The sequence below is a fragment of the Cupressus sempervirens genome, chromosome 8 (assembly GCF_028749045.1).
Source record: "Cupressus sempervirens isolate cs-2001-9-10 chromosome 8, ASM2874904v1, whole genome shotgun sequence".
NCBI lineage: Eukaryota > Viridiplantae > Streptophyta > Pinopsida > Cupressales > Cupressaceae > Cupressus > Cupressus sempervirens.
Window position 1 is genome coordinate 639,276,349 of NC_143125.1, and position 72,089 is coordinate 639,348,437.

At 34.3% G+C, this 72,089-nt stretch overlaps 1 protein-coding gene across 7 annotated transcripts; it reads right to left on the reverse strand.

Annotated features, from left to right (window-relative positions):
- Positions 1-29,574: 29,574 nt before the first annotated feature.
- On the reverse strand, positions 29,575-38,492 carry LOC149544059 (splicing factor PWI domain-containing protein). 7 transcript variants are annotated; one of them, XM_089798660.1, is made up of 17 exons: positions 38,258-38,492; positions 37,995-38,066; positions 36,284-36,406; positions 35,826-35,993; positions 35,478-35,564; positions 35,224-35,363; positions 34,269-34,313; positions 34,102-34,161; positions 32,750-33,271; positions 32,551-32,652; positions 32,207-32,473; positions 32,009-32,113; positions 31,681-31,866; positions 30,498-31,537; positions 30,248-30,328; positions 30,024-30,100; positions 29,575-29,886 (listed from the first exon to the last, which is right to left on the reverse strand). In XM_089798660.1, exons 1-14 carry the CDS (start codon positions 38,276-38,278, stop codon positions 30,775-30,777), a joined length of 2,661 nt encoding a protein of 886 aa, XP_089654786.1. In that variant the 5' UTR covers positions 38,279-38,492; the 3' UTR covers positions 29,575-29,886; positions 30,024-30,100; positions 30,248-30,328; positions 30,498-30,774. The 7 variants fall into 7 exon arrangements, with proteins under 7 accessions (XP_089654786.1, XP_089654785.1, XP_089654784.1 ...); XM_089798659.1 differs by having other exon boundaries at positions 34,102-34,164; XM_089798658.1 differs by having other exon boundaries at positions 32,551-32,649; positions 37,995-38,084.
- Between the last annotated feature and the right edge of the window lie 33,597 nt (positions 38,493-72,089).

Below are 72,089 nucleotides of genomic sequence, written 5' to 3' on the forward strand. Positions count from 1 at the left end.
ATAGATGGCCCCTGCATTCTTTAGCCCAAAGGGCATCGCATTCCAACAAAATGTGCTCCATGCACAAGTAAAGGTTGTTTTCTCTCGGTCATCTAGAGTGATCCTAATCTGATTATACCTTGAAAATCCATCCATAAGTGAAAACATGGAATGGCCTACTGTCAGATCTACAATGGTGTCAATGTTGGTGAGGGGGAAATCATCTTTAGGACATGTTTTTTTTACATCTCAAAAATCAACATAGACACATATGATACCATCCTACTTTGATATGGGCATAATGTTTGATATCCATGATGCATATGGTAGGGGCCGAATGAAGTTGGTGCTAATCAATTTTCCCAATTCTACTTTGACTAATAGAGCTATGTGGGGATGCATCTTCCTGAGTTTTTGTTTGACCGTCTTGACCTCTAGAGAAATGTTGAGGTGATGGAGGATTAAAGTTGGATCTAATCCTAGCATGTCTACTAAAGACCATGCAAAGTTGATTTGCCTCTCTACAAAGAAGCGAATGAATTTGGTTATTTTCTCTGTGCTTAAAGACTGCACCAAATAGATGATCCTTGGTTCTTGATCTACACCAATGTTGACTTTTTTGGTCGGTTCGATTAAAATGGATGATCTTTCCTTGGAGTACATAGGTAAGGTATCAATCATCTCATATGTGGGTGCCATAGTTGGGTTTTCACCATTGGATGTGTCACTTCTATTTATTTCCTCTTTTTTTTCAAGATCAGCTACAACTTGATAGTGATCCTCAAGGCTATGAACTACGTAGCTTGTACTAGTATGACTGAGATGATTGATATCAGACCTGGCTATGTGCATTTCTTTAGTTCTTTGTGGATGTCAAAATGTGGAATATGGTGAGGCTTAGTTGTATCCCAGCTAATGAGTTTGGGATGGACTAGGGAGAGTGATTCATAATATGGAAAGGGTTTCATGGGATTCAAAGACATGATCTCATTAGATGACTCTTAAGTTGTATCGGTTAGTTCTATGACGTGTGCTTCTTCTAAAGTGTCAGGAAAATTAGAGCTTTTAAGTGGCTCATAATAGTCATCTTTGACTTCTACTGGAAAGAAGTTAGGGAATAGGATTTGAAACTGGAATCCTTCAATATGTTCATCATTGTTCTATTGCACTTTGACTCTTGGTGAAGTAAGATTCAAACGAGAGGTTGATCCTTGTGCGGTGATTGGATACAAGAATGTGAACAACATCACATTCTTTGTCATGGATTGACTCTTCAGATAATGATTCAAATCCCACTTAGTGGAGTCATCATCATCTTCATTATTGGAGGTGTCCATGAGCAGTTCTCTTGTGTGGTATGAATTGGGGAGAGATAGATTTACATCTATTATATCAATTTCCCACTTGCTATTGTCATTTATTTCTTTAGGTACCCATGCCAGAGTAGAAGAAGTGGAATCACTGTGCTTGGGAAGAGACTTAGGGGTGTTTTGTGCCTTGCCTTGTTCACTATACCCTACCCCTATTTTGGATTTGTTGGACTAGAACTGTGCTACAAGAGTTTCGACAATGCCTTTCCCTTTCCCTAATGGACCTTCTCCTGTATATCCCATCTTTTTCATTAGATCAAAACCTTTTTCGTGTAGATGGGGGGAAATGTCAATATTTTGTTTACTGATTTTGTCTACTATGCTTGGGGGTACTCCACTTGCCTTGACAAAATGTGTGTGATACAGTTTAGTGGTGGATGATGGTTTGCCATGGGATCTTGGAGAGAGTGGGGGATCAAATAAGGAGACTAGGTACTTAGCTACCCCTCTACATTGTAATTTTCACTTCCTATCAAACTCCTTCATCAACCTATCCATTTCTTCACAATGTGTCTATTTAGGGTCCTTTGATGATGATGGTGGAGGGGAAGAACTTGAATAACCAACTTTCTCTTTACCCTTAGTTGATGTAGTTGAGTGGTCATTATTTTGGCTAGTAGAATATGAAGTGTTTGTTGATATGATCGATTGATGTCATTTTTCGGGGTGCTAGTGTCTTCTCTATTATGAGGAACAAGGGAATTACAATATTGTGCAAAGTTTTGGTCTCCCAGTATGGTCACCTCTTGACACATGTATGGAAATTTAAGACATTGATGATAGGTGGAGGGAACAGCTTACATATCATGAATCCATGGTCTTCCTAATAGGATATTATAAGTTAATTGCAAGTCTAAGACTTGACAAATAGCTTCTTTCACAACTGGTCTGACCTTGATTGGTAGAATAACCATGCCTTTGGAGGACCACTCCTCATCATCATAAGCTTTGATGGTGATTTTCTTCCTTGGATCAACAGCATCTTCTGTATATCCTAGGGCTTTCACTATATTTAGTGTGTCAATGTTGAGACCTACCCCACCATCAACCAATGCTCTCTTAACTCTATTTCTATGGATAAAGACTTCAATATGCAGAGGGGAATTTTGTGATTGGATGACAAACATGTCATCTTGGGCTGAAAAGGAGACACAATGAGGAGCCACAAGATTGTTGACCATGTTTTGGAACCTACTCACATCCAGGTCATTTGGGACTAAGGATTTGGTGAGGATTTCTTCATGCTTTGGTGAGATTTGAACAACTCAAAAGTGGAGATATGAGTAGGAGTCTTAAGTAACTGGTTGACTAGGTTGTATTTAGGCAAGGAGGAACTTGTAGTTGCATGATCAAAATTTGTCACAGGTCCTAGTAAAATGACTTTAGAGGCCCAGCCTCGAGGAATAGCATTTGATGATTGTTTCTTATTTTTATCCTTAATTATGATGACATTTACGGTGTCATCAAATTCAAAGATCATGTCAATGGTGTTGTCATAGTGATGTGCATAATTAATCTTATTGTGAGAGGGTGTCTTTTGATTAGCTCTAGAAGATTCACCCTTTTCATGACTCATGAAAAGGTTCTTGAAGGTTGCATGGTCTTCATTGTTGCTAAGGTTATTCACTTCAATAGTTATGTCATTGATGAATTTTTGTATGGCCCCCTTAAGGACAAAACAATTGTTTGTTAAGTGGCCCCTGTTTCAGTGATAGGCACAAATGTGCTTATCATTCCACCACTTCGATTTGGCTTGGGGTTCATAGGGTTTAGCCTTAGGTAGCACAATGAGTTCATCAGCCAAAAGGGTTTGAAAAGCACTTTCATAAGATAACCTAAAAGATGTATACTCCTTGGGTATATCGGAAGACTAATATCTTCATGGGGGAGGAGCTTGATTATAACCAACTTGTTGATTAGATGTAGAGGGATTTGTCGTGTTACTTTGGTAAAATAGGCAGGCATTATCTTATCGAGGTATGTTTAGGGTTGTGTTGTTGACAATAGGACTTGATTGATTTAGAGGGGGTTGAGTTTGAGGTTTGACATGGTTGGCTTCAACCACCCCATCATTGGCAGTGTTTTGGTTATTATTTCTCCACCATAATTTTTGTTTGTTAGTGGACCGATCAAAGGAATTGTGATTCTATGTGGAATTGTTGGAGAAAACCTTACCATCTTTAGATAATTTAATAATTCTTAGTTGTGTTTTCTGGGTAGATTGTGTTACAATTTTTGCATCAACATTTCGGATCACACTCTGTGATTCATCATCAGGATGAGAGAGCTAAAGGAAAAAAGTGGAAAGATTGCAAACCCAATAAGGATAAAAAGGTGGGGAAAGGAAGGGGGATAGGTGCACCACAATCAAGAAAAGTTTGAGGTTCAACAATAAGGTAAAAGAGGGAAGGGGAACCCAAAGAGAATAGATAAAAATATATCCAACCACAAGAGAGAAGAAAAAATAGGAAATAATGACAGATCTACTAAAAAAAAACCAATGTGAAAGATAAAAATATAACAAATGAGGGTAACCCGAAAGGTGAATAGGAAGGCTGGAAACAAAATAATAACACAACAATAGATGAATATATTTTTTGTGTTATTATTTTGTTTCCAGCCTTCCTATTCACCTTTCAGGTTACCCTCATTTGTTATATTTTTATCTTTCACATTGGTTTTTTTTTTTTTTTAGTAGATCTGTCATTATTTCCTGTTTTTTTTTCTCTTGTGGTTGGATATATTTTTATCTATTCTCTTTGGGTTCCCCTTCCCTCTTTTACCTTATTGTTGAACCTCAAACTTTTCTTGATTGTGGTGCACCTACCCCCCTTCCTTTCCCCACCTTTTTATCCTTATTGGGTCTGCAATCTTTCCACTTTTTTCCTTCAACTCTCTCATCCTGATGATGGATCACAGAGTGTGATCCAAAATGTTGATGCAAAAAATTGTAACACAATCTACCCAGAAAACATAGCTAAGAATTCTAATGGATTGTGGAAAACTACTATCTATAATTTAATAATGTCATTTTTTATCAAAGTTTCTTCTACCTTGGCGGCATTTTCTAAGGTAGTCTTTAAAAAATTAGGCCCTTGGAGTTGGAGCCAGTAATTCATGGGTTTTGAAAGATTGTTGATGAAGATGTTTGTCTTCTCTTTGTCTGGTATGTCTCCATGATACTTGGCAAATGTGTGTCTCCCCCATTGTAGGAAGGCTTTAAATGATTCACCAGGAAGTTGTTTTGTGTTACACAAATCGATCATTGTAACTTCCCTTTCGATGTTATAAGAATATTGGGTGATAAAAATGGAAGAACCACTCCATGGCTTACCCTCTGAGGCTCCTAGGAAATAGATGCATTAGGTAAGTCATGTCATGGAAAAATGCCATACTTAGCATATAGAATTGTCTAAGGTGATCTTGTGGATTCGATGTGCCAAAATATTTATCATATTTTGGTATATGCACATTTTGAGGGAAAGGTGTGAAGGTAATGTTTTTATCAAATGGTAGAGGACATATCTTTTCAAGACTAAACTCTGCTGGTTGTATTTTCCCTCACTTCATCCTTTCCATTTCCAATTGTAAGTCTTGCAATTTTTGTGTGAAAATATCTAAGGGTTACTCTTCTTCATCTCATTTAAGATTGATCACATCAAATTCAAATGGCAATTTTTTGCCTTGTTGTGCTAATGCTAGTATGTAGCATTCTTTGTGTTTCTCAAGTATCTTGTCCATGATATCGACAAGTTCTAGATTTTGCTGAAAATATTCAATTTTAGTTTCAATACTCTTTTCATCCCATATGTTAGATGAACCCATTTTGGAAAAGGGTTCTGAGCTTTGGTTGAACAAGGGTGAATCATGAGTAACTACGTTTAGTGAACAATCTATTGGAGTAATAGGTTCAATGAAATCCAGAGGTTTCATGCATTTGATGGTTCTGCTAGCTATTCTGGCACTCACCCGTATAGGTGATCATTTTGGCTTTGCAGTAACACTAGTTTTACATAGTGGCATGAGAAGTGAATAAGATTCCTCTAACTCTGATGCATTTTCATAATATGAGTATTTTCATTGACCATGATTCATTAAGAGTAACAAGTTAGGATAGACAAGGCATTTTTGAAATATTGATAGGATAAGTTCACTCTCATGAAGTCAAGTAGGGAACGGATGTGTTTCTTCAAATATTTCTAACTTGATATGCAAAATGAAGCAATGAGGGTTGTTGGATTAATAATGTTGTCCTTCATAGCTTTGCTTGTTTCAAAAAAAAAATGGATTTGGTCAATTTCAACATCTCTCAATTTGGAAAATATCAATGGGAAAAAAAGGTATCCAATTCTTTCATTCATTTGCAAATGTCGAGTACGCAAATAGCCTTTGTTTTAAAATTGAAAAGTAGTTTGTAGTTTTAAGCTTGGTTTCTTGTTATCAATTTATAGTCACATTTTTTTTACAGTTTAAAAACACATCCAATCACAATAGTAAAGGCCAAAATAAAATATAAAACCACACGCACCTATAAAATAGAAGAAAAGGGCTTCTAACAATTTATATAATGTTGGTTACTAGTGGGTTTTAGTTTTTAACCATCAATGTTTAGATTTACCTCTCCTATAACATAGAGCTTCCCACCAATGCTAAGGAGGTTTCGTGCAATCCCTTATGGGACTACTAGAGGAAGGCTATGTTCCAAACATGGGTAGCTTGAATTCTATTGGGAATGCAAGATTGGGAGGTGTTCCCTCTCACCAGCCCTACTAAGGCAGCTCGGGAGGTAGCCTTTCTACAGTTGAATAATCTTACCTAGTAGAAAGCAAGAAAATGGAAATCATAAACACGTTTGGGAATTTGACCACTCTAGGAGAGTGAAAGCATATCTCTACTATTCTGACCTCCCAAACACAACAAACAAGTTTTGTTCAATTCCAAGCCCTTAACTACAATAGACAAAGGGGCTCCTACTTAAACTATGTGTTTGTTCTTTCCTTGTTTGACTGTTACTAACCCTCACCGAAGGTTTGGCATTCTGATCAACTCTCATGAGTTGAGAGCATAAGCCTACTTCTTATTAGATCGGTGAGGTCAAACGTACTACTTAGAGTAGGTTATGGACTTAAAAGAAAATGCCACAATCTAATTCACAAGGGTTCTTATCCACTTACCTATTTTAGAACTAGTAAAGGCTAGGCACATTTTTGAGGGTCTTCATTCCCGTCGCAAATTTCTAGCAACCTGAGAGTTCTTCACAGCTTATATGAGGCCTAAAAAATATTTAAATTTGATAAGACCAATACCATCATGATAGGCTCGAAACCAGCTCTTCGACGATATTTTGTTTTTTGAAAACAGAGTCAGGATGCTCAAGTTATGAGCGATAAATCAAACACTGCTCTTTATGGCTTAAGAGGGCATCTACAAGATTGTTGATGTAGTGATGATGTCAGCAATCTACAAACATGAATTTAATGGCCATATGGTTGTTGCCTACAAAAGGAAATTAGTTGCTGAAAAAAAATGTCTGGCTGCATGAAAAAATAGGTGCTAGTCATCGAGAAACTTGGGTGGTTGGCTATTGTCGGCAGTGATGGAGGGATTTATGGCTAGGCAGAGGAAGAACAGGTAGTGGTGATTGAGGGATTTATGGCTCGGCAAAGGAACAACAGGTGGTGGCAGTGGCAAAGGAACAGTAGAGTAGCCGTAGAGAGAAGAGTGGCAGGACAGGAGACAAGGATGTACGGGCCGTGGCTATGGGTAAAGGGCAAAAGATGTAGTAGGGGTAACTAGTGGTAGAGATTTCCATGGAGGGTCGAGGGTGGTGATTTGGTGGTGCGTGCTAAAAAAAAAAAAAAATTTGGGGGAGAAAAATAGCAGGAAAAAATTGAAAATATATATATATATATATTAGAAATAACTAGGCAAAAAAATAGCTCTCAAAAAAAAATTACCATTTTTTTGAATTTTTTTTTTAAATATATATATTTTCCATCTATATATATATAACAAAACAAAACTTGCACAAAAACTAATGTAATAAAAATTTTACAACAAGAAAATGATAAAATAATAAAGTAAAAATGAAAAACAAATTTGCCTTGTGGTTGTGGTGAAAGCATTGTTGTGTCAAGGGAGTGGCAGATCTAATCTTTGTGAGCTTGGAAATGTCTTTGAAAGTTTTTCTGATCTCGGTATGAAGCTTCTCACATGCTAACAAAACCTGCAGAATATCAGATCTGCACCAAAACCAGAGAAAAAAATAAGATTTAAAAGAAAAATAACAGATTAGCAATAAAACTTGAAGAACAAGAAGGCTTTAACATGAAGCCCCACATAGGGCACCATTTTGTACACGGTGTATTCGCGTATTCATGAAACCTTGATGTAGAGTGCTGATAGAAATGACAACAAACTAGACTAAACCCAAGAAATTATTGTCAAAATGCAAACTCTACGAATGTCCCATTTTTCTCTAACTACAACCACTAAGAATGCTCTCAGACCAATATCTCAATGACAGTTCTAGAATGAGAAGTATGCTAAAAATGCATATCTAACAATATGTATACAAGATCTAAGATGAAAATGCAGATTACATGCGAGTAACAACTCTTAGAGTGCTATCAAAATGGACATGAAATGAACTAAACATGTGTTAAGATGATGCTAAATAGCATGAAAACTAAGCTAAAATGCTACCAAAATGACATAAACTTGCTAGAATAACAATGCGAATATGCTCAATATAACAACTCTAAATATGCCTATAATGCAAATGCCTAAAACTTGGGTCCCTTTGCTCTTGAATTCTCCCTCTATTTATAGGATTTTAGAAGGGGTTGAGGTAAGAATTTGGGTTTTACCTTTCATTGGTGGATAGATGTGAAATTGAAATTGTCTCATGACAAACAAGAAGAGGAGCCTAAAAGGTCTTGTTTTGAGGCTAAATGTGGATTTCTATCAATTCTTTATATAAAAGGAGGATTTTCATTTTGTGAGAATAAATGAATTTATTGATTTAATAAAAGTTCCATTTATTTTCAAAAGCTTGTCTTTTCTCTCTCCTTTTTGAATTTCATTTTAAGATTTTGAAATGTTTTTCTCCTCTTTTGAAGTTAATTTAGGTCTTATTAATTTGATAGATGATTTAATCAATTAATGACCTGATCTAATCTTTAATTTGAAAGTTTGTTGTTTTCCTCTGATTTCCTCCTTAATTTGCGTTGATTGATTGAAATTGCATAATGTAGGTTGTTTCCAATTTTTGGGTGTCTACAGGTTGATTTGCCTATATTTCCTCAGAGGTGATACCTCTTTTTCAGTCTTTCATGATTAATCATAGCTGAAAGGCTACATGTACATTCATTTTGTTGGTTTATTTCATAACCAAAGTAGAAACCCCATAATTTGATGGTTGTAATTTTGCCTTCTTTTGATTGTTTGGGTTTAATTTTGAAAATGGTTAATGATGTGGCTGCCAAGTTTGAAGAAGATGTTGATTCACCAATATCTATATTCGAAGATGAGGTGAAGATTTTGCCTTTTTTATTTTATTTTTCTTATTTTAGAAGAATTGGCATAGTTGTTGTATACTAGTCTTCTAATTCTATCATGGAAAAGCAAGGCTCAAATGAGAACGGTGATGCAAAATTTTTTGCAGCCTGAGGTAATAGATGTTGGTAGGGCTCACAAGAGAAGAGAGAGTGCTAATGAGAAGAATGATGCAAAATATTGCAAGCTAGAAAATGGTGGTAGAGGTTGAACGAAGGCAACAATGTCCAATGCAGCTAATTCCTAAATTTTATCTTTCTATTAAAGTTTACAATAGTATATACATGGTGCTTGATGAAGGCATATATGGTCTTGTAGAGAAACTAGGCAGGTAACTTGACACACCATTAATAAAATTCACTTGTCTAATAGAAAGTTTTCTTGTCTCCATATAATTTACAAGATCATCTTCCTCTGTTGTGGAAGTTGTCTAAGGGCAGTGATATAACATATTGGTCTTTTTATTTCTTAATGACCATGGAGGAGCCATCTGGGGCCAATTTTTATAACACCAAATTTTTTTATTATGGATTAAAAATATTTTTCCTACACATCTTGAAAATAGTTAACATACTTGAAGCCAATTAGCTATTTCTTGTAACAACATGCCTCAACCAATAGAGGAAGTCATTCTCTCAACATTTGTGCATTTAGTCATACTTTTTGTTAACTATGCAGAATCTGTTTGGTGCTTGAGAGAACTAAAGATGATTGTCAAAAGTGTAGCACCCATAATACTAATATTTTATGGAGTTGAGCATTCACAACTTCAAATGAGAAACAAAAATGTGGTGTTTTCTCAAGCCTTCCAAATGCATCAGCACATTAGAAATTTTGAGCCACAAACACTAGAGGAATGAAGGAAGGCTCTCTACCATGTTTCATATATAAAAGGACTTATTTTTATAGGGTAACACATTTTTTCTTCTTCTTTTTTCTTTTTTTCTTTTTTATTTGATGATTTATTATTGTTTTCATGTCTTACTATAGTTATTATTTCTCGAAGCATAGATATGGAAGTATACATTTATATTTTTCATATAGCCATATTATTTTATTTTATTTTCTAATATTCATTTTTGTCAATTTATTTAGTATAACAAATATCTTTATCTTTAATTTATGAATTTTATATTGTAAATTGCATGCAATGATCAGGTAGAGTTGTTGGAAGAAATTACAAGAAATGTAGCAAAACATATTGATAAGGTGCAATTTCAACAAAAGTAGTGACTAAAGACTTGAAAGGACGAAGTTGTCCCAAACACAATGTTGAAGATGACTGGAACAAATGTGGAAGTACTAGATTCATAAAGTTATTGAAGATCTTAAACTATTCATAAGGGTCATAATTATCTGATACAAACAGCAATCTCACAATTTTCCTTTAACAATTTGTGAGCTCAAACTAGTAATGATTGTCTTTTATTACCAAATAGATTGTATTTGTGCATTTACTTTAAACATGAATTGAAATTGGCTCTTAGAAGTCATTTTGTGCACTTATTTCTATGCCTAATGAAATATATTCAAACATTTGATTGCTATAGCTTATTCTCACAAATAGTGAATTGCTTTTAACTTCATGTCTATTGCTATAACAATGACGATATCACCATAGCTTATCGTTATACTAGAAACCTTTTATATGCAATCTCTGATAGACCTTCTCACTATTAGGTATGGTGATATCAAAACTTTAGCCTTTGATATTGGCACTTGAAATGTCACTATAACATATACCTATATCTCGCAACTCATTGCTAATCACTATATCTCCATAACACAAAATGCAATCAACGATCACATTCAACTTATTGCCACAGCTCACAGCAATGTTGTTTTAATAAGACAACCATCCATCACTATAAGTTACAAAAATATCCAAGTTTTATCACTAATTGCTATATCTTTTTTGTGCTCTCACCACTCAACGATAGATCATGATCACTATAACATACAACTATATATATGAAGACTTATCGGTCATTGCTATACTAAAATTTCATATCCTTTGCTCATCAATGAGATATATTGCTATAATTTATAGCAATAACACATTCCATCACTCATCTCCATATCGATAATGAGTCTTCTTCACATAGCAATGAATTAAATCACTATATGCTATAGTGATATCCTGCCCTACTTCAAGTTGTCCAAACTGCAATTGTTGATAGATAACCCGATATCTAATGCATCATCACTATATTTGTAGCAATAAACTAAAAAATGAGAATATCTTCATGAATTCAAATAGGACCAAGGCCTAGATTGATCAATAGATATTTCCATGTGATGAGTAAGCCTTAGGAGTGCAATTGTGCAAGAGGATTCTTTGACTTGATTGATGAATAGCTAGTCTATGTCAAAACACAAAGAGATGCAATAAATGATTCCTTATTTTGATCACAAAATCTATCTAGGACATACAAAGGTAAGAAATGTAAGTAGGTAGGTGAAAAAATATTTGCAAAATATTGAGTTTCACTTGAAGGGATAGACTTATCTTGTGGAGAAAATGTAAGAGGATGCCTCCATTTGAGTGATCTTGCAGGGAGTGAGAGGATTGACAAGTTAGAGGTCATTGGGGAAAGACTTAAAGAAGAAACACACATAAACAAATCTCTCTCTTTTCTTGGGGATGTTATATTTGCTTTAGCTAATAAGAGTGCACATGTCTCATATCATAACAGCAAACTAACCCAAATTCTTCAAGATTCCCTAGGTGGCCAAGCAAAGACACTCATATTTCTACATCTCAATCCAGACATTGACTCTTACTCGAAGATAATCAAAACTTTGAAATTTGCAAAGAGAGTATCCAACTTGGAACTAGGTGTTGCACATAGCAACAAGGAAAGCAAGGATGTTAGAGATCTCAAGGAGAAAATTTCCAAATTAAAGGAAAACATTGCAAGAAAAGATGTTGAGCTCGAGCATTTGCAAAAATTGAATCCCTAAAGATGTCTTGCACACTATTAATAAATATCATATACACATTTTGAAATTTGTTGTAGATGAATTCTATGCAATTGTTGTGATACCTAATCTTATTATTATTAATTATGTGACTATGACTTCTTGTTATCAATTGACATTTTTTATTTATGCATTTGTTATGTTTTCTTAGTATTCAGTTGTGTGTTTTTATAAAATTTCTTAAGAAATTAGATTTTAGAAGCTTAAAAATATACCAAATATTTATTGCATATGGATGGTTTTCATACAAGTGAAACATTAGTGTTATACAAAAGATCAATGTTTTTCTTTAATCACTATAGAAATTATTACTTTAGACATCTAGTGAAACTATTATGCATGTTAATATAGGTATTATGCACTTTAACACATGCCTTGGTAGAAGTCATGCACTAGTCTTGTGCGCTCATTTATCTTAATCTCTCCGAAAGTATGTCTAATATATTTTCTCTTTAAACATCTCGATAGATTTCTATAGCAACTATATCATTGAAAGGGAATGTTTCTCATGCTTTAACTTTCCATTGCAGCTTGTACCTATAATCTTACAAATTCTCAACTCAAAGTCTGTTGATGTTTTCAACTCTATCATCCACTTATATGTAATAACAAGGAAACTCTACTTGAAAAAATAGTACCTAAAATGTGGCTCAAATAGTTCTTGTCTTCTTTTGTACTGGCATGTCTTAATAATCTAATAAAAAACTATCAACACTCCCTTAATTGTTTTACATAACTACTAAAATGGTTATCAATGAGAACATCTCAGTATCACTTATGGTCTTTTGAGATATAAAATATTGTTTTAAAAGCATTTTTTTTTTTTTTTAAATTAGATGTGAGATATTGTTTTAGAAGCTTTTTCTATGACTTTATTCTCTTGTCCCATTTGATGTTTGAATGATTTATACAATCTGATTTAACTAATGGAAGAGTTGATTGCAGTTTGTTTGCTTGATTCCCAATTGAACTGATTTCATTAAGAACTTAAGAATCAAGTAAATGAGTTGCTTGCTCATGTTTCATGTTACATTGATCAGCTATTTCTATTAGAACCCAACATTTTTCCTTATAATTATATTTGAAGGTATGTTTCCAACCTAGCATCCTTGCACTTGGGACAACTAGAGGCCTAACAAAACAAAGGGCAACGGAAGAAGGTTTAATGACTATTAAGGACATAGAAAACTTGAAGCTTGTAGAGGATAACATGAAGACTTGTTATGAAATGTATTATGTAACAACTATTGGCCGTCTTGGAACCAAAAATTACACATTTTCATACACAAGTGAGCTACTTTAGAGGAATTAATAACCTACATCAAATACATTTTGTTATTTTTCTTACTGCTCATGGTTTTTGTAGCTTGTTTTGAGGGTATAATTATGAATTTGAAACTTTGAAACAAGAATTTTATGAAGGTGGATTATAGGAAGGGAATAAAAGTTCTGATTTCCTGGATGACATAATAATTAGATATGTAGACCACCATAACCTTCTACAACCTAAGACCGTGGAGTAATTTTTTGTGTTCCACCGCATAACTCAAGATCCCAAGTAAGATGTTTATCAATATTAATTGTATCCTACTGCATGTTACAACATCTAATTTTTGTAACTTTTTTGAATCATTATTTTTTAATTCATTAGTTGATTTGACCTTTCTCTACTTCTTGATTATTTTATAATGGCAAGAGTTTTCTGGTAAATGATATCCTATATTACTATGTTAAATAATGGGTGTACTCATTTTATTTTACTATATAGAAAAGTGGAGCCAACATGTATGCCTTAGCACCAAACTCCATCATGTCACCATGTATCCATTATTTGGTTTAGCTTTAGAAGTAGTCAAATTTCTGAGGTAAAGGTTGCAGGTGCTAATGCAAGTTAACTTACATCTTTATTGCCAAAGAAAGGGAATTCATTATAGCCAGATGGTCTTTCAAAACCCATTACCATGCCAATTCCTTAATTGATAATTTCCAAATGAGTGGTTCTTACAAAGAAGAGCACTCATTTTAATGATTTCTTCCCCCAAACAACCACAATATGTTTTGTTCTAGAGAATATGCAATATGGTTTTGTATTTTTGCATACAATACACATCTATTAGTCATGTTAAAACCAGTCTTTGAAATAGTCAAGGTAGATAAAATGAGTTATTGCAATTGAAGGGCACAATACATTTTGGTATGAGATATTTAGGGAATGATAAATTGATGTTGCAAGGAATTGTGGGTTTTGACTAGGCAAGAGATGCAAGTGATAGGAAGAGGACTTTAGGATATTGCTTTAGAATACGACTTGTCCGACAATGATATACCACTAAGTGTAAGTCTAGTTCAACTTTTATAAGTTTTGTTTAAGATAAACTAGTAAATACTAAATGCCTACTTTTTTTTGGACATTGACACAAGGTAATGATTCATTTTCATTTTTTCCATGTAAGCTTGAAATAATAGTAGTGTTTGATATGAAGTTTCAAATTTTCTTAGTTAACTTATGTATTAGCAGGATCATGAGAATGATGATGCAGGGGAGCAGGTAGAAGATGTTGATAATGAGATGGCAGACACTAAAACTCTTAAAATAATTCTAGTCAGACCAAAACAATAAAATCAATAAAATCAATAAAAAAAGGTACTAAGTAAAAATTCATAGGTTGTAGATGTGATGTGGTATATTTTAATATTAGGCCCTTGTTTGTGTGAGGACGACTAAAAGTTAATGGGGGAAGTTACGAGTCCTGCAATTGGTACTATTTTAGCTTCTTTATCCTATTCATTACTTCCATCAAACTTTAATGTGTGGACAATGTTTTCACTTAATTATGATATATATGCTATATATAATGAATGATTATGGTATGTGATTGTCCATGGTTATTATACTACCATATTGTTATTAATGGTATAATGTGAATGGATGCTTTTTTGTTAAGAGGGCCGTTATAACCTAGGTGGAAAAAGTTAGAGGACACATACCAAATGCAATTGCCAAAAAAATTTGTCAACTCTGTCTTGGAAGGAATTAACACCTAGAGGATTTGGAGGAGTTTGTGAGATGATAATATCGTGTTTCATTAACTCATGTAGTGATTCTTGCATGTTCTTGTATTCTTGTATGTTGATTAAGAGTTCAAACATGACTGACCTATTAGTTAGTTGAGGTCTTTTAGTTTCATAAAGGAATAAGTCACCCTCAATGTTAGGGAGGTGTGACATGTCTCCCTAGCAGAATTTAAGTTGTAACTAAGCCCACTCTCTTGAATTGTATATAAAGTCTAGTTTTTCTAACAGTTGGTGGATGAGCCAATGCACATGTGATATACTTAAATTATGCCTTGATTTTTGATTCGCTATGTTGTTACTACAACTATCTACTGTGTACTATTTTAGAGGAATAAAGTGAATGACTTGATGATGTGTTAAGGTTACTTACGATTTTGATATTACATCACGTCAAGCAATGACTACTTGAGACAATGCAATTCTCTTGTAGTTAGATTCATTTAATTAAGCAATAATATATATTCTCTCCCTTTCCATGGTCTAGGTGTAGGGAATGAGACACCTCGATAGATGATAACCTCATCCATCTATAGCCACTTGTAGTTCCATCAATATAGGTCTCTAAAATCTCATTTCAAGTTGGTGGTAAACCCACCAAAGACCTGAAGATAAATATCCAAACTAATCATTGACTAGCCTGGACCGTTAGTGATTGCTCTAGATATTTATCTTCCAATAATTTTTTTTAAATAAAACATGTTGGATGAAATTTCCACCAAAGATTTGTTGAAATTGTCGTCATGGGTTTGGCTTACTAGTCGATCAAGGGCTATCATTGGTCAAACTTTCGACCAAACTTTGGTGGAAATTTTGACCAAAGCATTGACTAGGATGTCATTGTAGGTTTGGTATCCTGTTTGATGCTTTGGTTGAAATTTTGACCAAATGTGGTCAAAATTTTGACCAATGTTCTTATTAACAAGAGAAGCCATTTTCGACCAAATGCATCGTCGCAATTCTGGCACCTACAAGACTTGGTCAAATTTTTTATGACAAAAATAGAGACAAAGCATTTGGTCAAAAAATTGACCAATGTGAGTCAAAAATTTGACCAATTTTTGTTGAATAATGAGTCAAAATGTGCTAGTGCAACCATCATTATGGACACATCTAAGCATCAAGGTCACACTAGGGGAGCTCAGCATACTTAGTTTGCATTCTCCTCTTGTGTTTCCTTCTTCCTTTCATATGTTTGTTATACTTTTAGTTTGTGAATGTTAAAATTGTGTTAATTTTCTTTTGTATTTTTATCTTGGTGTTGCATAAAATTTTAAGAAAAAAAAATTTAGTAAACATCATTACATAATAGGTCAATTTCTCTTATGTTCCTAGTGTGGCGTTACAAGGAAGCAAAGAAGGAGGATAAAAAGAAGAAGAAGGACAAGGGGAAGGAAAAGGGGAAGAAAAGTGGGGAAGAGGAGGAGAAAAATGATAAGAAAAAGAGGAGGAAGAAGAAGACGAAGAAGAAAGAGAAGGAGGAGGAAAGAATCATAAAGAGGAAGAAAAATAAAAGGAAGGAGAATAAGGAGAAGAATGAGGAGGAGGAGAAAATAAGAAGAAGGAAGGGCTAGGAGGAAGAAGAAAAAGAAGAGGAGGAAGACAACCATGAAGAAGAAGAATAAGAAATAGAGGAGGAAGAAAAATAAGAAGAAGAACAAGATAGAGGAGGAGCAAGAAGAAAAATAAGAGGAGCAAGACAATCATGAAGAAGAATAATAATAAGTAGAAGAGGAGGAAGAGGATAAGGAGGAGAGGGTCAAGAAGAAAATGAAGAAAAAGAAGGTATAAGTGGAGGAGGAGGTATAGGAGGTGGAGGGGAGTAAAGGGGGAGGAGAGGAGGAGAAAAAGAAGTAGAATCAAAAGAAGTTGGAGAACGAGGAAAAGGAGACCAATAAGAAGGGAAAAACAAAGTAGAAAAAGACGACAATAAAGGAGAGGAAGGAGGAGGAGGAGGAGGAAAAGCAACACAGGAAAGAGAAGACATATAAGAAGGAAAAGAATAACAAATAGATCGATGATATATTATTGAATTTATCTTCAGTATAAATATATGATTCTTTTGAATTTAAAGTATAACTATTCTTTTTCATTTTATTTATAAAAAAAATTAATGATTGATATGTAATAATATAATATACATTAGTTCATATTTTAGGCCATATCTGTGAAGTTTTATTATTTGGTAACAAATGAATGAATGAGAGAAAATTATATAATATTTTTTTGAAAACAAAAAAATTTAATGTCATTTCTAAAAATAATAATCTAGATCTAATGTCATTTGTTTATTTTTTCATGTTATATAATAGGTTGATTGTGTATGTGATAAAATTAGTGTATTATGAATACAAAGAATAAACTAAGCATTCATAGACTAATAACAAAGCAAACAAATAGATTGACCAAAAAGGAAACTAAATAATAGAACATGCAAACCTTGCATCTCTACATCTTCCTCGATGTGTGAATATGATCATGATTATGGATGTGTGCTCAATTTTATGTTAGATGCTTCAACAATGGATAATCATGTATGGATACATGGAAATTTGAATATCACTAAATAACGCTTAGAAATTAATTAGCTCTCAAAATTATATAATAATTCTACTAAGAAGGTGGATGATTTGTGAGAAGAAAAGGGTTCGATTTATAGGCAATTGGGTGGGGGGAGATAAGAATTCTTGATAGATAGTTAACTGAGTGAGGTGTGAGATGGGCTTCAATTGACTGTTATAGGTGGATGAGGGAGATGTAGCATGAGAGTGGACTTGGGCTTGAGTCAAGGGGAATAAATCATGTCTTAATTTATGCAACTGATCTGGAGAGGGATTATAGACATGGAAAAGGAGGTGATGGATTTTAGTTAAGGTGGGTGAGGTGGCTTAGTTGACTAGATGATATGGGAGGTGGATGGATTTGTTAGAAAAATGGATGGTGGGTGAGCTTGATTAAATAAAAGAATTATTTAATTAAAAGGTGAATTATAGGTGCATGAGATTTAATTAAATAAATGAATTATTTAATTAAATGGAATATTTAGTGCATGAGATATAATAAAATAAATGACTTATTTAATTTTTATTTTTTTAATATTGGTACATATGATTTAATTAAATAAATGAATTATTTTATTAAAAGATGACTATTTGTTACATGAAATTTAATTTAATTAAAGAATTATTTAATTAAAAGTGGAATATTTAGTGCATGATATTTAATTAAATAAATGAATTATTTAATTAAAACAAGAATATTTGGTGCATGAGTTGAGTTTGGGTAACTATTGGGTTGAAGGGTTAGCTTGTGGGTGGAGTGATTTTGGAGATTAAAATCAAATGGGTTTCGTATTTATTTAATTTAATAAAGGAAGGGGGATTTTATTAATAAATTAGACTATTGGTTGTTTATTAATTTATTTATTGGGCTATAATTAATTAATTAGAGGCTAGTGTGCAAAAATAATTTAATATTTAATATTTAATTAAAATATGATTTAGAAGATGACCAAATTTGATTACAAATTTATGTGATCAGATATAGGTGTCTACATTTTGCCCCTCTTCGATATAGTGTTGGTAACACACTATTTCGAAGATGTTTTAAATAATAGATGACACAAAGAATGTTTTAAAGCAACTAGGTTGCCCCGATCTTGATAAAAGATTGTACTATGTGATGCCCCCTTGAGAAGGCGATGAAGAGGGGAAAAGAGAATAGATGATATCTCAAAAAGTCAAAAAATTGGGGTGAGATGAAGGACGCATGAAGGATGAAAGAGGTTTAAAAGTGGCTCATACTTTCACTGTAGAAGTACAAGACAAGGGGAGATCAGTTGTACAAATAAGACATATTTGTGAAGCACAATGGAGGACATGAGGGATTTTTAAATTGAACCCTTTGGATGTGGTGGATGAATGGGTAGAATTTTGGAAATTCTATAGGATTTTTTGGGGATTTTTGGATAGGTTTCAAGATGGGATACAAATGTAGGATAGATGTCGATAGGATGATTTTGATAAGGATAAAAATGACTCTTTTTGTTGTTTCCTTGTTGTGAAAAGGAGGGGTGAGATGGAATCCATTTAAAGCTTTGCGTGTGGGATTCTTTAGGAGAATCACCATGTAGTTGAGCACTTAATTTAATATAGCAATATTGGTGACTAGCCAAAGTTACCAAGAACCTCAAGGCCTTTTCATCATTTCTACATAGGACTTGTCATCGTTTCTACATCGAACTAACTCAAAAAAAAATGCAAGGATTGCCCTAGCATCACACATGAACCTGATGGGAATCAGTGGAAACAACACTGGGTAACCCAAAAACAAGCGATATTTCCCAAGTGCACCATGTAATCATAAGTGATCATATGTTTGGATATGCAAGGGTTATACTCAACTGACTCACAAATAGAATAGGAAAAATGAAAGACTGATCAAGACCTTTTCTCTCTGATTGCTCAATTCATAGTACACCATGATATGATTGATTATGGTGACTTTGAGGAGGGATAACCAAATTTCTCAAAAGAGATAATTAAGAACCAAAACTGAGATCAATAGGATTTGATACTGATGGACCCAAGTCTAATGAGAGGAAAGATGTATCTTGCAAGGACTTATTGGTAGCACCTAGCACCTAGACTCAAAAGAAACCATAAATTATAAGGACAACACTTTAGTGATGGAGGATTATGCATGACTTTCTAAAGTGTGGAGGAGTGACAACTAAAGGACTTGATCGGATGTGAACTGACATGAGACTAGACTATGTATGATGGGATTTGACTAATGACTGATGATTTGATGACTAAGGACTGACAATTAACAATGATTGATGAGGGATGGTATGTACAATGAAACTAACTAAGATACTCTACAAGAGTTTATTTACAGGCTATGGTGAGGATATGCTGATGTTATGTACAAGGTCTTTTTATAGGGGTGGAAGGTTGAATGGAATAGATTGTTGGCAGTGCAAAGAAATGTATGATGGTGTCCCAATCAAGTTTAAAAAAAAAAACCCAAAATGGACTGATGGTGGATAGGGTCATGTGGATAGTGGGAATGATATACCTCAAAACAAGGCAAGGGTTAGGAAGGATGCATCCCAATGATGATTATTGAATTTGATCAAGGCTTTCATCAAGGCGAGAAACCTAGACTAAGGGTGTGAGTAGATGAGTTTATTGATGCACAATTTTAGATAGCTAGACAGGAATAATGGGATGGTGCAACTGATGGTAGATTTCTAGGAGCTTTATGATATGAATGGATGGCATTGGGTTATATGGGGATAGCATAGACGTACATACCAATGATAAGGGATATTCCATGTGATGAAAATATGGAGGAGATATTGGGAGACACAAGGATGGAAGAAAAAGTTATGGTGAATAGAAAAAATTGGATATAGGGATGAGAAGATAGGGATTGGAAGATGAAGATGGAAATGAAACAACAATAGGGAGATGGAAGGTGGGTAGGTTAAGGTCGCCAAGGAATACAATACCCCCAGTTATAATATGTCATGCATGAGGAGGACTTAAAGGGGTATGATAGGATGGAAGATAGGGCAACAACAAGATGAGGGAGGTAGATAGAGGATAACTGAGATGGGTGGATGGAGCTAACGAAAAGGAAGGGAATGGATTATAGGGAAGGAAGAATGGGTGGATAAATGATTGGTGGATACACATTGTGATGGGAGAATGAGTGTCAAAAGGTGACCATAAGCATGTATGTATGGTGGTGGCCTTTTTTTTTTTTTTTATCAAGATCTAGAGGATGGAGGAGGTGAAATGGATAATATGTCGTGGGTATGGTAGGAAGATGGGATGGGTAAGGTGGGTAGAAGAGCTTTCCCCCAAGTGTGCAGAGAATTTGATGGAAGGATTACACATGATGTTATTTTGCCAATTTTTCATCATGGTACTTATCTAAGGAGCTTGGTTTCCAAGTTTTCACCATTGGATGATTTATTTATGTTTGAATTTTTTGACTCTCTTTTTTTGGTTGAATTTTTACTCGTAGATTTTGGTAGGATGGGTGGATAAGGAAGAATGAAAAATATTGGACTAAATGAGTGGAATGGTGGGTGGGAGTTGGTAGATAATGGATGGGCAGGGGTAAGACTTGTAGATAAATGGATGAGGGAATTGGAAAGATCATCATTGGCACACACACTGAAGAGTGACGAAGTAGTGGAAAATATGATGTTGAATAAGATTAAGGTGAAAATGGAGTAGGAGGAATATAAGAGCCAAAAGTAAAATTGGAAGATGGAGGATTGGTAATGTAGGATAAGAATCATAAGGACTAAGAATGAATTGGGGGGATAGAGGATGTCTATATGGCGATCTAGATAAATTATGAACAAATGAGGATATTTCAATGGTAGGAATGGATGCTAATTGATATTTTTCTTTTGGATGGATTTATTTTATGAGTATCTTGGGTATCCACATGAATTTTGACTTTTTTATTTTGGGCCTTTGTAGCCTTTTAGATTTTTCTTTCTTTTGGATCGAATGTTTCTCTTCTTGAACATGTATTTTAGATGGGACATGTTGATACTTGGATTTTTGTGAATTTTTGGATTTTTAATTTTTAATTTTTGGCATCCAATTCTCTTCCATTAGCCATGGTATGGAAACAAGAGCATGGATGATATGGAGAGATTATAGATGGAATGATAGAGGTTGAAGGTTAGAAGGAAATCAAGGATGAGTGTCTTTGATGATCTAGTTTGTGGATTTGAGGGGATGGAGTGATGGATTGGAATACAAAATATGGATGTATTTAATTGAACCAAAATGGCTGGAAAGGGTGAAGGATTTAGATAAAGGATATAGTGACCCAAAATGGAGGGATGGAAAGAAGTAGTAGGATAAGGGCCCAAAATGGATGTGGAACAAGGTGAATGGGAACTTTGAGGTGAAGATGGAAGGACTTGAGACCATGAAGGGATAGAATGGGTACCAACATCTAGAGATACACTTATTTATCTATTCAATATGATGTTCATTATTTTGAACACAAGATGTGAGTCCATTAGTAGGTGGAGTAAAAGTTTTGGGTAGGATAATTATTTCTTCTTCTGTAGATGTATTACCATGGATTACAAGAGATGTAGGATCATGAAGCAGAGGGGATGGAGTTTGATTATCTTTCTTTGAATGGGTGGATGGAAATAGATCTTGACTTGGAGGAATGAATTAAATAATAGGATGTTGAAGTGGAGTGGCAATGAAAGGTTAGGACCTTGATATGAAGTAGATGGTGACTACTCGTTAGATGGAATGGAATGTAAAAATGGATCATGTAGGGAATAAGTGGGATGGGAGGATCTTGAGATGGATTAGGTAGAATGGTAGGTTCGTAATTTATGCCAATGGATATTCCAACATGATTTGGACAAGATCTTGACAGGATTGGTGGGGAGCGGATGGTGTGATAAGAGATGTATGGGTGAAATCTTCAGATGGAAGAATGGGAGTTTCTTCAATAGGGATGGGAAGATGGAGAATGCACTCATGAGTTTCATTAGATGGGGTTTGGATAATTCTAGGAGGAGGAGATGTTAATGGTAATTGGAAGAATTTGATGGACAGAGGGTTTCAATGATGGTAGGAGATGGAAGGTGATCTATAAGTGGGGTGGGTGAAAGGAGGATGATAGTTGGGAGAGATAGTAGAGGAATGATGGGTGTGGGAGATGGAAATGATTTATTACTAACAAGTTCACATGATGGAATTAGATGACATGACTCGTCAAACTTAGGAGATACAATTTCTATTAGATTCCTTGTAAAACTCTTTCGATACTTGGGCATTAGGTTTTAAGGTGGAAGATTGGCAAAAGTAGACGTTGGAAAGCTATATAAAGATGGGGTGACATTTTGTAGGCTTGGCTAAATGAGTGACATTTAGAAATGGATGTATGAGATGGCATGGCTAGATAGTGCACATAAGGGGTTACCCCTGTTCGTTGCTATTGTGGTGGTGGAATGGTTTGGCTACCTCTAAGAGGAGGCATTACTAGGTTATTGGTGATGGATAGTTTTCTTTCTAGTGGAGGAGGTGTTATAGATTGGGTTATGGAATATGAAGTGGATTGAGTGGTGTAGGTTGTTTACAAAAGGAGGTTTGTAGTGACATAGGATGGAATGGAATATGGTAGAATAATATGAGGTGGAGTTATGAAGGATAGAGTGGATGGAATTGGATTGGAAAGAGTAGGCGAGTTAGGTTGACACATTGCATAAGTATGATTGAGTTGAGGATTTAGAAAATGGGTTGGAGGATATGAAGGTGGTGGATTTGGACTATGGATGTAGTTGGTAGCATTTTTATGGAAAGGTGAAGATTGGGATATGGCTGTGGAGGAAGATAGAGACATGAATGATGTATGTGGGAGATACAGGGGTGCAATATATGAAGGAGGTGTAGATGAATGCAAAAATAGATTTCCCTTGTCAAAAGTAGGATAAGTAGTGGTGGATATGCATGGAGACATAATGGAATAATTTTGAAGAATGTTTGGAATTTGGAGGATGTGTGGAGCATAATTTCTAAGGCTTTCAACATAAGAATCATTTTCAACAAGAATCTCATCATCATTGGAATAGGATGGAGTGGGATTTGTGATAGTGTTGGATGGGGCAGTTGCCCAAAGTCAAAACCTCCAATGTCTTCTCTTTGAAAATATGCCTTGATGGTATCTTTATGGTTTGCAATGATGGACATGCACCAAATGGAAGTTACTTCAAAATCTTTGGAATAGTTGTTATATTCATAAGGATGCTAGAAATGGAAAGTTTGATTCAAAAGGAGATGAAGGAATATTCTTGGAATACTCCATTAGGAGCAAAGCTTATGAGTGTTTGAATAAAGTTACTGACACTATGGTTCAAAGTGCAAATTTGAGAATTGATGAGTTTGCACATAAAAATTATGAGAAAAGAAAGAAAGAACCGAAAAACTATCAAAGATCTGATAGAGGAGGTGAGTCTATGTATGATGAGTTTATTAACTTTTGTATAAAAATGGAATTAAAAGGCAAGTGTCTACACCTAGGACACCACAAAAGAATGGTATTGCTAAAAGGAGAAGCGGATTCATTGTTGATTGTGCTAGAATACGACTGATTGAAAAATGAGTTGCAAACATATTTGCAAAGAAGCAATTAATATTGTTGTCTGCACCCTTAACTGAGTACAATTCAAGAAAGGTACAAACAAAATGCCTTATAAACTCTTGTATGGACACACACCGAATGTAAGTTACTTCAAAACCTTTGAAAGTAGGTGTTATATTCATAAGGATGCTAGAAATGGAAAGTTTGATTCAAAAGGAGATGAAGGAAAATTCCTAGGATACTTTATTAAGAGCAAAGCATATAAGCGTTTGAATAAAGTTACTGACACTATGGTTGAAACTGGAGATGTGAGAATTGATGAGTTTGCACATAAAAATGATGAGAAAAGAAAGAAAGAAACTAAAGACTATGAAAAGTTTGTCTATGTACAAGAAGGAACACCTGACACTTCACCTAAGCAGCAACACAGCAAAGGATGTCTGAACAATGCTAGAAAGCCACCAAACAACAACTTGCAATATCCAACCCACAACATGAGCACACCAAACAAATTGTTGAGCCTCCATTGAATGTTGAAAATGGAGAATATAGGACCAAGCTTATTTTAGCAAAGTATGTCAAAAGGCACCGTTCACAAAATTAGATAATTGGAGATAAGAATGTTGGATTCATGACAAGAAATAAGTTAAGAGACAAAATGTGCTTGATTTTTTAGTTTGAGCCTAGAACAGTTAAAGATGTGCTTGAATATGAAGATTGGATTAATGTAATGAATGAAGAGATAGATCAAATTGAAAAGAATAGCATATGGACATTGGTATTGAAATCCAAGGACAGGAATGTGATTGGGACAAAATGGATTTTTAGAAAGTAAGTTGAATGCGAATGGAGAAGTTGTAAGGAAAAAAGAAAGACTAGTGTGTAAAAGATATGCTCAGGAAGAAGAAATTGACTATGGTGAAACAGTTGCCCCTGTTGCAAGATCATGAGTGAGAATACTACTTGCATATGCAACATACAAAATATTCAAGGTCTATCAAATGGATATCAAGTCTACATTTCTGAATGAAATTTTGGAGGAAGGGGTCTACATTGAACAACTTGAAGGGTTTGTAGAAAAGAATTAGAGGAACATGGTATGTAAACAACACAAATCTTTTTATGGATCAAAGCAAGCACTTCGAGCATAGTATGAAAGATAACATTATTATTTGATTAGAATTGGATTTATTAGAACTAGTGACTACAATAATAAATACCTGAAGAGTGAAGTTGAAGCTAAGGTCTTAATAGCATAGATTGTTGATGACATTATATTTGGAGGAAATGAATTGATGTGCAAGTTATTTGTTGCTAAAATGAGGAAAGAGTTTGAAATGTGTTTGGTGAGATAAAATTCATTATTGATTTGCAAGTTCAACAAGCTAAAGGTGGACTATATATTACTCAATCCAAATACATCAAAGAGATACTAAAAACATTTGGTATGAAAGAGTCAAGAACAGTAGGTACACCAATGGTCATTGGATGTAAATTGACTAAGGAAACTAACTTGGCAGAAGTAAATGAGACACTGTACAAATCTATAATTGGATAATTGTAGTATGCAGTTCACAACAGACCTGATATTGCATATCCAATTAGAATAGTAACAAGATTGTCTGCTAATCATAAGGAGACACATATGATTGCAAAAAAAGAATCTTTAGATATCTAAAGGGAACTAAAGATTATGGATTATGGTACAAGAAATATGAGGATTTTGAGTTGAGAGTATATATTGATGTTGATTGGACAAGAAATTTTGATGACAAAAAGAGTACTAGTGGAGGTGTTTTCTTTTTAGGAAAAAGATTGGTGACATGGATAAGTAAGAAGCAGAGTTGTATCTCACAGTCCACTGTTGAAGCTAAATACGTAACAACTAGAATCAATTGCCCGAATATTGTATCGATCAAACAATTGTTGGAAGGTATGCAAGAGAAAGTCATAGATTGTGTAACAATCTATTGTGATAACACCTAGTGCTATTAACATATCAAATATCACTATCTTGGAGGGGGGGCTCAAGAAAAATAAGTAAAGTTGGAGTATGTAAAGTCAAAAGAGCAGAGTGAATATATTCGCCAAGCAATACCTAAGGATACCTTTAAATATCTAAAAGGTAAAGTAAGGGGTCATTCCCCTATTCATTATTCACTGGAGGAAGATGCAATCATGGCATCAATTCATGCATTATCAAATATCTATTTGAGAGTTGATGCAAGAGTTCACTCTTTATAAACCTTCCTAGAGCAGTGAAAATGATTGTAATGTAGCAAATATAATCAATAGATGCATGGTACAAGGAATACCTATAGAAAATGCAAACGAAAAAGAAAAATCAAAGTACAATTACAAGGTTGGCAAACCTAATACTGATGAAAATTGTTTGGCATTTAGCGTCGTTGTCAAAGGGGGAGTGATTATATGTGTGTGTTGTTTGCAAGTCATTGCCTACGAGGGAGAATATGTCCGAGAGAGATTGGATTGTGGAGATAAGGGGAGCAAAAGTGTAAAGAGCGAAATTAGAGGTAGTGAAGATTGCTAAAGAGGTTACATAATAGAGAACCTAATTAGAACTAATTACAAAATACAAAACCAATAGACAAAGCAAATGATTGGCACAATGATTGTTGAAGGAAGTCCATATGTGTAGTTATTATAAGTGTTATTGTAAAAGGGGGGATTGTAAGAAGAATGTGTTGCCATCAATGTCAAAGGGGGAGATTGTTAGCCCCAAGTGATCATGATGAAGACAAGGAAGATTAGCCCCAATAACAAAACTATAATGTATGTTAAATAGTTAGATCGGTTGTTATGTTGTCATTGATGTCAAACCTGAAAAGGTAAGATATTATGCTAATTCAATTAGGTGCCAAATCATCTATAGGATATAGTGTTCACTAATGAAGAGGTTGGGATAAAAAATTATGATTGAATTATGAAGAAGAAAATGGAATGGAAGTGTTGATTGATATGTGAATTTCAATGGGCACTTGATGAGTTTAGTATTCATCGAGCAAGCGCAATATTTATCAAGCAAGTATAATGTTCACTGAGTTTAGTATTAATCGAGCAAGTGCAATATTTATCAAGCAAGGGAAGGATGAACAATCTTTGGAAGAATCAATTTAAGACCGACATTCGATGAAAATATGGATTGATCGAGAAGTTTTTTAAGATAAGAATTAATTAAATGAGCAAATTTTATAAAGGGATTGAATTAATTATTAGTTAATGTAGGAGATAACAATGACCAAAAGAGAAGTTCAAAGGTTCAAGGACAAACTATATTGACCAAGTGTCTAAAGTCAATGCATCTAATTTGAAAGATGATCGAATGATTATGATTAAGCAACAAAACATTGGAGAATCTATTTAAGCAACAATAATCTATCTATTTAAGGGATGAACCATATGTTTATAGATGCTAATGTAAGTGAAGTGCAAGTTTGATGTGTGCGTCGATAAACCAAAGAGGAATACACTACGCCAAATAATTAGCAAAATGCAAATCTGAAGCTGCAAGGAGAATTGCATTATTTATTAGATCATTTGTGTTACTCTTAACAATTGTAGCATAAAATATCTTAACCAAATGGACTTAACAATCTCATTTTTGAACCCTTTTTAAGGTGGCATTCCATTGAATACAAGTCCTTTAAAGCAAGCCACTCCATAGAGTGTTTAAAGTTTAGATTATCTTTGTTTAATAGGTTTGGGTACTAACCAAAGCTCATTTCAGAAGAGTGAATTTTTTGAAATGCCAAATCTAAGTAGTTTTTCTATTGACAAGGTATTCACATAAAATGGCAATCTCAAATTGTGTAAATAATTGTGTTTTGATGTTTATTATTTATTGTTGCAACTCAATATCTCAACTCAATAATTAACAATTAATTACTCTTATGCTCAATAAAAGGCTCATTTTTTGATAATGTTGAATTGAATTATTATGAAGTTTGAATCTAATTACCTAATTTGTATATTGGAAGTTTAAATTGTTAAGTTACTGAAAATTGGTAATAAGAGCCTAAGGATTAAAGAAGGTATAGCATTTAAAATTACATGAACTCTCAAGAAAAATAACTAAATAAATAACTAAATAAAAGAATATTTAAACTGACTGAATTTCACAACTGTGCCTATTCCACTAATTTAATCTCTAATTACAATTCAATTGTATACTGGAACTTGAAGTTGCTGGAAATTGGTAATAAGAGCCTAAGGATTAAAAAAGGTATAGCATTTAAAATTACATGAACTCTCAAGAAAAATAACTAAATAAAAAGATATTTAAACTGACTGAATTTCACAACTGTGCCCATTCCACTAATTTAATCTCTAATTACAATTCAATTGCATATTGGAAGTTCAAGTTGTTAAGTTGCTGGAAATTGGTAATAAGAGCCTAAGGATTAAAAAAGGTATAGCATTTAAAATTACATGAACTCTCAAGAAAAATAACTAAATAAAAAGATATTTAAACCGGCTGAATTTCACAATTGTGCCTACACTAATTTAATCTCTAATTACAATTCAATTGTGTTTTACAAACGTGTAAGATTGAAATAACTCAAATGACCAGATGACTCTTTAATATCAAAAATATTACCACGTGACTGACTGCTATCTGTAACGTATAAATATTAGCCAAACATTAAAGATAGCATTGGCAGCCAAAGAGAAACTATAAATATAACTTTCAAAATCAAAAACATGATCACATGACTGCCCTTTGTGAGGTACAAATATTAGCCAATCATTGAAAAAAATACTGGCATTGGCAGCCCAAAAGACTAAATTGAAATAAAAATCACGACAATTTACCCAAGCTGACATTTAAACTTACACGTACTCGCAAAAAAAATCACTAAATAAATAGATATTTAAAACAGCTTATGAATTTCACAATTGTACCTATTCTGCTAATTTGATCTCTTGTATACAAAACAATTGTGTTTTATAAACATGATCAGACAGCTGCTGCCTTCTGTGACGGACAAATATTAGTCAAATTACAAACTCCGTAGCCTAGAAATATGAGGTAATACACGAATATGCCAGAACAATTCTCTAATGATGGGCTGTCCAGAAGAACATGTTCTGAGAACAAATTACCTTCCCATCGAAGCATTTCAAATATTAATTAATAAAAACCTAAGAATAATTATATAATCTTAGAATAAATAAAGTACTAGGATTTGCTAAAAGTGCAAATTATAAAGAGATTTAACTACAAAAAGTGGTAAAACATTGAACTTCAGAGCCGTATTGAGTTTGGAATATACTAATCGTGCAAACAATAAAATAAAATAAAATAATTTAAAATAATTATATAATCTAATAATAGATAATAAGTTTAGCTGTTCGGAATGAAAGTGGGATTGCAGATAGATCAACTAGAAATAGTAGTAAAATATTGAACTTGAGAGCCAAATTGAATAATAAAAATACTACTAAGACCAGGTGACGCAAAATCTACCTCACCATACATAATTCGATTAATTTTTAAACATGTATAAAGAGGTTGTATATTGACACAACCAGACTTCGTGCATAAAATTCAGTACAGTATTTTATGAAGTGGATAAAAAACTTCCATTCCTGCGGTTAAGACTGTACAATTATAGCAACAAGAAATACAATAAACCAATCCTCAGGTAGGAAAAGTTCATCAGCTGATAGATCATGAAGCATATACTTCAGAAGAGCATAAGATGAGCAAAATCGTCATGATGCATAACATATATAAAGTCTTCGATGACTTATTCAGTAGTAGCTGCCATGTTCCGAATCATGAAGGAAGGTTAAACCAAAATACACTCCAAATTTGATACTAATTTCCTTTATTCACACCATCGCATCATTTCAGTCTTCATCTATAAATGTATCACAAAATAGCTACTAAATTTTCACCTGTTTCGAAGATCAAAAAATGGATCTTTCTGCAAATGGCTGGCTCAACCAAGTTATATAGTTGACAGTATTCTCATCTACCAATCAACGACAAATTTGTTTTAGTATGAACTTCAGACTTCAATATTGGTTACACCGTCAGGCTTGTTAGTAGCAACAACATTCGATAATGTAGTTCTTAAAAAATCCCCCTAATGCTTCATACCTATGATAAATTTACTTACTGGTATTACACAAACTGGATCCATTGCATATGCTATTGCATGTGTTGATTCCAGATCCTACTTAGCTAAACGTCTTTGGACCTGCCATACCATAGAATTCAGTGCACTCAAAACTGCAGCAACTAACTTATGCCAACTTTGCTGAGGTTCAGCACCACTAAACATTTCAGTAAGAAAATCCACTACATAATGCAAAAATACACCCAGTGGTGAACAAGCAAGAGTACCGCAGATACACAGCACACATTACCCGAAAAGCAGTGCCATAGGACCCCTACCGTACAGCCTCTGTAAAGATGGAAGTCATCACATTCTCACTTGGATAGAACTGAACTTCCTGCTGTCAGCAGTAAAAACACAGGACGTCAAAAAGAGTGACACAGAGTGATGAACATCCTCATTAAACATCCCAACAGGCTGATCATGAAATATAAATCTGTGATAATACAGAAAAGAAAACAATGATTTCAATATGAAGCAAATCTTTAAAAAATTTGCTGTCTTGAGAGACTATCACTAGAACAATATTAGTGACTAATAGCCTTTTTTGCTCTCAATGATTCTAAAGCCTTTCTCCGCAGCTCAATCTCCAATCTTTTCTGCTCATCCTCCATTTCCTCATCTTGACTCTGTTGAGAATGATCCCTATCATGGTAATCATCTTCCGACTCCTCAGCTGCACTGTCCCTTTCAACAGTTGCAACAGTTGCAACAGTTTTCGCTTTCAATTTGCTTGCTCTACGTTCTTCCTTTCTTCTGTGCCTTTCTTCACGCCGTCTACGCTTCTCCTCTTTGCGTAATCGCCTCTCTTCCTTTTTCCTTCGTTTTGCTTCTCGTCTTTCTTCACTGGATCTAGAAGACATGTTACCATCCTCGTCATCTATATTTTGTCCTGCTGTTAATTCCCTCCTTGCCTTCCTTTTTTCTACATGCTTCCTTCTGTAACCTTCATTCTCCCCTGAATCAGAACCATACATCTGTTTTACTGCTTCTGGTTTTGAAATTGGATTGCGTGCAGCATCAACCTTGAAGGACTTACTATCATCATCAGCATAACTGTCTCTTGAAGAGGATCTCCTCAATTCTAATGCATCCTCTTTATCATCACATTCAATATGAGACTGTAAAACAGTGCCCAGGCGATGAACATTAGAGCGCCTTTCTGAATAAACTGGCAAAGGATGTCCATGATCCAATCTCCCTGGTCCATATTCAATTCCTTCTGATGGATAAGTTACCTGGCTATCCCTCCTCCTCTGAGGATAATCAGGACTGCGATCAACATCATCCCTACAAAAACTATTACTTCATCAGAGTCTAGAAGGCAGGTAAAGCTATGCACACAATAAGATGCACTGAATGCTCAAGTGTCAATCAGCATACAATTAATGCTAGAATACCAGAACCAACAACAATAACAATTCACATGTTACCTATTGTATTTACGATATCCAATTCTTTTTAGTTCTGAACCTTCCTGATGACCATGCTTTTCGCCAGAGCGACTAACCAGCAAGCCAGTCGGAGAATCTCGATCATTGCCTGATCGTCTAGGTCCATAATCCTTCCTTTCTGACACATTAGGTGCATGAGCATCCCTCCTATTTGAACCCTCAACCCTACAATCAACAAGTTCATCAAAACAACATATGAAGCTGACACCAGAAATGAATAATAACAATATACAGAACAAACATTAATAGAAAACCAGTCCTGAAGAAACCAATCTGTAAAACAGATCTATTAACTACAAGAACCTACATGGAACGCATGCTGTGTTCAGACTTCCTTCTTAGTTCAATATTCTCATGTGGACTGCCTTGCTCACGAACTGATCCCATCTGCCTACGGTGTAGACTTGGACGGCTACATTTTCAACAATTAACTCATTAACATTTAAATGAACTTGACAAATTACCTGATTTGCAAAAAAGAGAATCAAAAACAAAGAGTAGCAACCTCTTCTCTTCATTCATGTGTGTTACATGTGGTGAAGGCGATTGATTTGGTGAACTTAGATAAGCTGGTGGTGACTCTGGCATACCGGAGGTACCTCCACTGCGCATTCTTACATCACGCTGTGGTGAACGAGGATGAACAGGTAAATTTTGACGGTAAGCTGACTCAACAGCAGTCCGGCCTCCAACACGTATATGATCTCGTCTTTGACCCTCAATCTCCTCTCTATCAACATGATCACGATCAGGAGATCGTTTTGCCCGAGCTCTGAAACAGTTGAGGAAAACATTACAAACCATGCAAGATCATACAGCAGTCAAATATCAAGGCAATTTATAATTTACCTATCAGACACATTCTTATCTCGATATCTCCTAGGATCCACTTCATTATAGCGACCCTCACGATCTCTACTCGGACTCCAATTAGCCCTGTACTGAGGGCTTCTGCCATATAAAAGTAATTTCAAAATGAACCAAAGTTGATTAAAACAAAAATGTCTTTTAAACATCTAAAATGTGAATCAAAATTCAAATGATGTACCTTTTTCGACGGTGAGGAGGAGATTGAGAATCCATTCGTCGCCTTCTTGGAGAACATGCTGGAGAAGGTCTATAATGTACAGGTGACCTTGCAGCTGGTAACTTTATTCTTGGTGTTGGAGATGGAGACCTCCTCTTGGGTAGAGGCGAGGGAGATCTCCTCTTCGGTGGTGGAGGTGTGGGAGATCTCTTGACTGGTGGTGAGGGGGACCTCCGCTTGCGTGGAGAGGGGGACCTCCTCCTTGGCGGAGGAGAGGGTGACCTCTTCCTCAATGGAGGAGATGGAGATCTCCTCCTCCGAGAGGGAGATGGTGACCTCCGTCTGCGCGGAGATGGCAACCTACGCCTCCAAGGTGATGGGGATCTCCGCCTAGGGGACCGAGCATATAATGGTGACCTTTTTCGTCGTGGTGGAGAATATATTGGAGATCGAGGCCGTCTTATTGGAGATGGAGATCGTCTTCTGTGCCGAGGTGATCGAGAGATGCTCCGTGATCTGTGCCTTCTTTTCAATGGAGGAGACCTTAAACAGTTACGGCACAAAGATATTAGTTGTGCATGAGATCCTGGTGGTAAAAAGGATGATAATTGTGCCAAGACATATAGAACAACAACAACAAAACAAATTTGTCAATAGTGGAGAACAAATACTAGCACTGAGTCTAGTAAAGACTGACTGCCAAATCAGTTAATAAAAATTCTACAAAATATCATGTACAGAACCAAGAAATAAATTTACACTGGAACAAATTCACATTCTAAACTAACCGACACCATTGAATGAAGATAAAACAATAACATGATAGCAATAACTAAACTACAAGATTTCCATATTTTGATCTTTTCTTCTACCAAAAGTAGAAATAACTCAAATAAGGGATGTGCTCATCCCTTATCTCACTTCTAAACTCAACCAAAGGCACCCATACATATGCATACATGGTAGCTGTACCCTAGTCATTATGCATCTATAAAAATAGAAACCAATTTTTTTAAAAACTTAAAATAGAAAATAGAAAATTCAGAACCATAGGGAAGCAGGTTGAAGGTCAACAACATGGGCGTGTGAGAAGGTTATAATAATATAAACTGGGCTCTTTAAAAGAACCGTCATTGATATGATAAATAGAACTTAAACAATCACTATTCAAACAAAACTAGGCATAAATGTAATATTTAAGTATCTTCCTTATGTATTCCTCTTACCCAAATCAGAAACCATGGCGCTATTTTACAGTCTAAATGCTCATTAAATTATGATATAATAGTCACATTCTACCATAGAACAATACATATGTTCAAAATTTAACTCAGAATACAGAAACCACATACAGAAAGCTGTGGAATCAGTACCTGGATTGGCTCCTGGAAATTGAATTCATCGGACTCCTTGATCTTGGGGAAGAAGAGACACTACTGATCAAAGAATAATTAAAAACATCAAGGCTATAACAAACACCAAACTTAAAACTTAAATTTAATTGCCTATGATAAATTGTAAGCAAGCAAGTTCATCTTACCGTTGAGAAGGAGAATGATCACCATCATGTGACAGTCTTGAAACCCTGAAAGAAAAAGAGAGTACCAAAAAGGCATTATTAATTGGATGACTTGACATAGCTACAGACCTATTAAATAATCCACCCATAATATATCTGAACAGAAATCAAATGTCATAAAACACCCAGTAAAGAAAGAAATCGTTAGTGTTCTACTAAATAAGCAACCCATAATATATCCGAACAAAAAATCAAATCAGTCATAAAATACACAGCGAAGAAATGAATCTTTTGCATTTTATTACTTCAACTATATTGAAACTGATTTATATTTTTGAAAACTAATAGTAAAGTTTTAATGCAGATATCCACTAAAAGTACTTTAACATGATTTGCAGTGCTTTAAAATAAACAAAAAAATGATATATTGTCCACATTGCACAATACTAAGACTGATGCCGAAACATCACATTTAAAATAGTTAAACAAGCAACCAAGCAGGAAAGCACACTCAGTTCTTGTTTAGACCACGCAAAATGCATACAATTATCTCCAAGTTTAAGGAACAAAGCAACTCATTATCACATAAGTTAGTGATGCTTTGTTTAATTCTATGCATTCTTAAGATATAATAAAGGCACATGCAAAATACAAAACTGGCGTCTGCCATAAAATGTTCATGGTTCTTGAATTTTACTTTCAAAAAAGTGATGTTTCGAATTTCTTTGAAAATCGTACAATAATTTATACTGTTACCATGAAATGCAGAATAGATGTTCAAAAAACCCATCCAAGAGATGAAATTTATTCAATTTGGAGAAGCTACCATTAATTAAAGATCAGCAGAGATGCTGCATTTCTAGTAGCTAACATAAAGGATTTCTACCTTAAACCAACTCTAAAGTTAGAAATTATTTACAATGGGGTAACATGGCTTGCTTGATACCACTTACAGAGCAACTGAATATGTCCTTACCCATTCTTGCCTCGTGCATGGGAAGACCGCCTCTCACCTGCCACCTCCTCTTCTGGAATTATATTCAATGAATCTTTCCCAGAAGCTCTTGAAGAAACAGCAGCAGCAGCAGCAATCTTTGCTGTCTCTAAGTCAGCATTCTGTATACATAAAAATAATGTTTATCCATAATGGCAAATGCAACATAAAATGGTAAGAAAATTAAAAAATAAACCTCTTATAAAATATATGATCTTTCATTTCAATTTACTCACTATCTTCTTCTGGCGTTCCTTCTCCACTTCCTTTTCATCTTCTTCTTTCTTCTTCTGGACTTCATAATTAATACGATCTGCTTCTGCCTGCTCGCCACCAAGAAAGACTGGTTACAGCGAACTGCTAAAAAGAAGCACAGCTCATTAAAACAGCTCTCCAAAACTCTTCAGCAAAAAATGATACTGCATTCAATGCCCATTATGTCAAATGAAGTCGAACTGCTAAAAAGAAGCACGGCTCTTTGAAGCAGTTCTCCAAAACTCTTCAGGAAAGAATGATATTGGATTCAATGGCCAATAATATCATACAGGATTGTCACAAAAAACTATTGAGGCAGTACAAATCACCTTTTTCTTCCTTGTCTCTTCTGCCTTCGCATCCAAAAACTGTTGGGGTATTCCACTTGCATTTTTTTGTGCACTAGTTAAAAGAGCCCAAAGTTCCTTCATAAACTTCACAGTATTTTTTTCCATAAATCCAGTAAGTTGAATTTGAATTTGCTTCCCATCCACTTCCTGTATTACATACATAGAGAAAATTAATAAAAATTATTATGGGCTTATAAAAATATGTAACCAAATATGCATATAGGGTTTTATTATAATTTGATCATAAGATAAGACATCATAACATTTCATTAAATATTAATATTAATATGAAAACACAATAAACTTATCGATTACAAATATAACTGATTTGGATGGTGGTTAGAAATTGAAAGGGCTTAAACAGCCAGTTTGGTGGGAAGAGGGCCCTGCATAAATAACATGCTCGTTGTTCAGTTTCTGCCTCAAATTTGCCATACCTTTCCATCCAGTAACCCATATATGAAATTAATTAGAACTTCGTCCTCAAAGCCAAGAAACTCAGTAGTCCTGTTTGCTATCCAAGGTCGTATAACATCCATCTTCACTTTCGACATGTCCACCTATATATTTAGAAAAGTAACAAATGTCAGGTGGTAGTTTTAACATCAAAAGAACCTCAATAAATGAAAATAAACTCCGACATGCAACTTCAATGACATGTGAAACAAAGAATATTTCAGAAACACCCCATGACCCAAACATATGGACAATTGAAAACACAATAAACAACCAAAACATTTCTGGCAGATCTGTATTATTAAAACCGTAGTCAGATAAAATCCCTAAGAAAGACATGTCCACACTCAAAGATTCAAAAACTGTGGGGACAATTCTCGTTTAATAGCTAAGATATTACATGAAACATCAGAGTTTCAATAAACCAAATCTAGAAGGTGTGTTCAAATATCAAATTAAATGGTGTATCCTTGTAGGATTATTTGGCTGCCTGCTCCCGGGGAAAGTGGCTATCAATCAGTAGTTAAAGAAAAGCCACTTTTCACCTAAGCACAATCAGATAATTTGTGTCAAACAACTCATAGTTATTATTCATGTCGAAAGTTGAGATATTGACACAATAAAAATGCTCTGAGACCCTAAACAATATAATATACTTGTCCCATGTAATGATAAAAGGTAAACAGACAAATAGTTGCTCCTTCATGGTTCCAGTACCAAGCGCACATGGGCACAATAGTATAACTAGCTCCTCCATTACTCTAACTGATGTTAGACCTCTGAAGATCAAATTTGTATGCTACATTTATTTCATTTCTACTGTTGATGGTAGCGTAAATATGTTAGAAACTAAATCCATCAATACACTGCAGAATTCATCACTAAAATAGTAAGATTTGCTTTAAAGTAACACTCGCTAGTTTTGTCTCTCGCATTATTATAGATATCATTCAGTTGCAATTCAAATTTCACTAATGAGCAAAAATCTTTAAAATGAATGTTCCAATTCCAAAATAAAAAAACACCTAATTATTTATATCACCATCCATACTCCTCCAAATCACAATTTAATTGAAATTCTAAAATCTTAAACTAGGAACATATGAAAAGCTCTAATCTCATAAGTACGGGTTCGGATATATCATATAGCATCCAAGGATTTACAGAAAAGAAATAATTTAATTCCTAATGGAGCCCATATACAAACTTGCATGCAACCAAAGTTTTTGCCAAATGTTGACCTTTTGGAAAATCAATGTCAATAAATACAAAATCACCGTCCCTTTCAACTACAGCCGACTTGCTCTTGGAGGGCAAGGTTTCAGATCTATAATCTTAATGTGGAGATCAAACTAAGTCTTTTATATTTGACCAAATATAGAGCTTGGTGATACTATTCGGCTTCGTTGGATCTTACCATGTCCTCCCGCAAGCCAGAAATAAACCAATAATCCATTTGAGATACCATTCTACCAAAGCAAAGGCTCACCAGAAGCTACAACTCAAGACTGGTTTCCGAGAATAAGAAACCTCCGTCTTAGGTTTATGCCTCTATATATAACGACCACTTCATTTGGAACATATTTACTACTTCCCTAAACCCCAAAACTGCCAGCAAAGTACTCGATTGCCAGCATGATTTTCACGGCCGTGATTTTATCCTCCAAGGTAGGGTTTCAAATATACACTTACCAATTGGTCCAACTCAGCAGGAAACTTCTGTGACTTCAAAAGCTTGGCTTCCTTGTTAGAAAATCGAGTGTCCTGGTCGGCAGAAGTACCCTAAATTTCAAAACAGGAACATGCGAACAAATTCAAATAAAACCACAAAAACACCAAAATTTAATGCTTGTGCTCCAATTTCAAAACCATAACCGAAGTGTATCCCTGCAAACCCTCCGAAAATTTTCGAAAAACAAACGAGAAAAAAATGACCAAAAAGTAACAATATTTACCCTGAAGAAACCTCCCGACATGTTGAGAAACTCTAAAGCTCCGATCTACTACCGTTCGAATGCCTGCTGCAGCTCTCTTACGCCCGGACAGAACGAGGGTTAGTTCTCAAGGGTTTTCCTTTTAGTTATTAGATTTATTCATCGAACTGGAGTTTCCACAAATACTTTTTTCTCGCCGATTCCCATCAGATGAGTGTAATTTTCTTAATTTTCTAGGGTATAGAGAGTTTGGTATGTTTCGCCTGGTTTTTTCTGTGTATTTATAATATAGGTATATAGCTGAAATATTATGACTGCGAATGGAAACTAGTAATAATATTTATTATTATTATTATTCTCTATGATTTAGATAAGCCTTTCGTGTAGAGGGAGGGCAATGACCGGCCGACCAAAATGGTGTAGGAAGTTTTATGTCATATTAGAGTTGGAAAGTGTAAAGAGGTTTTAACAAGGGGCACATGCGCCAAAGTTCCTGCTTTGTGACTTTATGATTTTATGATTGATTGAAGTAGATTTTGGTTAAAATATAATGTATTTAATTTAATAAAATAACAAATAAATAGTAATGAAAAATATAACATTATAGTGCTAAATTAAATTAAATTACGAGTATAGTTAGTATATTATTAAATTATATAATTGCAATGATGTATATTAATTAAAATAGTAAAAGAATATATAAATAAACATTATATTATCACGCTAAATTAAAATTAGATGACATCCTAAAGAATATTTATCATACCAAAGATATTTATCAACTAATTATACATGAGATATAGATAAAATTGTATAATTTTTTTTTAAAAGAGTTAAATTGATTAATTTCAATTATTAAATTGTTTGATATATTTTGTTCAAGCGATAAATTCATCCAATTGTAGAAGCTAGACAATATTCCTAAGTTTAAATCTAATGCATAAAAATAAATAAACATAAATTAATTTTAAAATAACATTTATGCTTTAAAAAAACCAAACACACTTATAATAAATAAAGTTGATAATATATCAAGCTAAATAATTTGAACTTTATTAAAATTGATACAAAATTAATATTATGTATTTTAAAGTATAAATTAAAAATATCAATATAGTAAAAATTATATATGTTAAATAAATGTATAATCTAATAAAATTATATATATAAATAATAAATAAAAGAAAATATATTAAAAGCATTGGTTTAGATATGTAAAAATAAAAATAATTAAATTCTAATTTAAACTTATATACAAATTAAAATTTAAATAAACATGAAATTAAACTATATAAAAAATAATTTTTGAAAATTAACAATTTAAAAGAGTTAAAATGTCTACATTTGATTAAAATATCTATATTTGAATAACATTTTACAAATTACAAAGATAGACATCAATTAAAAGTGATTGTCTTTTTTTTTAAAGTTTATCCACTTGTCACAAATGTGGAAAAGATAAAATTGAAATTAATGCATTCATTAATAGAGGTGTTAGAAGAAAAAAAAAGTTTATCCACTTGTCACAAGAGAAGATAAAGTTGCAATTAATGCTTGCATTAATAGAGGTGTTGGGAAAAATAGTTATATTTTTGTTAAAGAAAATTGAATCTTTTCATTGCCTTTTTCATCATGAACCAATAAAAAAATTTAAAAATTGTATTTTTCAATTTCAAAAAAATATGCAAATTAATAAACCTTTTGCAAACATTAGTATATCAATGAAATTTTTAGATTATAGAACTAATATAGAACTTGGTGATTCCATTAGTTTCCTGCCAAAGGCAGGAACTAATAACTAGTATTTGCGTCATAAGGGAATAGTTGATAGGTAACTTTGGATGTGACGATCTTGATAATTATGAACTTATTAAAACTTTTAATCTTTTTAAAATAAGTTTGTACAAATGAGAGGAAGAGTGTGGTGGTAACTACAATGCATAATATTTGACAATACTGGTGGGTATGATTAGTATGTCAAGCTACAAATTCATAGATCAAGAGATAGATTGCATATGTCATTCTACTAGAGGAGTTTAATGGAGCATTCATTCTAGTGTGTGCATGTGAATTAAGCATTCCTCTTTTGAGAGAGCATGGTCTAAAATCTAGTCATAGTAAGCTACATAGCTTGGTCATTCCTAATATCAAATTGTACTGTGCATTGTTTCCATTAAGGCATATGTAGGCACAAGGATGTTATCCTCTTAGTTTTCACATGGCATTACTCTACTATCAATTAGATGTCCATAGTTCCAATAGAGTTACTTGCATTACCTAATTTTCTTAACCTTTCTTTTTTTAGTTAGTTGTCTTGTAGAAATATAGATATTGAAGTCATTTCTAGGTTGGGAACTATTATTTTATCAAGGAATGACCTTTTCATTTTTAAATTAGTATGATTATATAGATCAACAACACACTAACTCATAAAAGGATTTATTGTGTATTTCTTTGATGATGTAATGAATGATGCCCATTCAATTTGATGTAATACATAATGAGTCTACTCAAATGATGTAAGAGTTTGCACGTTAACAATGTCAAACAAAATCCTATGTCATAAACAATCTAAGAAAGGACACTTATTGGGTGTGTGTAGCTTGGAGGAAGGATTAATGATGCAGATTGTAAAGATAATTCAATGCCTGATTTGAGTATGAAGGAAGAGATTTGTGTTCGATAATGAAGAGAAGGGGATGAATCAGTTATGTCTAATTATCCTATGGTCCCTTCAAAATCTATCATTATCAAAGAAACACAAACATCAACACTACTAACTTCAATGCATCCAATCACTTGGTAGATATTTCCAACATAAAGCTTAACTCATTCATCAACTTCTCTCCAAATTGTTATCAAGATGTTCCTTGCTTTACTAGTTGTCAGTAAATTTTTAATTATTACCTAGTAATAATTTAGTTATTACCAAGTTGTAGTAAACCATAAAAACATGTAAATCAACTTGCAACACAAATAGCATTCACACAATGTTGACATCAATATTTAACATGGAAACCCTATTAAAGGAAAAACCACTTGGGACTAGCAACATAAAAAATTCACTCTTTTGAAGTGATCTCTAGTAGGAGACTACCTTGTTAAAGGTTGCATGCACTTTGTTAAAGTGACCTTGTTAGAGGATTTCACCGAAAGATCATATAGACCTTATCACTCCCTTTGTACAACCAAAAAGAGTGGTCTAATTAAAAAGACTTACAAACATCACTAATCGATGTTAGAATCTTAGAGACTTGTTAGGTCCACTCAATTCTTTTGATATTTTATGCTACAATGGTTAAATGATAACAATATAAAATGATCTACTAAGAATAGCAACTACCTTTGCTTGTTTAGATATTTGTTCTAGTGCTTTCTCTATCTTTTACTCACTCAACTAATTCAATTTACCACAAACTCCTTTCTCTTCTTTGCTTGGCTTGGCTTAACTCTTTCTTCACCTTCAACAACTTCCCTCTTCACAACATCCTTCAATCATATTTCTTTTAGCTTCATCGACTCTCAAACAACATCATAATGAAAACATCACCCACTTCTAACCAACTCAACAGCTCAACAGCTCAATGGACTAACCTATCATTTTCACCTCCTTAAATAGATTTCTCAATGTTTTCTGATCCTTCCATCTTTTTCTGCTTATCAGAATTGTTGATCTTAGGTTTACAATTGAATTCTTTCATACAATGAATTTAGTGATGCAATCCAAGGCAGGAGAATCCCCAAAGGAGATGTCCTAGCCCCCAGCAAATAACCACACAATGGAAATAAAACAACAATGCAAGATCTGATACCAATTCACAATACTTGATTCATAAAAATAACTATTACATACAATGTGCCAGGTTGTAAAGCCTTTCTGGTTATGACAAATACAAAGTAAGTAATAGTTATGCAAGATCTCTTAAGATCCAACCCAAACCCTAGCTAGTCTAGATTCACACTCTGATAGAAAACTCAAAGAAAGATCTAAACTCGTGCTTACAAGCCCACCAAGCAATCTCCTTGTTTCCCAAGCCTTAGCTACTAGCTCTTCAAAGTTTGTTCCTTCTACCACATCCTCTTCTCCAAGTTGGATAATTATCTCTAAAGACTCCACAAGACCCTTACTTTACCCAGTTAAGCCACAAGTTAGCCTAGCAAAATACAAATTAAAATAAACCCTTACATTAAATGCCCATACAAGCCACAAGTCAGTTGCAACACATATTAAATACCTACAACCCAAGTGAAATGCTCAAGTTGGCCAACAAACAACTCGATTACCATAGAACTGAGACCAACCTGAGCATTAGAGAATCCACACCTAGTATTAGCATTTCACCAAGCATAATCAAGCTCTCGCAGTATGTGTTGAGCAACACCTTCATGGACCAAGTTTCTTTAGCAAACAAACTCCTTCAAAGATCGAGCAACTCAGACAACACTACAACCAAGCTTCACTGAGCTCCCAATGTGTGTTGAGTTCCTGCAAGCATCGTTGAGCACCTTCGATGATCGAGTGCCCCAAGCTATGTCGAGCTCCTTCAACAATCAAGCACCTCCATGATCGTCGAGTGTTGGAATTCTTTAGAATAACTGAGAGGGGAGATGAATTTGTTATCCAAGGCCCAGATGTACAAATAAAAATTTTCAATCCATATCCATAAAACATATTCATTACGCATGTATCCATTAGATCATACAATTATTTCAACTTTGTAGGTTGCTATGAAATCAACTTTGCAAGATTGTAAGCATGAAACATAACAAATTCAATAACACATTTGATACAATGATTTTATGTGGAAACCCAATTTGAAAAAAATCACTAGTAATGTGTTACTCATTCTCACTCTTCTGAAGTGATGCCCTGTGAAAGACCAACCCTATTAAAGGTTATAATGCACACTATTAAATGTGACCTGGTTAGAGGATTTCAATCACCCTATTGGGAGTGAGCCTTGTTAGAGGACTTTAGATCATTCACTTGGAATGTCACCTGATTAAAGGATTTACAATTGACTATTAGGTCAACCTTAATCCAAAGGATTTACCCTAGACTGATACAATGATTAGAAAGTAATAGTAAGGCTTGATCTAATAACAACTTATAGATCACTTTGTAGATTACAAATTTCAGTTTTAGTCTTCCATTTTGCTTGGCTTTCATGTACTTCAGCTCTGATAGCTTGTCCACCCTTCAAGCTTTCCATACCCTTAAGCCTTCTTGCTTTGCTTTCCAATAGTAGTCTCTTTTCTCTGGTCACTAAATGAAGGAATACCTTAGACTCCTTGTCTTTCTTAGGTTTTCGCACATGACAACCTTTGCTTCTGACTAACGATCTCTATAAATAAAAAATTTAGATATTTTTTCATTCATCCTCTATCATCCATTTTAGGGTTAGGTAGAATTAGGTAGGATTCAATGAATGTACCCATCTTTTCATTTTGCTCCCTTCTAGAAACTTCTCCTTCAATCCTCTTTGAATTCACCTCAAAACAGTTCATCTTAAATTTTGTGCCACCAACTCATCAACCTTATCTTCTACACAATTCACACTATCCAAGAAATCAAACTTGTCAGCTTAGATTCATCAAATTCACAATCTTTTTCATAATGTTGATACTCAACATTAACTTACTTCTGATGCTCGACATAAATTGTGTTGCTCGACATTCACTATCAAATCACTTGGCACAAACTAAAGTTTACTGGTGCTTGACATCAACTAAATTTTACTTAGCCAACATTGTATCACTAGGAATACATTGAAATTTGACTTTGCTCGGCTCCAACTAATTTTTTACTCACTTAACACTAACTTTGCTCAACACCTATTGTGCAGATTGTTAAGCTTGGCAAACACAATTCATTTTACTTCTTCTTCTTAACTTAATCAGTGTATCCATCCTTTGCAACCTTAAGTAGATAATCAATGCACTATAATATCATTATTGTCTAACTAATCTTTGTGCTACTTTTCCATATCATAACTCAACCTTTCCTCTAGGTGTTATTGTTACCTCATTTGATCAAATCCTCTTCATCAATCAAACAAATGATAGTACTCAAATCATCTAAGCAATTTTCTTGCCAAAAAGTAGCAAGTTTGACATCAGTGACAAAATAATGATTAAAACACATTCTCATACTTGTATCAATCTATTTTTAACACTGAGTCCATTCATGTAACACCTCGTTGAGGAACCCAAAAGAAAAAAACCTAGAGTTTCACTAAGTTTGGCAATTTTTTTATTTTATTTTGAAAGATAATTATTTAACAACAATAAATATAATATAGCAGAAGCATAATCACATACATAACAACTATCATAAATAGATTACATATCTTAGAATTCCATGACATTGAATCACATTTAAGTTTAATTAATACTGAATCTAATATATGACACATCCACATTAAAGAATAACTACAAGTATGAATCCACTTTAATAATGTACAATTATAGGATGCCACTTGGCAATAAACAGAATGCACAGTCATCCATTGTACAAGTCACAAGGTATGAGAGGCTGAAATATTATACATCATGAAATAGATAACATCGTCTCTTAAGATCTATGAAATAAAAAACAATACACTTAGAGTATAACCATCCATGATAGAAATACAAGATCAGATTAAACCAACAATGGCATTCGGTAGTCAAATCTCAATGGTATAAGGAAATACACTACCACTCGACCTCGTGAAACCCAAAAAGGTCCACTCCCACCGCACTAAGGAGATAGTCTCAAGTCCCAAATAGGATAGCAAACTCAAAAGTCAAAACCAACATCTAGGTTCAAGGAATCGCCTGAAAGAAAACTATCTCAAAGGGTACCAAGACACACATATTAACTAAACCCAGAGGCAACACAGACATGTAGGGAATCTATTATGCAAGTGGACAAGTGTCATCGCATGAGCCAACTCTAAGGTTACCTACTCTAGTCTTTTAATACTTTGGACCCCCTAGTGGCTCTATGCAACATCAATATCCTTTTGTACAAACAAGACATACTAACAAGTTAGCTCTAAGATTACCACTATTATAACTGAGAGAGGGGGGGGGGGTGAATTAGTTATTCAAGGTCCAAATGTCCAAATAAAACTTTTTCACTAAGTAAAGTGAGCCCATTAAACTGTTCATGCATCCAAGCTTAAACTTTCCTACTTAGCAAGTTACTATAAAATCAACATGCAAGAATAACACATGAAAGATTAACACATAACACAGTGATTTATGTGGAAAACCAATTTGAGAAAAACCACCAGTAACATGCTACTCAATTCTCACTCTTTTGAAGTGATGTCCTGAGAGAGGCATGACCTGTTAAAGGCTACAACACACTGTTAAATGTGATCTGATTAGAGGATTTAACCACCTTGTTAGAAGTGGGCCTGGTTAGAGGACTTTAGAACATTCGCTTGGAATGCCACCCTATTAAAGGATTTACAAATGGTTGTTAAACCAACCTAAGTCCATAGGATTTTACCCTAACTGATACAATTGTTAAAGAGTAACAGCAAGGGCTTTTGACCTTATACAACTCACAACTTAACTTGCAAATTTCAGATCTCTATTCAGCTCACAACATTGTATGGCTTTCAGTCTCTTTAGCTCTAACAGCTTGTCCTACTTTTAAGCTTTGTCTCCTTGAGTCTCCATGCTCGATGTACTAGTGCAATCTCCTGTATGGCCACTTATCGAAGCAAAGTCTCTATGCTCTGTTCTTCCTTGTTCTCGATGCCTTCTCCTTGACACCCTTCAACAAATTTGACCTAGCAACTCTAGCTTCTTGCCCTGTGACTCCTTAAATAGAAGTTTGAAATGCTTTTCCTTCTCAAATCTTCCCGCTTTTAATTTCAATTTGAATGGATTAGGTAGGATTCAACGAATCTACCCCATATCTTGTTCCTTCTAGAAACATCATGAAGAATCCTCCTGAATTTTCCCAAAAATGGTTTACCTAAAATTCTATGCCACCAGCTCATCATCCTTATCCTCCATTTGGTTCACAAAATTCAAGGTAACAAACTTGTTGGCTTAGTTTTGGCAAATCTTTGACTTTTTCAAATAATGTAGTAGCTCGACACTATTGAAATTATGGTGCTCGACACCTACTATGTTACTCAACACCAACTACATTTTACTGATGCTTGACACCTACTGTGGGTTCACTCAACATCCACTAAGTTTTTCTGATGCTCAACACTTGAACTTGCTCAGCTCCTTCTATATCACTCGACATACACTAGATTTTTCTTTTGCTCAGCACTAATTGAAAATCTGTTCGGCATGAACTAGCTTGCTCGGCACTCACTAATGAACTTAGTCAAGCTTTGTAGACAACCTTGTTACAACTTATTCTTTCAAGGTTTCTACGTGTGGCCAACCTCTGTATCTTCAAGTGTATTATCAATACATCATTTTACCATTGTCTTAACTGATCCTTGCACTTCATTACAAAGCCATAACTCAACCTTTCCCTTAGGTACATTTGTTACATCTTGTTGATTAAATCCTCTTCATCAATCAACTAAGTGATAGTACTTGGATCTTATAAGCAATTGTCATTCCAACAAATAGCAAGTTTGACATGAGTGACAAAACAATGATTGAAAACATTCTTTATCAACAATCTCCCTCTTTGCAAACAATCTTCTTTCTTCAACAATGATCTTTTCAATCATATTTCCAACAATCTCCCTCTTTAGCATTGATGGCAAACCAAACTGATCAACCAAGTTATCAAAATGCTAACTGGGTTAAAATAGTAAATCAAATGCCAAAAAGAAATTTTGTTACCATCGCTATTTTAATCAATTTTCACATCTCCCTCTCTGATCTTTTATCCTGAGTTCTTTGTTTCTGCTTCTCCCTCTTAGCAGCTATTTCCTTTTTGCTATTTCTTCTCCTTCTGCATGTCTGATCAGTTCTTGTATGACTCCCTCTTTTTTGTAGCTTACCTACTTTAATCAACTTTGCTATATATTTCTCCTTCTTACATTTTGTTTCTTTAAAAATGTACCATGCCATTTCTCCCTCTACACATTATTTCTTCCTTTGTATGCATTGATCAATTTCTAATTTTCTGGTATTAGCTACTTCTCCCTTTGTCCATTTGATTCTATAGATTTGATTAGTTTCTGTTATTTCTCCCTCTTTGACAACAATGCCAAAGACATACTATTTCAACATCTTAACATGCTTGTGTAGCATTTGTAGGAACCTAACTTTCTCCTTCTATCACCTTACTTATGACTAATTTGGAATTTCAACACTCTAGTTACTTTAGGCAAAAACCTAAAGTAAGTATCCTCTGCATCAATTTGTAACATTTCAATATTCAACTCTCTTGATGCAAGGTAGTTTTGTTGTTGCTCAAACAACCTTGGATAGGGGTATCACCCCTACCTTACCTCTAAGATACTCAAATGCATCTTTAGGTAGTGCTTTTGTGAAGATGTTAACAATCTGTTCATTTGAGCTGACATATTCCATCTTTGCTTGTCTTCTACCAATTCTCTTACATAGTGATACTTAATTGCAATATGCTTTGTTTTGGCATGCATCACAGGATTCTTTGATATGTTGATGGCACTTGTGTTATCACAATAGGGTATCACAGGTTCAGTTACCTCTTCTTTCATACCTTGCAGTAGATGTTTGATCCATACAATATTGGTGTAGTTGATAGCAGTAGCAACATATTCAACTTCTGTTGTGGACTGTGAGGTGCAACTTTGTTTTTTGCTAGTCCAAGTGACCAATCTTTTACCTAAGAAAAGTGCTCCTTCATTGGAGCTTTTTCTGTCATCAATATTACCTCCCCAATCTGCATTAGTGTAGGCTTTCAACTCAAACTTTTCACTCCTCTTGTAGTATAATCCAAAGTCATCAGTTCCTTTTAGGTACCTCAATATTCTTTTTACTGCCATAAGATGATTTTCTCTTGGATTTGCAAAAAATCTTGTCGCTATTCCAACAGCTAATGCAATGTTTGGTCTACTATGCACAACATATTGCATCTTTCCAATCATTGATCTATATATTGTCTAATTTACTTCAGCTGATTCATCATTCTTGGATAACTTATGTCATGTTACCATTGGTGTACTAATTTGTTTTGAATCTTCTAAGCCAAATGTCTTGAGCATCTCCTTGATATATTTTGATTGGGTCACAAATATGCCATGCTTCAGTTGATGTACTTGCAATCCAACAAAGAATTTGATTTCTCCAAACATTGACATTTCAAACCCATGCTTCATTTGATCAGCAAAGTCTTTACACAGGGCATCTTTTCCTCCAAATATTATGTCATCAACAAAGATTTCAGATATCAGAATATCTTTACCTTTTTCTGCCTTGATATATAGGTTGTTGTTGTCATCTGTTCTTTCAAATCCAATCTTCACAAGATATTTGTGCAGTCTCTCATACCATGCTCTAGGTGCTTGCTTCAAACCATAGAGTGCTTTATGCAGTTTGCAAACCATATCCTTGTTGTTGTCATCAACAAATCCCTCTAGTTGTTCTATGTAGACTTCCTCTTCCAGCATACCATTTAGAAAAGCAAAATTTACATCCATTTGGTAGACTTTGAAACCTTTGTAGGCAGCATATGCAAGTAGTGTTCTCACTCCTTCCATCCTTGCAACAGGGGCAAATGTTTCCCCATAATCCAGTCCTTCTTCTTGTGCATATCCTTTGCAGACTAGTCTAGCCTTATTTCTTGTGATCTCACCATTCTCATCTAGCTTGTTCTTAAATACCCATTTGGTACCAATCACATTCTTATCAGCTGGTCTTGGGGACTAAGGTCCAAGTTTTGTTCTTCTCTATCTGGTCTATCTCTTCTTCCATAGCTTTATGCCAATTATCATCTTGTAGTGCATCTTTCACTATTTTGGGCTCAATCTTGCTCAACAGACATGATTCATTTCTTAGTATGTTCCTTGTCATTGGTCTGGCTTCCTTGTCTCCAATGATTTATTCTATAGAATGATGTATTTTCACATACTTGGATAGTCTTGGTTCTGTCCTTCTTTCCATGTTTGATCTTTTAGCTTTAGAGTCACTGTGAACATCTCTTTCTGGTATTTCATCATCTCTCTCATGTGTACTAATTTCAGAATTAGAATGTACAATATCTTCATTCTGCAACTCGACTTCTAAATGTAGCTCAACATTCACTGGCTATGATTTGGTTGATACTGAAATTTGTTGCTAATTTCCAACTTGATTGGCAGCTTCTTCTTCAGTAGGCATACAAAGGATTTGTATTCTTCTAGTTTCTTGATTTCATCAACCCAAGCTTCTGCATGCTCATCAAAATTAATCTTGTTAGTGTTAGTATTCAAACACTTATATGCTTTACTTGTAGTGGAATATCCAAGGAATATGCCTTCATCACTCTTTGAGTCAAACTTGCCATTTCTAGTATCTTTAAGAATATAGCATTTACAACCAAATACTTTGAAATGTTTTACATTAGGTGAGTGACCATACCATAATTCAAAAGGTGTTGCATTTGTACCTTTCTTGACTTGTACACGATTCAGGGTGTAGACAACTGTATTTACAGCTTCTCTCCAGTACTTCAGAGTAATATTTTTCTCCATCATTAATGTTTTGGCACAGTCTATCACTAATCTATTCCTTCTTTCTATAATGCCATTATGAGGTGAAGTTCTTGGTGCTGATGTTTGTATTTTAATTCCTTTTTCATTGCAAAATGTCTCAAACTCTTTTGATGTAAACTCTCCTTTGTCTGATCTTAGGCACTCCAGACTCTTTCCTGTTTCTTTCTCAACCCTAGCCAGATACCACTTAAACATTTGAAATGCATCAAATTTTTGTTTTAAGAAAATGGCAGTCATCATCCTAGAATAGTCATCCACAAACAACATTATGTATCTGTCTCCTTAGTAGCTTTGCACTTCTATTCGGCCACATAAATCAATATGTACTAACTCTAGTACTTCTTTGAAAGTGTAGGTTTTGCTTTTGAAACTTGATTTAATCATCTTTCCTAGTTGACATTGTTTGCACATTGTATTTTTAGGTTTTTTTCAGCTTAGGCAAACCTCTGGCTTTCTTCATTTTGCTAATGCTAATCAAATTATCAAAGTTAATATGACATAGTCTTTTATGCCATAGTCACACATCATCAAATCTAACAACAAAACAAAATGCATCTTCCATATCTACGTAAAATAGATTACTCCTAGTTTGTTCACCTTTTCCTATTAGATTTCCATCAATGTCATAGATTTTGGTAGATTTGTTTCCAAATTCTACTTTGCAACCTACATTGTCTAATTGTGACACACTCAGCAAATTGTAGTTCAATCCTTCAACATAGTATGCATTATCACATGAAATTTTCTCTATAACTTTAATAGAACCTTTTCCTTTGATTTGACATGGAGCATCATTTCCAAATCTAACACTGTTTCCATCATATTGAGTAAAGGTAACAAACTTACTTTTGTCTCCTATCATGTGATGTGAGCATCCACTATTTATGATCCATTTGTCATTTTTGTTCACACAGGTTACCAGTGTTGTTGCCTCATCTTCATCTAATTCATCCTTCATGGCTACATAAACTACCTCATCATCATTTTCATCAGAATCCTCTTCTTCAACAATGTAGCACTTTTTGTCTTTGTCTTTGTAATCTCTGCTATCATCTTCTCTTCTATTTTTGTTCTTGTTGCCTTCTCTATAATTATTCTTCTGTGTGCATCTTGTTGCAATATGTCCTACTTCATTGAAATTAAAACAAATGAAAGGAAGCTTACCTTTGAATTTACCTTTGCCTTTGTGAAATCTTCTAGCCAACAATGCTTCCAATTGTTCCACATCTTCTTTGTCTATGTTGCTGTCACTAGATGCATACTTTACCTTTTTCTTCTTCTTCTTTGGTTTCACCTCCTTAGTGTCTTTTATTGATAGCTTGGCCTTGAAAGTAGATTCAAGATTCTCAAGCCTGTAGTTGTCAAAGTTGGACAACTCAAATGTAGTGAGTCTTCCCACTATTCCTTCAAAATTTAGTTGATTTCCTGGTACACATCTTAATTCTTGTGTGGCTAAAACTCTAATAGCATAGATGGGAAGAAAGGTTCTTAAGAATTTTCTATTGATAGTATCATCTTCTAAATGACCACCCAAACTTCTTATTGCACTTACTACTTCTTTCATTCTAGAGGCAGTAGCATTCTCACCTTCCTCCATTTTCATGTCATCAAACTTTCCTCTGAAGCTTTCTCTTTTTGCTCTTTGAACATTCTTATCTCCTCCATAGATATCAGTCAAGGCTTTCTACATCTTGAATGCAAAGTCACATTACTTGATGTCATCAAATTCAACATAGTTGAGAGCAGAGGGAATCTCCAACATTGCCTGATTGTGCTCCTTCTTTTTCTTCATATCTTCTATAGTGGGTATAGCTGGATCAACATGTTCTACTTCAATTGAGGTTTGTGCATGATCACTTATTGATCCAAGGTGCGACTTCATCAACTTTTGCCATGCAGTGAAGTTGTCTCTTTTGAGCTTGGGAACTTCTCTCTTGGACATCTTTGATCTTCACGCTTCTAGTACCTTTAAACTAAATCAACAGATGGCTGTGATACCAATTATTAGAAATGCTTTAGAATAACGGGGGGGGGGGAAATCAACATGCAAGAATAACACATGAAAGATCAACACATAACATAATGATTTATATGGAAACCCAATTTGAGAAAAATCACCAGTAATATGCTACTCAATTCTCACTCTTCTGAAGTGATGCCCTATGAAAGACCTACCCTGTTAAAGGCTACAACGCACTGTTAAATGTGACTTGGTTAGAGGATTTAACCACCTTGTTAGAAGTAGGCCTAGTTAGAGAACTTTAGTACATTCACTTGGAATGCCGCCCTGTTAAAGGATTTACAAATGGCTATTAAACTGACCTAAGTCCATAGGATTTTACCCTAACTGATACAATTGTTAGAGAGTAACAACAAGGGCTTTTGACCTGATACAACTCACAACTTAACTTGCAGATTTCAGATGTCTGTTCAACTCACAACATTACCTGGCTTTCAGTCTCTTCAACTCTAACAACTTGTCCTCCTTTCAAGCTTTGTCTCCTTGAGTCTCCATGCTCGATGTAATAATGCAATCTCCTATATGGCCACTTATCGAAGCAGTCTCTATGCTCTATTCTTCCTTCTTCTCAATACCTTCTCCTTGACACCCTTCAATAACTTCGACCCAAGAACTCTAGCTTTTTGTCCTGTGACTCCTTAAATAGATGTCTAGAATACTTTTCCTTCTTGAATCTTCTTGCTTTTAATTTTAGTTCGAATGGATTAGGTAGGATTCAATGAATCTACCCCATATCTTGTTCCTTCTAGAAACATTATGAAGAATCCTCCTAAATTGACCCAAAAATGATTTACCTAAAATTTTGTGCCACCAGCTCATCATCCTTATCCTCCATTTGGTTCACAAAATTCAAGGTAACAAACTTGTCAGCTTAGTTTTGGTGAATCTTTGACTTTTTCAAATAATGCAACAGCTCGGCACTATTGAAATTTTGATGCTTGGCACCTACTGTGTTACTCAACACCAACTACATTTTACTGATGCTCAACACCTAGTGTGGATTCACTTGACATCCACTAAGTTTTTTTGATGCTTGACATGTATTGCTTGCTTGGTACCTGAACTTGCTCGGCTCCTTCTGTATCGCTCGACACACACTAGATTTTTTTTTTGCTTGACACTAACTGAAAATCTACTTGGCATGAACTAGCTTGCTTGGCACTCACTAATGAACTTAGTCAAGCTTTGCAGACAACCTTATTACAACTTATTCTTCCAAGGTTTCTAAGTGTGACCAACCTCTGTATCTTCAAGTGTATTATCAATACATTTTAATTACCATTGTCTTAACTGATCCTTGCACTTCATTACAAAACCATAACTCAACCTTTCCCTTAGGTACTTTTGTTACATCTTGTTGATTAAATCCTCTTCATCAATCAACTAAGTGATAGTACTTGGATCTTATAAGTAATTGTCATTCCAACAAATAGCAGGTTTGACATCAGTGACAAAACAATGATTGAAAACATTCTTTATCAACAATCTCGCTCTTTGCAAACAATCTTCCTTCTTCAACAATGATATTTTCAATCAGATTTCCAACAACTATGGTAGTCTTTTAATACTCTAGACACCCTAGTCACTTTCTATGGTACCAATATCTTATTAATTTATTTTAACTCATTTAATGAAATGTTATCACTTATTAATATAACCTACAATGGTTTACCTGTCAACTTCTTTAGGGCCTTGGCCTCCATTGCAAGCCACTTCCCAACATGACATAAAAAACACCTACCCTAAGCTCAACAAAATCAAAAGATCTCAAATGACTACAAACCACACATTAGTTCTTAAATAAGCAACTGGAAAGTGCTTAATATATTACTGATCGTAATCACACATTTCACCTAATAGGACTAATCCAAAGTCAAGTACACTTAAACCAATTCCATGTCATAACATGACATCACCAAAAACAAATCATTTAATCACCTTAGTCCTATACAAGCAACTAGAAAGAAATCAAGGATAACGGATTGAAGACTCAAAGGTTATATTAGGTAAGACAAATCATCAACCTCAATTCTACACGAGAATTGGAAATTACATCAAAATATCTGATCAAACTCATCATAGTGCACAACACAATATATCACCACGATCAAGTATAAAAGATCGTAATCAAAACATCATCATGACATCACAGAACAAAACTCCCAAGCCTCTGGTAAACATCCTAACTGGTCAAAGCTAAGTCAACCTGAGCCTAATATTAGTAAATCATGCCTCACATATAGTACACACAATGTAACTTTCTCAATACATTAGGTTTTGGAAAACACACAAGTATAATTTTCACTATAGGTTTCCAAGTTTCCATTTTCATTTTCAAGTATTATAGATTCGCTAAAGTTCTCAAATCTACATGAGTTGCAACACTCAACGAAACATAACAAGTTGTTTAAACATAGTTTTCATAGTTCAATTTGTTTTCAAAACACAAAAGTTTGATATACAATCAAGGTTTCAATTATCAAATTTACTTTTCAAATCTATTTTAATACTCATAAATCATTTTCATATCTAAATTAAACCGTCAAATAAAATTCGAGTTTACTAAATATAGCCATCTTCCTAATTTACAAATTTGAAATAAACTTGCACACATACATTTTAATAATAAATTAATTAAAACCTTTAATTAAATATTATTAAAAATTAACTCAATAATCATAACATTATTAATAGATAATAATTATTGATTTATCAATAAAATAACTTATATTAATTTATTAATAAATTTTTATTAATCTAATAATAATAATTATTAATAATATTATTAAATAACATTTAATATTTAATAATAATACAATTTAATATATTTAAAACATTTAATAATTTTAATTAACATAATAATAAAATTATTAATAAAAATTTGATATAGAAATCTAAACCAACCAGTTGAAATCGATAAAACAAACTTGGTTTTCATTACAAAACCCACATCCCGATTTCAAAACTAAAATCAATCCATAGATATTTTCAAGAAACGAAGAGCGATAATTTCAATATGAGGGTTTCAATTTTCAAAGCATAAACATATATTTCTAAATTAAAAAACAATAAACTCGCATACAAGGGCTTCGACCCAAATAACATTCTGAAACCGAATACACAACAAACATGAAGAAGACAAAAGTTCGAAGAACAAAAACTATTGTATAAATAAACCACAAGATCCTACCTGGATCTAATGCTAAAATGACAATCTCGTGGAGTACACAAATAATCCCCTTTTTTTGAAAACCTTCCTCCCTAAAATTGCTCCTTCAAAACCCGGTTATTGAAAAATGAGCTCCAGATCTCTAATAAAGAGTTCTCCCCTAAATTGGAGCTCTAATTATGCAATCACGCGAGTGAACTTGGTGATCATTATCTTTTGCATTTTCATACACATACTTTTAGATATTTAACTAAAAGTATCTTTATTAAATAATCTCTCTCTCTCTCTCTCTCTCTCTCTCTCTCACATTACTTGGTGATCATTATCTTTTACATTTTCATACACATACTTTTAGATATTTAACTAAAAGTATCTTTATTAAATAATCTCTCTCTCTCTCTCTCTCTCTCTCTCTCTCTCTCTCTCTCTCTCTCTCTCACTCATTAATTTATTATATTTTAATTTCATGCACAAGCTTTATACAATTTAATTAAAATAAACTTTATTAAATTTATGTTTTCTCTCTCTAGTTAATTACAAGACATTTTAATAATATATTTATTAATTCAACTAATTATATTATTTAGAGCTTATTATTAAAATAAAACTCCTCAACAATAATTATTAAATTAAATAAATATAAATATGCCTAAATTATAACTTAGATAAAATTTTTAAAATTAATTTCTTTTATTTAATTAATTTCTCAATTAATTAAATATAAGTAAATATCGAATTTCTTTATAAAATTTTCATTAAATTAGATCATTAAATTACCTTTTAATTTGATTTAATCATTACAAAAAATCACAACAGACCCACATAACCAAATAGGACAAAACAACTAAAGACAAAGAACATAATCAAACTCTAGGGTCAAAGTCATGAATTCATGTCACTTGATGAATTCAGATGGGTGAAACTAACTTAGATGCTTGTCCTGCTTTCTAGGACAATTGGCTTAGGTTAGGATTCAAACTCAAGAATTATCTCCCCACTTATACCATTGAAATAATGCAATAGGGTATGCTCATCCTGGTAATTCAAGGAAGTCAATACTCGGTACTTGTAATCTGCATAAAATCCACGCATGTACATAATCACATATTCTAAACTAAACAGACAATGGCAAGAAGTGGTACATCATTAGATCCCAACTAGTAGGTGACTATGACTCCCTCCCTCAACCACATCAAGAATGTCAAACATAAAAAACATGTATACGTACATCATATACATGCAAGTATAAGTGACCAAAGAAACTTCATGTAAATTGTTCCTCTAACTAACATCATGAAATAACTAAAAGTCATTAAATGAACATACATATATCATCATTGAAACAATCATAAACTTATAAAATAAATGAATAACTCAAGTAGCTCATCACATATATAAACTGAGTATGAAATACATTTAATCTAATCTGGTAACCAAGTACCACTAATCATAAAACAAAATCATAATACTAGCCTAAAAGAATCTGAGAATACAATCAGAAAAGTCGACTAGGGGTAGGCATTAGAATTCATCCACCAAGTTCTCAACCAAGAAATGCCAAGAGATGACCGAATAACATCTACCGAGCACCTCTTCTTTAACCAAGTCCCCAAACTCCAAGGCCAAAATACACCAACATGCAAGATTGCCATCAAGCCTGGGATGCTCCTACATCATTTAGACACATAAAAAATATAACTTTACATAGAAATTTGTTTCCAAACTTATCCTTCATTGGATCTTTCTTGATTTTTCTTCAGCACTGATCTTGCCACAAACTTTAACTCTCTCTTTATACCTGCTCAAATTTTCCAAATTTTCATCAAAAGTCGGCCTCAAATTCCAATTTCTCGAACTTGATCATCTAGTTGTCAATCAGTAAATATTACATTTACTTGGGCAACATAGAACTCGGTTAATACTTACTCACTCAGGCAAAACTATGTTCTTCATTCCTCTTTGCAATCACTCAAGCAATACTATAGTCACTTGGTGAATACAATCTCCCTTCATTAACCTTGTAACTTAGTTAATCTTGTGCTCTTCATCATATCATTTCAACAATACATGATTATAAAATAATCAAACCAATATTACATAATCAGTTTCCAACTCATTCGAGTACCCATTAAATACCTTATATATCAACTCTTGGCTTCATCATAGTTGAACTCCAAATCATATTCATCAATCAAATGATATGGTACTTTCCTAAGATAGCATAATGTCTAGCTAATTAAGACTTTGACATTAATAACAATGTAACTGATATGACTCTTTTACATACATTAATAGCATCAACAATGACAATATCAATTAGGGCTAACAATTTGTTTCCTTGGGTACATTCTCCTAGTGCATGAGAATTACTCTGTCAATTGATTTGCAATAACACAATAATTTGTGCATGTCAAATGACTTGGTGAACTATAATTGTAGAAAATATTATTGTAGTCAATGTTTAATTTGCAGCCTTATTTGTGAAAATCATTGATAGTTTGTTTGTGATAGATTCAACTTTTTCAACTCATAGCCATTTTTTCCACCACTGAGAAACAAGATATTTCCTAATGTTTGGTAATGCCTTCCTTTTGTCAGTATTTATCAAATTATCCTATTTTAATTTATTTATTTTTGAAATAAAGGGGTAACAACTTTATTAACTATCAGAAAGCACTAATACAAAGAAATCAAGGACCTAAGGTTCTGAGAAGAAATAAAAGTACAACCCCAAACAAAGATAAAACAACCAACACCATCATCTGACATCATTCTCAACCCTATCCTTATCAAGAATTCTCCTTAAGTTGAGACAGAGCTCTTGAGGAACCAACTCCCATTCCTCAATTCTCCATCCCTCAGCATGCTTGGAAGCCCATTTTGCCAAACAATTAGTTGCCCTATTCCACTCCCTTGGAATATGGGCAAAAGTCACCATTTCCATCAAAGAACTAATTTGAAAAATTTGTTACACAATCCTAGCCAATTGCCAATTAACATCGGCCACTTTCTATTCAATAAGCACGTTGATCAAAACCTGGGAATCAGATTCATAAACTATTCTTCTCCACCCGAAAGCATGAGCTTTCTCAAGAGCAGCAAGAATAGCCAACCCTTCCACCATGTTAATGGTCTGAATCCCATCATAGATCAAAAAGATAAAAATCACTGAGCCCATAGCATCTCTACCAATCCCACCAATCCTAGATGGACCTAGATTACCCCTTGAAGACCCATCAATATTGATCTTCAAGACCCCATAGGAGGGAAGCTACCATTTACCAACCCTATCAATTTTTTGCTTCTCATGATGCCTTCTCTTAGCCTTGGTTAATGCCAAAGAAGACCCCAAAGTCCCCAATCTCTCCACCAACTCTGTATCTCATTTACCCAAAGGTAATTCCACTTCACACTTAGCCTCCACTATCTCTTGAATCATGCCCAATAACCTCTGCTAGATTTGTTGCACTAACCTCTACTCTCCATGAAAAATCCCTCGATTGTGCTCCAGCCAAATCTACCATAATAAGAAGATAGGCCCCACAAACCACACCTCCTGTAGAAAAGGGGCCATAGAAGGGGGACGACCCATCCTCTGCCAAAACTCAATTAAGGAGGAGGCATGGACACAAGGAGCTGTCCAAACTCCCCACCAAAAATGCCAAAGCTGTAGAGCAAAAGAGCAACGAAAGAACAAATGGGAAGAATCTTCCTCATTAGCTCCACACATAACACAAATAGAAGGGTAATGGGATCCTCTCTTCTGAATATTATCCCAAGTCAAACACTTATTCCAAGCTAACATCCAAATAAAACAATTACATTTTGGCCAAGATATCTTGTTCCAGACCTTCTTCCACCACTGCACTTCAGGCAAAACCATCCTATGAGACATCAATCTACTGTACCCAGAGGCAACCGTGTAAGTCCCCGTAGGATTGGGAGACTAGGCAAGCACATCATTCTCCCAGAGAGAACAACACCTTCTACTAGAGAGGATATTTTGTAGCATAGCACACTACTCCTGTAAATTAGCAATCGACCATTCATCTGGGGACTTCCATTTAGCCATTTCCATCTAACCACAAGGGAAAAAAGACTTAAAATCACTTACCCATGACCAACCCACCTTAAGAAACTGTTGGGAAAGAAACACTAGGTTAGGAAATTGAGATAAGATTGGGGGATATCCATCCCAAGAGTCTGACTAGAATTGGGCCTCCACCCCACTCTTGCAAATCCAAAATAATCCATCCTTAATAAGCCTAGCCCCTTTTCTTTAGAGTGTCCCAAATCAAAGATCCCTTCCCCCCAAGTGGATACCTAGAAATATCGAGATGAGGAATCCTCAGGAGATACTTTTGAGAAAGAACCATCGCCCAGCTCGTATCCTGCTTATTACACCACCGCCAATAAAGTTTAGCAGCCAACACCTCTCCTATCAAAGCCGACTACCTCAAGCCAAGTCCCCCATACTATTTTAGACTACATACCACTTCCCATCTAACCAAACTCCATTTGGAGGTCTCCAAGCAGCCTGTCCATAAAAATTATCGTATCACAAAGTCTAGATCCTTAAGAAAACCCATAGGAGCAACCTGGAGCATGCATCTATAAATGGGCAAAGCCTGCACCATAGACTTAATCAATCGGACACGACCAACAAAGGATAACCAACGGTGAGTCCAGTGATTAACTTTCACCCAAAATTTGTCCAAAATAACCTGCCATGACTCCCTAGGAAGCCTACTCACTGAGATGGGAATGCCAAGATAATTCAATAAAAGACTCCCAATCTGAAATCTCAAAGTGCCAACAATTCTTTGTTGAATAGGGCCCGAAGTATTGAAGAAGTAGATGGAAGATTTTCCCTCATTAATCTACTATCATGAGGCAGCCAAGTACACATCCAAGATCCTACAAAGATTGGATGCCTTCTGCATTGTAGCCATCCCTATCAAAGCAGTATCATCTACAAATTGTAGGTGAGATTGTGGGGGTAAGGCCCCACCCCACCTCTAGCCTTGACTAACTCCAAACTCCACATTTTGTTTAATCCATCTCCCCAAGCCTTCTGCCAAAAGAATAAACAAATAAGGGGAAAGAGGGTCTCCTTGACGCAACCCCCTTGAAGCCCCAAAAAGCTCAGAATGGCTCCCATTAATAAGCATCGAGAAAGAGACTGAAGTAACATAGCTCCAAACCCATTGAATCCAATCCTCCGCAAAACCAAAGGCACTAAGAACCCACCGCAGGAAAGACTGCCTAACTCTATCATATGCCTTGGCTATATCCAATTGGATAAACATCGCTTTTTCTTTTGATCTAGCCATAGAATGGATGACCTAAGTTGCAATAACAATCCCATCCAGAATTTGCCTACCCTCAACAAAGCCACTTTGCTCCTCGGATATCAAATCAGCAAGTCCCTTCTTCAACCTGTCTGCAATAAGTTTGGAAATAATTTTGTAAGTAACATTACATAAAGAGATGGGTCAAAATTGGCTCAACCTATTAGCCCCCTCACTCTTGGGGATAAGAGCAAGAAAAGTAGCATTAAGAGCCCTTAACATCTGCTTATTGTGTTGAGACTCGTGAACCACAGCCAGGAGATCAAATTTAATGATGTCCTATAACTCTTGGAAAAACTCAATTGGGAAACCATCAGGACCTGGTGTCTTTCCTTTCTTCATATCAAAAACAACCCCTTCAAGCTCCTCAAGCAAGATATCCCTCATGAGCTGCTGATTCATATCTTTGGTCACAAGAGAGGGGATACATGAAAGAACTTACGCTTCCTCAGGAGACCCCTCTTGTGAGTCCTCTCTAAAGAGAGATTCAAAGTACTATACTGCCTCCCTAAACATTTCTAGAAAGGAGGAAAGATGCTCTCCCCTATCATTCACCAACCCCAAGATAGAGTTACCATGTCTCTTGGCTTTCACAAAGTTGAAGAAGAAAGCTGTATTTTTGTGGCCTTCCTAAAGCCACTCAATTTGTGCCTTCTGTTTCCAATACATTTCCTCTCGCAATTCCCATTCTTCAAGCAATTTTATAGCTTGAGCCTCATCCTGAAGCAATACATCTATAACTCCCTCCTCTCTTATCCTTCTTATGATATCATCCAAATCTACCTGGGCCCCTACCTTCTCAAGGAAGACATTTCCATAGTGGAAATGATTCCATCATTTGAGCTCAAATTTAACATATTGAAGAAGCTTAGCAAAAATACACATTGAAGTGCCATAGGTTGGTCTACCTTTCTTCCACCACTCGGAGACCAAATCATACAAGGATGAGTCTTGAAGCCACATAAGTTGGAACCTAAAGGAAGGCTTCTGAAGTACCCAAGTTGACTCTATAGACAGTTTAATAGGCCAATGGTCCGATCCTCTCCAATCCAAGATCTCAGTGCAAGATGAGCACATCCCTCCAATCCAATAACAAGAAACCAGTAACCAATCTAACCTTTCTACTATACAAAACTCTCCACTCTGACGGTTGTTCCAGGTGAACTGTCCATTGCTAGGTTTAATATGCTAGGTTTAATATCCACAAGGTTCAGGATATTGATATTGTCTTGAAGCATCACTGCAAAAGGCTCCAATCTTCCAGTACCACCCTGCTTCTTAGCCAGCTCACAAATTGCATTGGAATCTCCAGCTAAGATCTAAGGATGAAAGGGCAACATGCTACAAATCATCCTGATGTGGGACCACAAAACTTGTTTACCCTGGAAATTAGTTGGAGCATAAATATTGGAAAATAATATGACCTCTTTTGTCACTAGGCAGGTAGCAATCATGGACAGAGAGGATTTAGAGGAAATCCACCAAAGAGGCTAGATTTTTTGAGGATTCCATAAACAAGCCAAACCCTCGGAAGCACCATGAGCTCCAATGCATTGGCATTCCCCACTACTCCACAACCTAGGCTATAGACCTAGCATACTCTCCACAGATAACTTAGTTTCTTACAAAAAGAGAACATTAGGACCTTGTCTTCTGACTAACTCATGAACCACTTTTTGTCTAGGGCAGCTATTCAAGCCCCACACTTTCCATGACAGAACAATCATTTCAAGGGACATGAAAAAATAGAATCCAGAGGCTTAACTGCCCCTGACTCCACCAAATTTTCACCAGCTAATTTGATCTTTTCCACATCCTTTTTTCGACCAGATTTGACAAGTTTCTCTACCCCACCCTTCTTGATATCTTTCTGTAGAATGCCTAATTTGGGAGGAGGCTTAATCTTCACTACCGAACTTGAACCAATGTACTGCCCAATAGCCAAAGAATCCATACCTGCTATTGTAACAATGGCCAAGGGTTCCTACACCTTAGAAGTCCCCTTTTTCTGGTCAGCTACCAATTGCCAACACTCATCCCCTAGGGGATCCATAGTAGAATCGATGACAGGATCCTCCTGAGCTAAGTTCACAAGCTCATGGTCCAAATTAATCAAACTTGAGTTCACCTCCTGTTGGTTAAGCTCATCCAACACCTCAAACCTGTTAAAGGTATCATCCTACCTTTCTTTAAAAGACCTCTTTTGACCCCTATTCCGATTTCGAGCCCTGACAGAAACAAAACCATCAAAAGTACTTGTCTCATCTAGAGATATTCTCTTCCCTTTATCAGTCTTAGGAGGATTGCTCATAGGCTATGACGAAAGGGGATCCCAAGGTTTATTCCTTGGGCATCTTCGCTGCAAATGACCATATTCTCGACAAAGGCAACAACAAAAAGGCAGAGTTTCATAGTCTAATTGCTGCACCCAAGAATAAGGACCCACACACATCTCTATTGCATCTAGTAAAGGTCTACTTAGATCAATTTCAACACAAATGCAAGCAAAAGTCATTACCTTCTTTCCCAAGGTCTATGATGAAGTCCCTATAGGCTTTCCAAGCACTGAGGCCAAAAGATGCAGCACATCCTCTCGACAACATTCTACTAGAAATCTTGGTAAGTGAACCCATACTGGGACATGATTAGGTAGCTCCTCTACCTAGTTGAAACCAGCATGCCATGGCTTGATAAACAACCCAACCTTATTATGGAAATAAGGGCCTCCCTCAAACATGCTATTGTGATCAACAATACAATTGAAAGTAACCATGAAATAACTGTTCGCCAGCAACATTATCTCCATTTCCCGTTTCGGCTCCTAAGTCCTCTGAGCCCAAACCTCCAGGAATTGCAGGGACACTCTCATCCCTAAGAACTTACAATATAGGGAATGATGTGAATAATATTCAACATCATCTGCAATTATTTCAACTGAGACCACTAGTTTTGGCCTGTCCTTGCACCTCTTGAGACATCCATTGTTCTCTGTAACCCTTGAGCCATTAGATAACCCCAAATCAACATTCTTAGAGTTTGGAGTAAACAGATTATTGTCAAAAGTCTTCATCCCTTGATTTGAAAACTTAGGGCCTAGAGCTTCCTGATAATCCATGCGAGGGCTCATCATTGCTATGTCCCCCCTAGCATCAACCATTTGCAAAAGCCACTGAATGAAAAAGGTAAACCCTCCACCCTTAAACCAGTCCAGCTTCAAAGCTACAACTTCACTCCCCCGTCCCCCACAACAGAAAACACAACAGAGTTGTAGGATATCAAATCCCCAACAGCACCGTCCACTACCCATGCTCAACATAGGCCAACAAGTAAGCATCAAATATTTCCCGCGTGTGGTAAGAAACTCCTCCTCTAGAGCACATCCCATCCCATGGCCCAATAGGAAGAGCCACCCAAATCTGCCCTTTCAAACCCCAATCACCCACCTTCATAGCATGTAGAGAAAACACGAAACAGAGCTAGGGCATGGGTGCCCTAGCTTGTGGCGTAGTCTAGATCAACAACCATAGCCATCTCATCATCAATAAACTATCTCATGTATTTTAATTCACTATGCATCACCTATTCCATTTTTTGACTTCTCAAATGTGTCGACTCCAACTGATGCAACTACAACAATGAGAAGCAAAATCAGGTACTCTATACACCAATTATCCTATTTTTAAAAATGAATATATAATATTAAAAATTAAACATATGTAAATATTAAATAGACTAATGTGGTTGTGAAGTATAATATTCTTTGTTCAAGAAACAAACTATATAGTTTACTTTTTAAAAATCTTTTGAGCTATTTTTGAGGTTTTAAGACCATGCCAATTGATGTTGAATTGTGCAAGATCTAACTTCTTTCAATTTTGTGTTTTTTTTTTGTAAGTTGTGCCGAACTATAACTATATTGAAAACAAATAAATTTTATTATAATTTTTTTTTTTGTAAATCTATAGTAGACATTTAAGTGTAAAGGATATAGACCTCACTTTTTGAAAGTACAAAGTAAATCTCTAGTATTTCCCCTTTTTTTCTTATTTGATCTATAGGAGATTCAAATAAGTAGTTGATTAGAAGTAGTAAGTATTAGGTAATAAAGAAGCCAAAAATAGACAAGCTTGTCAATATGAATACTATCACAATATTTTTCCATATTTGGGTAACATTTTTTATGTTATGTGTTGTATTTGGAATGAGTAGACTGTTGTAAACATGGGATCAGTTTGTTTGGTATCATGTCATTCTCAAGCATGTCTTTTTCTACTATTGGTTATTTTCTTACTTTTTATCAGTTGCCTTGAAAATGTTTCTTTAGAAAATTAATCTAACAATTTTCAAATAATGTCTTTGTAATTTTAAAAGAGGCATTAATGTGGTGTGGCAATATACCTTTATTTTTTTGAAACACCTAGTAAACCTTGTATTTCTCCCTTTCTTATTTTGTACAGTGGTGAAATGAGAAATTCGACTTAATGAGAGTGTGTAATGAATTAATTTGGGAAAACTTGTGCTTAGTATTTTAGTTGCAGTAGTCATTAATGGTAAGAAATAATAATACAATACAATCTTGTTAGCATGAATATTGCAAAACTAATTTTTCATAAACAACTTCCCTTTTTTGGTAAAGTAATTGTAGGTGAGATTCTATTTTTATATATGTTTGTTGTTTCAACCATATACCAATTTGAATTATCATTGAGAATAGTGATGGTTCCATCCAAAGTTATTATATGATTTTTCTTAGATAGATGACATGGTGGTTCCTTGTCATTTGACTTTACCCATATTGGTTATGAGCCACTCACCCTTACAAGTGTCAGAGATGTTATAGTGGTCATTATAGAAGACATACGATGGTGAGAAATCAAGGTTCTTTAATTTTGTCATTTTCCCTTTCTATTGTAAGTCACTTTCATTTTTTCCTATAGTGAAAATCAATGTAAAAAGTCAATAAGTATTTATTTCTAAATACATAGTAATTTTTTAAAAGTATTTCCTACATTAAATTTGAAATTGAAAAAGGAGGAATTCATTTTTAAGAATTATTAAACAAAGAATATAAAGGAAAAAAACTTTGTGGGGGAGGAGGAATGTAAAACTTCATTGTCCCCTATTCTTCTTGTTTGAGAGTAGGTCTCTAGATAGTAAAATGTAGTATTTGTTGAATTTTAGCAAGTAATAGGTATTAATTAAGTATTGATTATGATTTCATTAGTGCTAACAATGCAAAGGTTATTGGTCATACCTTTCCTTACTATTTTGAGAGCAATTGTAGATGAGACTCTTCTTTATTCCTTATAATGTTGTATGGATTCTTTTTCATTTTGGAATATCAATCAAAAGAGAATGGTGGTTGTATCTAAAGGCCTTGTATGATTTTCACCTAAGATACTGAAGTAAAGGTGAGGCCTTGGTGTTCAACTTCACCGATATCAATTGGTGTCTTCTTGAGTGTCAAGCCTCATGATTTGTGTATTGTGATAGCCCATGTCATTGATAGAGAGATTTTGCTATGGTTTCCTCATGTTATTGCTATTATTTTTTGTTTTTTTTCATCCCATGGTGGACCATTATAGTTGATGAAACCTTTTTCTATTGGGTATTATTACAAGTTCAATTGTTGGGAATAAGTGTATGGATAGGTCAAAATCTTCTTGTTTAGTTTTTTTTACATTCTTCTTTTTGCATGTCATTAACAATTCTTAATCTAATTATTTTAGTTCTACATTGCACATATTTTGTAAGGTTTCTTGAAATTGTACTTGCATTCTATCACCACCCTCTTATTTGTAATTTTTTTGCAATGTTACAATTGTAATAAATTTGTGCAATAGATTTTTAGTAGTTGTATGAGATATAGATAGGTTTGTCCATCACAAGCAGTAGTTGTGCAAAGTCATCTACGAGTATGATACTAATGCCCCTGAAGAAAATATGTTAATTTTGGGGTGTTTCTTTATGGAGCCTATTATAAATGTTTAGAACCGTCTTTGGCCCAATGAAGCTCATATAATTGATGAGAATGTAACTTATATTTTTCATCTCTTCTTGGAGATACATTAATGGTTGTGCATGGATAGGTTGCATGTCTTTGATTGGAATCTTTAGGGTTGCATGTATTGTTGACGCTTGTATACTAAATGCAACTATTCTTATTGGATCAAGATCAAGGAATGAGTTTACTTCTTGTTGTCCTAATATTTCTTGTGTGTATCTTATGCATTTGATGAGATGAGATTTCTCAATTCCCATCATTTCTTATATGACCATATATAATGGTTAATTGGAAAAGATAGCCAGTGAATGATTTCTAATGATAGTAAATGCATGTTCTTGTTCTACAGATAAAATATTGTTATGAATGTACACATATGTGGTTGTTTGTGTATATTGTTCACACGTCTTGTTTGTGCTTACAAAGTTGGGTACAGTTTCATGCAAAGGTACTAGGACATTGTAGTTTTCCCAATTGTTCATGTAGACCTAGCATTGCAAGATCATTTAAGTCGATGACACCAATAAGTCCTATTTGAGATGGTAGTCCCCATTCATTCATTTGTACATCATCTTGATTGTTAAATTTCTTCATCAAATGAGGTATTATCATCTATATCAACTTTAATTTCATATGTTCTATGAATATTCCATGCTGTGTATTTTTGCACTTTCATCTCCTTCTAATTGTCGATGATTTCTTATTTTGTTTTCCTTATTTATTCATCATTTTTTTGGAAATGTTTATATAGTAGTATCTCACTTCAAAAAAATTGTATCAAAATATTATGAGTCTTCTTTTGGGGTGGTATAAAACTGTGGAAATACTTGTACTACCACATGTTCTTTTATTTTCTTCAATTTGCATTCTTAATGAGAAGGAAGATATATGTCACATCTTGTTGATTCAACTAGTGTCACCCTTTCTAGTTGATCAAGTCATTGCACATAGGATTGGATATAGTTTGCTTGTATCTCATTTCCATCATTTGTTTTATTTTGGCATTGGAGAACATTTTTACCTACATTTAGTGACATAAATGATCAGTTGCATATCAAAAGTGATAATTTTTTTGAGCATATGACATGTTTCTTGTGCTCCTATATCTCTCTCTGCAACAATCTCTAACATGAACTTTTGGAATGCTTTAAAAGATGGGTTTTTTAATGTTTCGTGTGAGCAAATCCTTCCCAACATATTAACACAAGTCTCTAATTTTATTTCTTCCTTTGATGTGTACTTGGAAATGTATTTGAGAATAATATGGCATGTGATTACTAGTGTACATTCTATGCTATCTCTCTATATTGAGAGCATGTCATGCTTATGGATGTTGATTCTACCATCATTTCTTGATGGTTTGTATGATTTTTGGCCTGATTCGTCACTTTTTAAGGTGGATTCTATGCATTCTTTCTACGAACATTTATATCTACATTCTAATTGGGTTTATTTTTTATAAAGGAAAGTTCATTATGTACCTTTTTTATGTATGTAGGCATGATTTACTAACTCCTCATAATCATTGTTAGGGTCTTTTGTGAAGATTTTAGATGTGTTGAGTAGGAATGGGTTATTTGTAGGAGATTTGTGTATCATGTTTTCTCTTGATATTTTAGAATGGGGGTTCTAGCAGGTAACATACTTGTCAAATAAGTCCTTTTCTTTGATAAGTTTGGTTCTATTTCCCAATGAATGCATCAATGGCAGGTGCATTAGGTAGCCAAATGAATCTGTGTGTATGTGTAGATCTTTGATGTTGTCATTCATAGTAGTACTAGTAATTTGTTGCATGTAAGTGTTTCTTAATTACCTTTTCATGAAATATTGTAAAACATTGATATAGGTAGAGAGTTGTGGTGTGTGGGTTTTTATTTACCTTATCAATGTGTGTGTTTTTTGTTATTGAACATTGTTGGTGTATTATTGTTTGAAAAATCCCATGCAATAAATAATAAATACAAACCCTTGCTATAGAAAAGCCAAGAAAGATAGTAGTTAGTATATTAAATAATCAATTAACACTTAACACTATAGAAAATAGACAACTACCAAAATACTGACAATTAAAAATCCAATTTGAGCCTCATTCATATGAATATATCAAATGCCTTTAAGTGTCCGAGTCTTCTCAAATTTTTGGTTCTTTGAAATACTTGAAACCTATATTTATATATAAAAGTTCAATAGATGAAAATATTTATACTTAGTTTTAAAGACAAATTTAAAATACTCAAAAAATAGATAATTTATTTATTATTTTAGAAATTTATGAATCTTATTATTATTTATTATAATTTAAATATATTTTTTATAAAATAAATGATTTATATCTATTATTTTAATCATTAAAAATAGATTTTTTTTTGCAATTTTATTATCACTTTTTTTTTGAATTAATATAACTATGTTTTGTTTAATTAAAACTTATTTTATTTCTTATTTTAAAGATTTGTTTTTTTTATCGGTAAATGACTGAAGCCTTTGTATTATATTATATGAATAAATAAGAAATTACAGATTACTCCATTCAAACGGGCACTGGCAGGAAATAATGGAGAAAGAAAACCTCTAGTCTAGCCTAGGAACAAAGTTCTAAATTATACAGATTTAAAGGGGCATTCCCCAGTATATATATGAAGCTCTATTCATCATATTTATACATGGTATTGAAACCATTGATTACAAAGAAAGTTCCAATGAAAAGGAAAACTAAGTATTTGTAAGGGAAAGGTTCCAACCACATTGTGCACTTAAAATTCTACTTGGAAAAAATACTCTATTGAGTATTTGCATTACAAAAAAAAAAAATGCTATCTTCCAACAAGGTATTAAAAGAGGGAAGGATTAATACCAAACAACTCACTGTAAAACTCTTCATAACAAAGCTCTTAGTAAATGATTATTATTCAAACCTAGTTTAATTTAACCACTCTTCAAAGTATATTTCAAAGCTAAATCATTAAGTATATATAGGTAAATTTCATACATTCCCTTAATCAAATGATCAATATTAATCATTAGTATACTAAACATTAATAAATAAGTTTCCTGATCTATTCCAAGATTTAACAGGGGAGCATGATATAATGTTTTAACGGTATTCTAATCCTCAAGCTTCTTGATCATTGTTTTACCCTTAGGATGCATTAAAAATTTAGAGTATCTACATAGCTTAACTGAAGATGTAATCTTAGTAAAATTAACTAGATTAAAGGAAAAAATACTCATTATTTCATTTTCTATTTATCAGTTAAAGTGACAATGAAAAGAAAATACTAAACTGTCAAAAGTACTATTTACCAACTAAAATTCTTTCATATTGCCAATTTGACGTCTGCTCTACCCAATGCAATATGAAGTGCTTATCCAAACTAGTGAAGAGGGGAATGGATAACACATAAATCTCAGGTCTATAATCAAGACATAAACATACAAATCCTAAATTATATATGAATTTCTCATAACTTGAGAGCCTCTTGATTCTTTAACTTGGTCTCTTTTAAGATAAATTGCTAAGAAAAAAGTCGTAGACCTAGCAGTTCAATGCTTTTCAATTTGAACTAACCATTTGTGCATTAATAGAATCATTTGTATATTTATAAGCCATATATTCATTAAACCATTTATATTATCCATGCTAACATTAATCTGGCTCATACCCAAAATTCCATAATATAGGGTTCCATCTACGTCATTTTTAGGTTACCATTATACTAATCGTATTTCCAAATAAGGATACATGCAACAACAGACCAAAATGGCCATCCTTTAAACTAGCCATTTAATCTGGGCCTAAATATTAAACTATCTTAATTTGCATTATTTCTTAAGATTGTACTTTAATCTGAGCCTAAATATTAAACTATCTTAATTTGTTTCAATTCTATTATGAGTATAAAGTTTTTGCCTTCCATTCCTTGATTCACCAACTAATACTGTCGTTTTATCATAGGTAAGCCTGGCCATCTTTTGCCAAGAAATCCCTAAATGTCAAAGCAATACAAGGTCTTAGAACCATCAGTACCTTTATTGGCAAGATCATCCACTAAGATGTTTCCTTCCCTATATAAGTGGTTAATAGTGACCCTTTCAAGTTTTGAAATAAGGTCCAGGCCAAGGCTAAGAAAGCTACTCAACTTCTCATTAGGGGTAGATCTATTATGTAGGGCATTGATAACAATCACAGAGTCTCCTTCGATGGCAACATTTTTGAAATTGAGTTGGGAACAAAGCCATAAGTCCTCTATTAAAGCTTTAAATTCTACAACAGTGTTTGTGGTCAGCTCGATTTTCTTCAATCTTTCTACTAATGTTCTTCTTGAACTATTCCTACTGCAACAACTAATACTAGTTGGGCTAGGATTACCTCTCGAGGCCGCGCCAAAATTAAGTTTAACCCATCCATCATTCGGGGGGGGGGGGGTCCAAACACAAGTCTTTCTTAATATTTGACTAGAATTGCCACCTTTGACATTAAAGTGAGGGATCTTGAGGCTTATCCATCTGTTTCTCATAGATTCGTCCCATGATGTCATACTTTCTTCACTGGTTTGATTTAATTTTCTATTCAAAGTTTCAAATTATTGAAGTTTTTATTTTAAGGATAACTATATCAGTCAACATCTCCTAATTCTTAAAAATGTATCTATTTCTCTTTCCATATTTCCCAAATTATGATTAAAGGTGAGCTTATCCAAAGTCCTTTGAAAATATTGTTGTAGTGGAATTTTGGCCATGTTAAGAAGTGTTTTAAGATGGATCTTCTGGTGAATACAGTTGTGGAAGGCTTGGGTGGCTTGGTGATAATCACATTGTCTTTCTTCCTTGCAGGCTCTTGTTCCTTTTCTGATTCCTCTTCTTCATTCTCAAATTCTTCTTCATCTTCACCTTTGCCTTCAGTAAGCATAAGAGGGGCACTTGCTATTTTTAGTTTGGATATCCTCCTCTTACCTTTATTTACTACTTGTGGAAGCTTAATTAGAAGTTCTATTCTGGCTTTTGCTTCATCATATGATTGAACTCTCAGCAGAAGTCCAAGTTGCACTTCAAACCTACAAAATTTTGCAAGAAAACTGGGACAAAACCTTAACTCTCATTCTTAAGGTACATTATGAGTTTCTCTCATATTTTGATGTCTCTATATAAGTAGATTGTGTATAAATCTTTGGCATTATTGTAAAAAAGGGGGAGAGACATGAGAGAGACATGTATATAAGGAGAAAAGATATTTGTATATACACTCAGTATGATATTATGATATGATATGATATGTACGTTGTATGGGGGAGATATTTGCAAATGTATATACAATAGAATTACAAAGACAAATTTTGAAAAATCAAAAATCAAAGTCAACATGTCATTGTACATAATTTTTGGCTAATAAGTGTTTTTGTGACTAATGCCAAAGGGGGAGATTGTTGGCATTAAGTCATGTTTGTTATTAGTGACAACTATTAGTGACAACACTTATTCAAATTATGTATGGTTACCGAGCTCTTCGTTTAGTCTCCAGTATTTTTCAAGCAATTCAGTGGTTACCAAGTTTCACAGTTCATATTGAATTTTCCAGTGGTTACCAAGTGAATTCAGGCAGTGCGAAGTTTAGTAGTTCAGACCAAGTAATTCAGTTCAAACTGAACAATCAGTGGT

Coding starts and splice junctions, on each gene's coding strand:
- LOC149544059 (XM_089798654.1), bottom strand. CDS start 38,278: ATGTCGGGAGGTTTCTTCAGG. Junction 34,165..34,268: donor GATCATTCTCCTTCTCAACG/GTAAGATGAACT, acceptor TTCTTTGATCAG/TAGTGTCTCTTCTTCCCCAA. Junction 33,272..34,101: donor ATTTCCAGGAGCCAATCCAG/GTACTGATTCCA, acceptor TAACTGTTTAAG/GTCTCCTCCATTGAAAAGAA.